Raw genomic sequence first — 70,610 nt, forward strand, 5'->3', positions numbered from 1 at the left:
GGGGGGAGAAAAAAAAGGGGGGGGGAGGGGGGGTAAAAAAAAAGGGGGGAGAAAAAAAAGGGGGGGGAGGGGGGGTAAAAAAAAGGGGGGGAGAAAAAAATGGGGGGGGGAGAAATAATAAGGGGGGGGAAAGGGGGGGGAAAACAAAAAGGGGGGAGAAAAAATGGGGGGAGAAATAAAAAGGGGGGGGGGAGAAAAAAAAAAAGGGTGAGGGGTAAAAAAAAGGGGGGAGAAAAAAATGGGGGGAGAAATAAAAGGGGGGGGGAGAAATAATAAGGGGGGGTGAAAGGGGGGGTAAAACAAAAAGGGGGAAGAAAAAATGGGGGGAGAAAAAAAAGGGGGGGGAGAAAAAAGGGTGAGGGGTAAAACAAAAATGGGGGGGGGAATAAAAGGGGGGGGGAAAAAGGGGGAGAGAAAAGAAAGGAGGGGGGGTTAGAACGGACCCCAAAATCCCCCAAAGGGACCCAAAAGGCACCCAGTGCTCCCAGTGCCCCCCCCCCCCAGTGCTCCCAGTGCCCCCCCCTTAACCCCAATAAACCCCATACCCCCCCCATAACCCCACTGCCCTCCACCCCCCCGTGCCCCCCCCGGCTCCATGCCCCCCCCCACCTTCCCCATAACCCCCCAATACCCCCCCGTAAACCCCAATACCCCCCCATAACCCCACTCCCCTCCACCCCCCCACGCCCCCCCGACCCCATATTTCCTCCCCCCCCCCATGTGCCCCCCCACCTTCCCCGTGGGCCACCCAGTGCCCCCAATACCCCCCCCAAAACCCCCATAACCCCCCATAACCCAACTCCCCTCCACCCCCCCACGCCCCCCCCATGCCCCCCCACCCCATATTCCCCCCCCATGTGCCCCCCCCACCTTCCCCATAACCCCCCATGACCCCCCAATCCCCCCCATAACCCCTAATAACCCCACATAACCCCCCAATAACCCCCATACCCCCCACCCCCCCCACCCGACCCCCCCATGCCCCCCCCCACCCCATATCCCCCCCCCATGTGCCCCCCCCCACCTTCCCCGTGCGCCACCCAGTGCCCCCAATACCCCCCCATGACCCCTAATAACCCCCCAAAACCCCAATAAACCCCCCATAACCCCACTCCCCTCCCCCCCACGCCCCCCCCCAGACCCCCCCCCTTATATTTCCCCCCCCCCATGTGCCCCCCCCACCTTCCCCATAACCCCCCATGACCCCCCAATCCCCCCCATAACCCCTAATAACCCCACATAACCCCCCAATAACCCCCATACCCTCCACCCCCCCACGCCCCCCCCGACCCCCCCATGCCCCCCCCACCCCATATCCCCCCCCCATGTGCCCCCCCCACCTTCCCCGTGGGCCACCCAGTGCCCCCATCACCCCCCAATACCCCCCCATAACCCCCCCATACCCCCATAACCCCCCCCACCACCCACCCCCCCACGCCACCCCCGACCCCCCCACGCCCCCCCCCCCTTATATTTCCCCCCCCCCCCATGTGCCCCCCCCCACCTTCCCCGTGCGCCACCCAGTGCCCCCAATACCCCCCCCATGACCCCTAATAACCCCCCAAAACCCCAATAAACCCCCCCATAACCCCACTCCCCTCCCCCCCCACGCCCCCCCCCAGACCCCCCCCTTATATTTCCCCCCCCCATGTGCCCCCCCCACCTTCCCCATAACCCCCCCATGACCCCCCAATCCCCCCCATAACCCCTAATAACCCCACATAACCCCCCAATAACCCCCATACCCCCCACCCCCCCACGCCCCCCCCGACCCCCCCATGCCCCCCCCACCCCATATCCCCCCCCCATGTGCCCCCCCCACCTTCCCCGTGCGCCACCCAGTGCCCCCAATCCCCCCCATGACCCCTAATAACCCCCCAAAACCCCAATAACCCCCCATAACCCCACTCCCCTCCCCCCCCCACGCCCTCCCCCGACCCCCCCCCTCCCTTATATTCCCCCCCCCCCCCCCCAATATGTGCCCCCCCCCCACCTTCCCCGTGGGCCACCCAGACCCCCAGCAGGGCTCCCTGCATCCCTCGCAGCATCAGCGCCGGCCCCGGCTCCACGCGCACGGCCACGAAGCGCGACTCGAAGCGCCCCGAGGCGTTGGGGGCCAGCACCACGGCGGGGGGGGCCACCCCCTCTTCTGATAGACCCTCTGGTAACGGACAGCCCCCCCCCCCCCCCCGGGGACACCCAAAATATGTCACCGTGGGGGGGTGGGAGCCCGTGGGGGGCACCCACAGCCCCATACGAGACTGCTCCAACCCATAAGCCCCCCCCCCACAAAGGGACCCCCCCATCCCATAATATTCCCCCCCCCCCATAGGACCCCCCCCACCCATAGGAACACCCCCATCCCATAATACCCCCCAAAGGAGCCCCCCAACCCATAAAACCCACCAAAGGGCCCCCCAAACCCATAATACTCCCCCCATAGGACCCCCACACCCCATAGGACCCCCCCATCCTATAATACTCCCCCCCCCATAGGACCCCCCAAACCTATAGGAACCCTCACATCCCATAATATCACCCACAGGACCCCCCCCATCCATAGGAACACACCCATCCCATAATACTCACCCCCAATAGGACCCCCCCCCAAAGAGACCCCCCCAACCCATAATACTCCCCCCCCATAGGACCCTCCCCCACCCCATAGGACCCCCCCACCCATAGGAACACCCCCATCCCATAATACCCCTCAAAGGACCCCCCCAACCCATAATACTCCCCCCATAGGATGCCCACACCCCATAAGACCTCCCCATCCCATAATACTCCCCAAAGGACCCCCCAAACCCATAATACTCCCCCCCCCATAGGACCCCCCCACCCATAGGAACACCCCCACCCCCATAATACTCCCCCCATAGGACCCCCACGCCCCATAGGACCCCCCAAACCTAAAGGACCCCCCCCATCCCATAATACCCCCCAAAGGACCCCCCCCACCCATAGGAACCCCCCCTACCCCATAATACCCCCCCCATAGGACACTCCCACCCCATAGGACCCCCCCAACCTATAGGACCCCCCCCTACCCATAAGACTCCCCCCCATAGGACCCCCCCCAACCCACAGGAACCCCCCCATCCCATAATACTCCCCCCATAGGACCCTCCTCCACCCCATAACCCACCCCATAACCCTCCCATGACCCCCCCACGCCCCTCCCTTACCGGAGCACCCATGGGTGGCCCCCACCCAGCCCAGCACCTAGCACCATAACGCCCCCATAACCCACCCCATAACCCCCCTATAACCCCATAACCCTCCCCAATGACCCCCCCATGACTCCCCCCTTACCGGAGCACCCATGGGTGGCCCCCACCCAACCCAGAAGCTGGCACCATAACCCCATAAACCACCCCATAACCCACCCCATAACCCCATAACCAACCCCATAACTCCCCCCCATAGCCCCCCAACGACCCCCCCATGGTCCCCCCAATGCCTCCCCCCTTACCGGAGCACCCTTGGGTGGCCCCCACCCAGCCCAGCACCTAGCACCATAACCCCCCCATAACCTCATAACCCACCCCATAACCCCCCAACCCACCCCATAACCCCATAACCCACCCCATAACCCCCCCACGCCCCTCCCTTACCGGAGCACCCATGGGTGGCCCCCACCCAGCCCAGCACCTAGCACCATAACCCCCCCATAACCTCATAACCCACCCCATAACCCCCCAACCCACCCCATAACCCCATAACCCACCCCATAACCCCCCCACGCCCCTCCCTTACCGGAGCACCCATGGGTGGCCCCCACCCAGCCCAGCACCTAGCACCATAACCCCCCCATAACCCCATAACCCACCCCATAACCCCCCAATCCACCCCATAACCCCATAACCCACCCCATAACCCCCCCATGACCCCCCCCTTACCGGAGCACCCTTGGGTGGCCCCCACCCAGCCCAGCAGGGCCAGCAGCTGGCACCACAACCCCCCCGTAACCCCTCCATAACCCTATTACCTACCCTATAACCCACCCCATAACCCCCCATAGCCCCCCAACGACCCCCCCATGACCCCCCCCTTACCGGAGCACCCTTGGGTGGCCCCCACCCAGCCCAGCAGGGCCAGCAGCTGGCACCACAACCCCCCCATAACACCTGTATAACCCATCCCATAACCCCATAACCCACCCCATAACCCCCTAAACCACCCCAATGACCCCCCCATGACCCTCCCACGCCCCTCCCTTACCGGAGCACCCTTGGGTGGCCCCCACCCAGCCCAGCACCTAGCACCACAACCCCCCCATAACCCCATAACCAACCCCATAACCCCTCATAACCCCTGTATAACCCACCCCATAACCCCATAACCAACCCCATAGCCCCCCAACGACCCCCCCATGACCCCCCCACACCCTTCCCTTACCGGAGCACCCTTGGGTGGCCCCCACCCAGCCCAGCAGGGCCAGCAGCTGGCACCACAACCCCCCCGTAACCCCTCCATAACCCCATTACCTACCCTATAACCCACCCCATAACCCCCCATAGCCCCCCAACGACCCCCCCATGACCTCCCCATGACCCCCCCTTACCGGAGCACCCTTGGGTGGCCCCCACCCAGCCCAGCAGGGCCAGCAGCTGGCACCCATTGCAGACGCCCAGGCTGAAGGTGTCGGGGCGCCGCCGGAACCCCTCCAGGGCCGCCCGCACCCGGGGGTCGAAGCGGGCAGAGGCCGCCCAGCCTGGGGGGGGGGGGCACAAATTTAGGGGGGGGGGGGGGGTCAGGGGTAATAGGGGAAAGCCCCAGATTTGGGTGGGAAACACAAAAATTGGGTGGGAAACCCAAAAATTGGGTGGGAACGCCCAAATTGGAGAGGAAATCCCAACATTTAGATGGGAAATCCCCAAATTGGAGGGGAAATCCCCAAATTGGAGGGGAAATCCCAAAACTTGGGTGGGAAGCCCAAAAACTTGGCTGGGATAATCCCAAAATTTAGATGGGAAATCCCAAAATTCAGATGGGAAATCCCAAAATTTGGGTGGGAAATCCCAAAACTTGGGCAGGAATGCCCCAAAATTGGATGGGAAACCCCCAAATTGGGTGGGAAACACGAAAATTGGGTGGGAACGCCCAAATCGGAGAGGAAATCCCAACATTTAGATGGGAAATAGCCAAATTGGATGGGAAGGCACCAAAACTGGGATGGGATAATCCCAAAATTGAGATGGGGAATCCCCAAATTGGAGGGGAAATCCCAAAACTTGGGTGGGAAGCCCAAAAACTTGGCTGGGATAATCCCAAAATTTAGATGGGAAATCCCAAAATTCAGATGGGAAATCCCAAAATTTGGGTGGGAAATCCCAAACATGGGTAGGAAACCCTAAAATTGTATGGGAATTGCAAAATTGGATGGGAAATCCCAAAACTTCCGTGGGAACACACCCAAATTGGACGGAAAATAATGAAAATTGGGTGGGAAACCCCAAAACGTATATGGGAAATACCCCAATTGGATGGGAACACCCCAAAATTGCACGGGAACCCCCCAAATCATGTGGGAAACCCCAAAACTTGGAGGGAACACTCCAAAACTTATAGGGGAAATGCCCAAATGGGATGGGAACACCCCAAAACTTGGATGGGAAACCCCAAAACTTTTAGGGGAAACCCCAAAATCAGATGGGAAAACCCCAAAACTGTAGGGCAAACCCCAAAATCGGGACACCCCAAACCCCCCCCCAAACCTCCCCCCCCCAAACACCCCCATATCAGGACAGGGGACCCCCCAAACACCCCCATATCGGGGGGGACACCCCATAGGGACCCCAAATTTTTTTTGGGGGGGGGGTCTCACCCTTGGCGGACCCCAAAACGTCTCCGTAGCTGAACCCCCCCACGAAGACGAGCCCCCGAAAAGCGTCCAGGGTGGCGGTGCCGGAGCACAGGTCCTGGGTGGTGACGTCCCAAACCTGGGGGGGGGGGGGGCAGAGGGGGGAGTGACGTGGGGACCCCCACCCTATAATGGGGGGGGGTCTTTTTTGGGGTGGGGGGGGGTCCCCTTACCTGGAAGCCGGCCATGACGAAGGCGGCCGCCATCTCCCGGTCCCCGTTGCTGCCCTCCTCCCGCAGCACGGCCACGCGGGGGCCCGGTAGGTCTGGGGGGGGGGGGGGGGGGGGCAAGGGGTGTCACCCCCCCCACACCCCAAAGTGGCTTTGACCCCCCCCCCTCGGGTCCCATCCCAGGGATGTCTCAGACCCCAATGTGCTCCTAATGACCCCATGTCCCTCAGAACCCCATAACCCCTCTGTAACCCCCCCAGACCCCAATAACCCCCCCCAGACCCCAATAACCCCCCCCTAACCCGAATAACCCCCCATAACCCCAATAAGCCCCCCCGAACCCAATACCCCCCCCCAGATCTCCATAACTCCCCCCGACCCCAATAACCCCCCATAACCCCAATAATCCACCCCAAAACCCCAATAACCCCCTCAACCCTAATAACCCCCCCAAACCCAAATAACCCCCCCATAACCCCAATAACCCCCCCATAACCCCAATAACTCCCCCATAACCCCCCCAAATCTCTGTAACCCCCCCAGACCCCAATAACCCCCCCTAACCCGAATAACCCTCCTGAACCCCAATAAGCCCCCCCAGACCCCAGTAACCCCCCCAGACCCCAATAACCCCCCCAAACCCAAATAACCCCCCCAGACCCCAATAACCCCCCCCCAGATCTCCATAACCCCCCCAGACCCCAATAACTCCCCCAGAACCCAATAACCACCCTCAGAACCCTAATAACCCCCCCTCAGAACCCAATAACCCCCCCGGACCCCAATAACCCCCCTATATCCCCAATAACCCCCCCATCGAACCCCAATAACTCCCCCAGAACGCAATAATCACCCCCAGACCCCAATAACCCCCCCATACCCCAATAACACCCCCCTGAACCCAATAACCTCCCCCATAACCCCAATAACCCCCCCAGATCTCCATAACCCCCCCAGAGACCCCAATAATCTCCCCCAGACCCCAATAACCCCCCCATTCCCCTATGCCTACCCCATAACCCCCATGGGCCCCCATGACCCCCCCCCAGAAGCCCCCAGACCCCCATTACCCCATATCCCCCATCCCCCTACACCCACCCCATAACCACCATGGCCCCCCCCAGACCCCCATATTCCCCCAAAACCCCCCACCCCCCACGTCCCCCATCCCCCTACACCCACCCCACGCCCCCCCAGAAGCCCCCAGCCCCCCATTTTCCCCCCCACCCCCCACGTCCCCCATCCCCCTACACCCACCCCACGCCCCCCACGCCCCCCCCCCCGACACCCCCAGCCCCCCCCCAAGACCCCCTGGGCCCCCCCCCCACCCCTCACCCAGGTGTTTCAGCAGGGGGGGCTCCTCCAGGGGGTCGAAGGGGGCGCTGAAGGTGGGCCCCCAGCGGCGCCGCAGCCCGGCCTCCTCCTGCGCCACGCAGCTACTGGTGGCCTGCTCGCGTTCCAGTCGGAAACTGGTTTCCTCCCACAGCCCCCGCAGGTCCCCCACAGGCTCGGCCACCACCTCCTCGCCCGCCACCGTCACCCGAACCTGCGGGGAGGGGGGCGCGGGGATGAGCAACGTCATGGGGGGTGTCACCAAGGTCGACGTCACGGCCAACGTCATGGTTGACATCAAGGTCAACGGCACGGTCAACATCGTGGCTGACATCGTTGTCGATGTCATGATCGACACCATGGCCAATGTCATGATCGACATCATGGCCAATGTCATGGTTGACATCATGGCCAACATCATGGCTGACATCGTGGTCAATCTCATGATCGACATCATGGCCAATGTCATGATCGACATCATGGCCAACATCATGGTTGACGTCATGGCCAACTGACATCATGGCCAACATCATGGTTGCATCATGGTTGACATCAAGGTCAACGGCACGGTCAACATCGTGGCTGACATCGTGGCTGACATCGTTGTCAATGTCATGATCGACACCATGGCCAATGTCATGATCGACATCATGGCCATCATCATGGTTGACATCATGGCCAACATCATGGTTGACATCAAGGTCAATGTCATGGTTGACATCAAGTCAACGTCATGGTCAACATCATGGCCAACATCATGGCCGACATCATTGCTGATGTCATGATCGACATCATGGCCAATGTCATGATCAAGGTCATGGCCAATGTCATGGTTGACGTCATGGCCACCTGACAACATGGCCAACATCATGGTCGACATCAAGGTCAACATCATGGCCAACATCATGGCCGACATCGTGGTCAATGTCATGGTCAATGTCATGGCCAATGTCATGATTGATGTCATGGCCAACATCATCGTTGACATCATGGCCAACATCATGGTCGACATCAAGGTCAACATCATGGTCAACATCATGGCTGACATCGTGGTCAATCTCATGATCGACATCATGGCCAATGTCATGATCGACATCATGGCCAATATCATGGTTGACGTCATGGCCAACTGACATCATGGCCAACATCATGGTTGACATCAAGGTCAACGGCATGGTCAACATCATGGCCGACATCGTGGCCGACATTGTTGTCGATGTCATGATCGACATCATGGCCAATGTCATGGTTGATGTCATGGCCAACTGACATCATGGCCAACATCATGGTTGACATTAAGGTCAACGTCATGGTCAACATCATGGTCGACATCATGGCCAATGCCAGGATCGACATCAAGGTCAATGTCATGATCGACATCATGGCCAATGTCATGGTTGACATCAAGTCAACGTCATGGTCAACATCATGGTTGTCATCATGGCCAACATCATGGTTGACATCAAGGTCAACGGCATGGTCAACATCATGGCCAACATCGTGGCCGACATCGTTGTTGATGTCATGATCGACATCATGGCCAATGTCATGGTTGACATTAAGGTCAACATCATGGCCAACATCACGGTCGACATCATGGCCAATGCCACGGCCAATGTCATTGTTGACATCATGGCCAATATCATGGTGAAAGTCATGGCCAACGTCATCGCGAACGTCATGGCCAATGTCATGACCAACATCATGGCCAATATCATGGCCAACATCATGGTTGACATCATGGCCAACATCATGGTTGACATCAAGGTCAATGTCATGGTCAACATCATGGCCGACGTCATGGCCAACGTATTGGCCAACACTGTGGTCAACATCATGGCCAACATCATGGCCAATGCCGTGGCCAACATCATGGTTGACATTATGGCCAACACCATGGCCAACATCATGGCCAACGCCACGGGCAACGCCACGAGCGCTGCCACGTGAAGGGGACAGGCGACACAGGACATGGGGCCATGCCCGTTGGCCACCTCCGGCCCCCCCAGCCCCACGGGGCCACCCCGGGCCACCTCCCGCCCCGTCCCCGCGTCCCCTCACCATGGCATCGGGCCCGTAGGGGCCGCTGTGGCCGATGGGGACGCAGCGCACGCCGGCCTCCTGGTAGCGGCGGCACACGGCCACGCTGCTGCCCACCGGCACCTCCAGCACCAGCCCCGGCTCCTCGGCGAACAGCACGGCCAGCGCTGCAGGGACAGGGGACAGGGGGACGGGGGGGGTGTGGGATATGGGGTATGGGGCATGGGGTATGGAGTTATGGGGCGTGGGGCCATGGGATGTGGGGATGTGGAGATATAGGATGTGGGGACATGGGGCGTGGGGGTATAGGATGTGGGGCATGGAGATATAGGACGTGGGGACATGGGATGTGGGGATATGGGATGTGGGGATGTTGGGATATAGGACATGGGGATGTGGGGTTATGGGATGTGGGGCGTGGAGATATGGGACACGGTGATATAGGACATGGGGGCATGGGGACATGGAGATATGGGACATGGGGACATGGAGATATGGGACATGGGGACATGGAGATATAGGATGTGGGAACATAGGATGTGGGGATGTGGGGATATAGGACACAGGGACACGGTGATATAGGACATAGGGACATGGGGACGTGGGGATATGGGACGTGGAGATATAGGACAGGGGGACATGGTGATATAGGACATGGAGATATGGGATGTGGGGATATGGGACGTGGAGACATGGGGATATGGGATGTGGGGACACGGTGATATAGGATATGGGGGCATGGGGATATGAGACATGGGGATGTGGGGATATGGGATGTGGAGATATGGGATGTGGGGACGTGGTGATATAAGACACAGGGACATGGTGATATAGGACATAGGGACATGGGATGTGGGGATATGGGACACGGGGACACGGGGATATAGGACAGGGGGACATGGAGATATGGGGACATGGGGATATAGGACACAGCGACATGGTGATATAGGGGATATAGGGACATGGGACGTGGGGATATAGGGATATGGGACTTGGGGACACCGTGATATAGGACATTGGGGCATGGGGATATGAGGTGTGGGGATGTGGGACATGGGGATATAGGACAAGGGGACATGGGATGTGGGGACGTGGGGACATGGGACGTGGGAATGTGGGGATATGGGACATGGGGATATAGGATGTAGGGACATAGGGATATAGGATGTAGGGACATGGGGATATGGGACACAGGGACATGGGGATATGGGACACAGGGACATGGGGATATGGGACACAGGGACATGGGGATATTATGGGACACAGGGACACGGTGATAAATGACATAGGGACATGGGGATATGGGATGTGGAGATATAGGACAGGGGGACATGGGATGTAGGGACATGGGGATATGGGATGTAGGGACGTGGGGATATGGGACGCGGGGACATGGGGTGGGACACAGAGCATCATGTGTGGGGTGTGGGACGGGAACATGAGACACGGGGACGTCGCGGGGACATCGTGGGGCCAGGAACCACCAGGCATGGCTTGTAGGACATGGGGACATCCCGGGGGGGTTGGGGATTTTTTTTTTTGGGGTGGGGGGACACTCACGGGCGGTGCCGGGGGGGTCGGGGGCGATGTGGAGCTGGAGGCCGCAGTTGCCGGCGAAGGCCATCTCCAGGGCGCAGCCCAGCAGCCCCCCATCGCTCACGTCGTGCCCCGCGCTCAACGCCCCTTCTGGGGGGGGGGACACACACACACACACGGGGGGGGTCAGCCCCGGACCCCCAAATCCCCATGGGACCCTCCCCCAAAAAAAAAAAAAAAAAAAAAAAATCCCCACGCGCTCCCCCTGGACCCCAAAAGGGGGTGCCCGAAACCCGGCACCCTGCCCAAATTTTCGCCCATCCGAAATAAGTGCCCCCCCCCCAAGGGTACCCCAAAATTTCTCATGGCCCCCAAAGTGAGCTGCACACCCCAAATCCCTACTGGAATCCCCCCCCCCAAGTCCCTTCATGCATCCCAAATCCCCCTCTTCCACCCCAAATTGCCCTCTCTTCTACCCCAAATTTCCTTCATTCCCCCCAGATTTCCCCCCATCCCAAATCGTCCTCTTCTGTCCCAAATCTCCTTCATCCCCCCCAAACCTCCCCCACCCACCCCAAATCCCTTCACTCCCCAAATCCCCCTCTTCTACCCCAAATTTCCTCCATCCCCCAAACTTTCCCCTTCATCTACCCCAAATCCCCCTACTTCCACCCCAAATCCCCCTACTTCCACCCCAAATCCCCCTCTTCCACCCCAAAATTCCCCTACCCACCCATCCCAAATCCCCTCCTCCACCCCAAATCCCCTCCCCACCCCAAATGTCCATCCACCCCAAACTTCCCCCACGCCCCCCAAATCCCCTTTTCCCCCCCCAAATCTCCTCCCCACCCCAAATCCCTCCATCCCCCGCAAACCTCCACCACCCCCCAAACATCCCCACGCCCCCGAAATCCCCTTTTTCCACCCCAAATCCCCTCCGCCCCCCAAATCCCGCCCCAAACTGCCCGCCGCCCCCACAAATCCCCTATAACCCCTCCCAAAAACCAGCACCCACCTTCCAGAAGCTTCTGGGTGACCCCAAAAGCGGCCACCAGGACCCCCGGGTCGTCCAGGTCGGGGCAGGCGTCCCCCAATTGCGAGAAGACCTGGGCCAGGGCGCTGCCCCCCAAACGGTGCCGCCCCGGGCTCAGCTGCACCCACAGCAGCACCCCTGGGTGCCCCCGACACCCCGTTAGGCCGGGGGGCACCCATGGGGGCTCCACGACCCCCCCCAGGCACCCTATGGGGGTTGCGGGCACCCCAATGGGGTCCCTCGGGGGGTAGAAGGCGGCCCTGGGCACCCCAAGGATCTCGTGGGGGGAGGTTTGGCCTCCTTGGGGTCACCCCAAAATCCCATAGAGGAGGTTCTGGCCTCTAAGGCCACCCCAAAGTCCCCATTAGGAGGTGGAGGAGGTCCTGGCCTCCTTAAATCACCCCAAAATCCCATAGAGGAGGTCCTGGCCTCCCCCCAAAATCCCATAGAGGAGGTTCTGGACTCCTTGAAGCCACCCAAAAACCCCATAGAGGAGATCCTGGCCTCCCTAAGGACACTCTAAAACCCCCGAGAGGACATGGAGGAGGTCCTGGCCTCCTCGAAACCACCCAAAAAACCCACACAGGAGGTCCTGGCCTCCTTGAGGCAACCTCAAAGACCCCATGGAGGAAAAGGAGGAGGTCCTGGCCTCCTTAAATCACCCCAAAATCCCATAGAGGAGGACCTGGCCTCCTTGAAGCCACCTAAAAATCCCATAGAGGAGGTCTAGGCCTCCTTGAAGTCACTCTAAAAGCCCCATAAAGGGGATGGAGGAGGTTCTGGCCTCACTGAGGTCACCCCAAAACCTCTGTGGAGGAGTTGGAGGAGGTCCTGGCCTTATTGAGGCCACCCCAAATCCTCCATGGAGGAGGTCCTGGCCTCCAAGGCCACCCCAAAGTCCCCATGGAGTAGATGGAGGAGGTCCTGGCCTCCCTGAAGTCACCCCAAAATCCCATAGAGGAGGTCCTGGCCTCCTTGAGGACACCCCAAAGCCCCCATGAAGGAGAGGCCGGCCTCCAAAGCCACCCCAATGCCCCATAAAGGGGACGGAGGAGGTCCTGGCCTCCAAGGCCACCCCAAAGTCCCCACGGAGTAGATGGAGGAGGTCCTGGCCTCCTTGAGGCCACCCCAAACCCCCTTTGGGGGGGTCCAGCCCCCCATGGGACACCCCGCGACCTCCGGGGGCACCGACCTTTGCCATCGGGACACTTGAGGTCAGGGGTGACGGTGGCGGTGATGTCGGGGCAGACGGCGTAGGCCGAGATCACCAGGGTGCCTGGTCAAGGGTCAAGAGGTCACGGGGGTCAGAGGTCAGGGAGAGGGGTCACGGGACCCACGGGGTCACAGGGTCACGGTGGCGGCACCCCGTGGATCATCACGAGGGTGGTGGCACCCATGGGTCCTGGTGCCATTGACACCCATAAATCATCCTCACGGACCCATCATGATGGTGGCACCCATAACCCATCATCATGTTGATGGCACCCATGGGTCCTAGTGCATTGACACCCATAACCCATCATCGTGAACCCATCACAGTGGTGGCACCCACGGGTCCTGGCCCCATGATGCCCCATAACCCACCATCATGGACCCATCATGGTGGTGGCACCCACAACCCACCATCATGGTGATGGCACCCATGGGTCTTGGCCCCGTGACACCCACAACCCATCACCATGGACCCATCACGATGGTGGCACCCACAACCCACCATCATGGTGATGGCACCCATGGGTCCTGGTGCCATTGACACCCAAAACCTATCACTGTGTTGATGACACCCATGGGTCCTGGTCCCATGACACCCATAAACCATCATCACGGACCCACCACAATGATGACACCCATGGGTCCTGGTGCCATGACACCCAAAACCCATCATCATGGACCCATCACGGTGGTGGCACCCATGGGTCCCTGCCCCATGACACCCATCACCCATCCCCACGAACCCATCACGATGGTGGCACCCACAACCCACCACCATATTGATGACACCCACAGGTCCCCACCCCACGCCGCCCACCACCACACCTCCACCACGGGGGTGCCCCCCACCACCCCCCACCCCTTCCGCAGCACCCCTGGGTGCCCCCCGCGCCCCCGCCCCGCGCCGGGACTCACCGGGTGCCATGACGGTGTCGGTGCCCACGCGGGCGGCCATGCTGAGCGAGTCCTTGCCCCCGTCGATGGCCACCCCCAGGCGGTGCAGGAGCTCCACCAGCCCCTCGCACGCCGCCACCAGGGCCCCCCCCTCGGCCCCCGTCTTGGCGCCCCACATCCAGTTCCCCGAGCACTTCACGTCCTGGGGACACGGGGACACGGTGGGGTTAGGAGGGGGACACACATGGGGACCGTCGCTCCCGTGGCCGTGCCGTGACCGTGTCATGATTCCTGGGGCCATGTCGTGACCAAGTCATGACCCCATGACCATGTCATGGCCATGTCATGGAGCTCTTGACCATGTCATGACCATGTCATGACCCCATGACCACGTCATGACCATTTCATGGAGCCTTTGACCATGTCGTGACCAAGTCATGATCACTTGACCACGTCATGGCCATGTCGTGGAGCTCTTGACCATATCATGACCATGTCATTGATCCCATGACCACGTCATGGCCATGTCATGGAGCTCTTGACCGTGTCATGACCATGTCATTGATCCCATGACCATGTCATGACCATGTCATGGAGCTCTTGACCAGGTCATGGCCACGTCATTGACCCTATGACCACGTCATGGCCATGTCATTGACCCTGTGACCACGTCATGGCCATGTCATTGACCCTGTGACCATGTCATGACCATGTCATGGAGCCCTTGACCACGTCATGACCAAGTCATTGACTCGATGACCACGTCATGGCCATGCCACCGCTCCCGTGACCATGCCGTGATGATGTCATTGCTCCTGTGGCCATGTCATGAACACGTCATTGATCCTTTGACCACGCCATGACCACGTCATTGCTCCCATGGCCACATCATGGCCAAGTCTTTGCTCCCTTGACCGTGCCATGACCTCGCCCTTGCTCCCGTGGCCACGTAACGACCACACCATCGCTGCCATGACCATGTCATGACCATGCCACTCCTCCCGTGACCATGCCATGATGACATCATTGCTCCTGTGGCCATGTCTTTGCTCCAATGACCATGTCATGACCACGCCCTTGCCCCCATGACTACGTCATGGCCATGTCATTGCCCCAGTGACCATCCCGTGACCCTTCCCTTGCTCCCACGACCACGCCATCACTCCAACGGCCACGCCGTGACCACGTCTCTGCTCCTGTGGCCACCTCATGACCATGCCCTTGCTCCCATGGCCACACCACGACCACGCCACGACCACAACACCTCTCCCACGACCACACCACGACCACGCCACCTCTCCCACGACCACGCCACGATCACACTGCCTCTCCCGTGGCCACATCATGACCACACCACGACCACACCATGACCACGCCACGACCACGCCACCTCTTCCGTGGCCACACCATGACCACACCATGACCACAACACTTCTTCCACGACCAAACCATCGCTCCAACAACCACACCATGACCACGCCACCTCTCCCATGACCACACCACGACCACACCACGACCACGCCACCTCTCCCACGACCACGCCACGACCACGCCGCCTCTCCCGTGGCCACCCCGTGGCCGTGCTCACCTTCAGCTCGGTGATGCGGGCGAAGACGAGGTTGGTGAGCGCCTCGGTGAGCGCCAGGCGGGCGCCGGCGGCGGGGTCCAGCAGCCCCTTGATGGGCTGCTCGCCCAGCGCCGTGGCCGCCCCCACGGTGTCAAAGTGGGACAGGGCCACCACGGCCACGTCGGCCAGCGGCGTGTGCAGGGGGCCCACGCACTGCTGCTGGGCCACCAGCCCCGTCACCGAGCGGTCCACCTGGGGACAGGGACGGGAGTCAAGAGGGGGGGATGTGGGGACAATGTGGGGACACCGTGGGGACAGGGAGGGGGCAGGGAGGGGACAGGAGTTGGGGTGCGTCATTGGGAGGGGGACACATTGGGGACATGTTGGGGACACGCTGGGGACACGCTGGGGACGTTTTGGGGACATTTTGGGGACACATTGGGGACACACTGGGGACACACTGGGGACATTTTGGGGACACGGTTGGGGACAGGGAGGGGGCAGGGGTGGGGGTGTGTGGTGGGGGACATGGAGGGGGTCACGGTGGGGATGGGGACACACTGGGGGACGTTGGTTGGGACACGTCATGGGGGGGGACACGGGGACATGGACATACCTGGGGGGACATTGGTTGGGACACATCACAAGGGACATGGAGGGGGACATGTGGGGGACAAGGAACATATTGGGGGGGCCATCAGCTGTGACATGTCAGGGGGTGACACGCATGGGGACACGTTGGGGACACACAGAGAGAAAGTTGGGGCCACATTGGGGACACTTTGGGGACACGCTAGGAACATTTTGGGGGCACACATGGGGACACATTGGGGACACACATGGGGACACGCTGGGGACACACATGGGGGCACATTGGGGACGTTTTGGGGACACTTGAGGGACATGTTGGGGACACACATGGGGACACACTGGAGACATTTTGGGGACACACATGGGGACATGCTGGGGACATTTTGGGGACACATTGGGGACATTTTGGGGACATCTTGGGGACATGCTGGGGACACCTTGGGGACAAATAAGGACACCTTGGGGACATTTTGGGGACATGCTGGGGACACATTGGGGACATTGGGGCCACCAAAGACCCTCCTGCCGGGAAGGACCTGGCTCACCACCACCAACTGGGGGGGGGGACAACACAGGGGACACGGAGGGGACCCTGGCCATGGGGGGGGGAGGTGACACGGAGGTGACACGGGGGGGGGGGGGACACGGGGGGGACACACGGGCACCTTGTTGGTGAGGTAGCGCTTGCTGGCCACCGCCGGGAGCCGCAGCACCCGCTCCAGAGCCTGGCGCACCCCCAGCCCCGGGGGGAGCTCCAGGGGGCGCAGGGTGGGGGTCGCCCGCTGCAGCACGAACTCCTGGGGGGGGGGGGGGACATAAAAAAAAGGGGGGGGGCACAGGGTCACACCCTGACACCCCCCAATGTCCCAGGGGGTCCCCGATGTCACCGCCTGGGGAGGGGTCCTTGGTTAATGGGGGGCTTCCAGCACCAAAATTAGGGGGGGGGGGCAGTTATGGGGTGTCCCTGAATATTGGGGGGGTCCTAAAAAGGAGGGGGGGGGGTCACGGGGTCACCAGGGGGTCCCCAAAGCCCCCCAGGGGGTCCCCGATGTCACCGCCTGAGGAGGGGTCGCTGGTTCTTGGGGGGCTTCCAGCAATAAAATTAGGGGGGGGGGCACTTATGGGGTGTCCCTGAATATTGGGGGGGGACCTCAATATGGATGTGTAGTGGGGGGGTCACCGTATCGAGGGTGCCCCATTTTTTTTTTGGGGGGGGGACTCCTGATGTCACCCCAAATCTGGGGGTCGCCAGCCCCAAGGGACTCGGGGGGGGGGTCCCAATGTCACCTGTGGGTGGGGGGGGTCTCCATTTTACCCCCCCCCCCCCTCACCTTTCGGGGCATCTTGCCCAGCACCCACTCCAGCTCCAGGTTGACGGGGGTGGGGAGCCCCTCGTGGGACCCCCCCTCGGGCACCGGCGCCTCCAGGTCATCGACCAGCACGATCTGGGGTGGGGGGGGGGGGGCACACAAACGGGGGGGTCAGCAGGGAGGGGGCACCCCAAAAACATCCCCCCACCCCCCAAAGAACCTTCCCAGCCCCTCGTGCCCCCCCTGAACCCCCCCATCCCCAATAATGGTCCCCAGTGTCCCCACGTCCCCCCCATTCCTCCACCCCCAACCCCCCCACGCCCCCCCCACCCCGTCAGGTCCCCTCCCCGAGCCCCCCCGTGCCCCCCCCATCCTCACTGATGCCCCCCAATCCCCCCATATCCCCCCCAACCCCCCCATTACCCCCCCATCCCTCCACCCCCAACCCCCCCACGCCCCCCCCACCCCCTCAGGTCCCCCCCCTATGACCCCCCCATGCCCCCCCCGTGCCCCCCATCCCCCCCCATCCCCAATAACACCCCCCAATCCCCCCATTACCCCCCCATCCCTCTGCCCCCAACCCCCCCCACGCCCCCCCCACCCCCTCAGGTCCCCCCCTCTGACCCCCCGATGCCCCCCCATGCCCCCCCCCCGTGCCCCCCCCATACCCCCCATCCCCACTAATGCTCCTCAATGTCCCCATATCCCCCCCAACCCCCCCATCCCTCCGCCCCCAACCCCCCCACGCCCCCCCCACCCCCTCAGGTCCCCCCCCCGTGACCCCCCCATGCCCCCCCGTGCCCCCCCATCCCTGTTGATGCTCCCCAATCCCCCCCAATCCCCCCATTACCCCCCCATCCCTCCACCCCCAACCCCCCCACGCCCCCCCCACCCCCTCAGGTCCCCCCCCGTGACCCCCCCATGCCCCCCCGTACCCCCCCCGTGCCCCCCCAACCCCCCCCCATCCCCAATAACGCCCCCCAACCCCCCCATTACCCCCCCATCCCTCCGCCCCCAACCCCCCCACGCCCCCCCCACCCCCTCAGGTCCCCCCCCTATGACCCCCCCGTGCCCCCCCAACCCCCCCCCATCCCCAATAACGCCCCCCAATCCCCCCATTTCCCCCCCATCCCTCCGCCCCCAACCCCCCCACGCCCCCCCCACCCCCTCAGGCCCCCCCCCCGTGACCCCCCCGTGACCCCCCCATGCCCCCCCCGTGCCCCCCCCCCCGTACCCTCCCGTCCCCGCTGATGCTCCCCACGACGCTGAGGGGGCAGCGCTCGCGCTGGGCCAGGCTCCGCAGCAGCTCCAGGCGGGGGGGGCGCAGCAGCAGCGCGTTGGACTCCTGGTACTCGGCCCCCCACAGCTCCAGCACGCTCAGGGTGGGGTCCCCCCGCTGTGCCCCCCCCCAAAAAAAAAGCCCTATAGCGCCCCGTGACCCCCCGGGGGGGTGGGGGGTGATGGGGGGTGATGGGGGGGGTGGGGGGGGCAGGGGAAAGGGATTGGGAGGGGCATGGGGGGGGGGGGGGTGAAGGGATTGGGGGGGGTTTTCTGGGGTTGGGGGGGGCACCTGGGGGTCTTTGTAGGATTGGGGGGGGCTCTGGGGGGGGTTTGTGGGGTTGGGGGTCCCCCTGCTGCAACCCCATGGTGGGGGGGGGCAGGGGAAAGGGATTGGGAGGGGCATGGGGGGGGGGTTGAAGGGATTGGGGGGGCTTTTTGGGGTTGGGGGGGGCACCTGGGGGTCTCTGTAGGACTGGGGGGGGCTCTGGGGGGTGGTTGTGGGGTTGGGGGTCCCCCCACTGCACCCCCAAAAATGGCCCTATAGCACCCCATGACCCCATGGGGGGGTGGGGGGGGCTCTGTAGGACTGGGGGGGGCTCTGGGGGGTGGTTGTGGGGTTGGGGGTCCTTGTGCTGTGCTGGGGGGGGCACAGGGAGGGGGGAGGAGAGGATTGGGGGGGCCCTGGTGGTCTATTTGGGGTTGGGGGGGGGCACCTGGGGGACTCGGGGGGGGATTGGGGAGGGACCTGGGGGTCTCTGGGGGGTTGGGGGGGGCACCTGGGGGACTCTATGGGATGAGCCCATGGGGGGGGGGGGGCACCCATGGGTGTCACCGGGGGGGGGGACGGGGGGGCGGTACCTGGAAGCGGCTGGCGTAGATGACGGCCCCCGCCGGCTCGCTCAGCTCCTTCAGCACGTTCCCTGGGATGGGGGGGGGACAGGGGGGTCACCGTGTCACCCCCATGTCCCCGTGTGACCCCAATGTCCCCCTCATGTCCCCGTGTGACCCCCCCATGTCACCCCCTGTGTTCTTGTGTCCCTGTGTGACCCCACGTGGCCCCCTCATGTCCCCAGGTGACCCCCCCTGTGTCCCCAGGTGACCCCACATGGCCCCCTCCTGTCCCCCGCCCCCATGTGACCCCTTGTGTCCCCCCCCATGTCCCTGTGTGACCCCACATGACCCCCTCCTGTCCCCGTGTCCCCATGTGACCCCACACATCCCCCTCCTGTCCCCATGTCCCCCTCCTGTCCCCCTCCTGTCCCCAACATGTCCCCATGTGACTCCCCACATCCCCCTAATGTCCCTGTGTGACCCCACATGTCCCCTTCCTGTCCCGTGTCCCCGTGTGACCCCCGTGTCCCCGTGTGACCCCAAATGCCCCCTCCTGTCCCCCATGACCCCGTGTGACCCCCGTGTCCCCATATGACCCCTGTGCCCCCTCCTGTCCCCATGTCCCCCTCCTGTCCCCCTCATGTCCCCGTGTCACCCCACATGTCCCCTCCTGTCCCCACGTCCCCATGTGACTCCCTGCGTCCCCGTGTGACCCCAAATGCCCCCCTCCTGTCCCCATGTCCCCAACATGTCCCCATGTGACTCCCTGCGTCTCCCTCCTGTCCCCCATGCCCCCTCCTGTCCCCCATGCCCCCGTGTGACCCCCGTGTCCCCATATGACCCCTGTGCCCCCTCCTGTCCCCCATGCCCCCGTGTGACCCCCGTGTCCCCATATGACCCCTGTGCCCCCTCCTGTCCCCCATGCCCCCGTGTGACTGCCGTGTCCCCATATGACCCCTGTGCCCCCTCCTGTCCCCATGTCCCCGTGTGACCCACATGCCCCCTCCTGTCCCCCGTGTCCCCGTGTGACCCCACATGCCCCCCTCCTGTTCCCGTGTCCCCGTGTGACCCCACATGCCCCCTCCTGTCCCCGTGTCCCTGTGTGACCCCACATGCCCCCTCCTGTCCCCCATGTCCCCGTGTGACCCCCGTGTCCCCATATGACCCCTGTGCCCCCTCCTTTCCCTGTGACCCCGTGTGCCCCCCGTGTCCCCCCCACGCCCCCCCCGTGCCCCCTTACCGTTGCCCCCTGCCCCCTGGTCGTGGATGCTGCAGATGGGGTTGTGCTCGCCGCTCTCCACGCAGCCCCGCAGCACCCGGTTCATCTTCTGCTCCATCTCGGGGTCCCCCCGCTGCACCGCCCCCAGGTCCCGCTCCTCCGCGTTGTCCCCCTGCACCTGGGGGGGGACAGGGGACACGTGGGGACACCGCAGGGACATGATGGGGATACCCCAGGGACACCCAGGGGACACTTAGGGGGCATTTGGGGACACTTGGGGACACACAGGGACACTGGGGAGGGACTTGGGGACACCTAGGGACACCCAGGGACACTTGGGGACACCTAAGGGACACCCAGGGACACCCAAGAATTCTACAGGGACACTTGGGGACACCCAGGGGACACCTGGGGACATGATGGGGACACTTGGGGACACCACAGGGTCCCCCCTGCTGCACCACCCCCAGGTCCTGCTCCTCCGCGTTGTCCCCCTGCACCTGGGGGGGGGGGGACAGGGGACACGTGGGGACACCGTGGGGACGCTTGGGGACATGATGGGGATACTACAGTGACACCCAGGGGACACTTAGGGGCACCCTATGGACATGTGGGGGCACCCAGAGACACCCTAGGGACACTTGGGGACAACCAGGGACACTGGAGAGGGACTTGGGGACACTTGGGGACACCCAGGGACACTTGGGGACACCTAAGGGACACCCAGGGACACCCAAGAATTCTACAGGGACACTTGGGGACACCCAGGGGACACCTAAGGGACACCCAGGGGACACCACGGGGTCCCCCTGCTGCACCGCCCCCAGGTCCCGCTCCTCCGCGTTGTCCCCCTGCACCTGGGGGGATGGGGGACATGTGGGGACACCGTGGGGACACTTGGGGACATGATGGGGATACCTCAGGGACACCCCAGAGGCACCTAGAGGGCATTTGGGGGCACCCAGGGACACCCTGGGGACACCTAGGGCACCCTAGGGACACTTGGGGGACACACAGGGACACTGGGGAGGGGCTTGGGGACATGTAGGGACACCCTGGGGACACCCAGAGGCACCCTGGGGACACCTAGGAGGCATTTGGGGACATCCCGTAAGCACTTGGGGACACCCAGGAACACCTTGGAGACACTTGGAGACACCCTGGGGATACTTGGGGACACTTGGGGACAACCAGGGACACCCTGGGGTCACTTGGAGACACACAGTGACACTAGGGAGGGACTTGGGGACACCTAGGGACACCCAGGAACACTATAGGGACACTTAGGGACATCCAGGAACACCCTGGGGATACTTGAGAACACTGTGGGGACACTTGGGGACACCTAAGGGACACCCTGGGGACACAAGGGGACACCCTGGGGGCACTTGGGAACACCTGGGGGCACCAAGGGGATACCTGGGGACATCCTGGGAGCACTTGGGGACACCCAGGAACACTATAGGGACACTTAGGGACACCTGGGGACATCCGGGGACACCCTTGGGACATGATGGGGACACCTGGGGACACACAGGGACACCCAGATTCACCCTGGGGACACTTGGGGACACCCAGGGACACCTGGGGACACCCAGGAACACTATAGGGACACTTAGGGACACCTGGGGCCACCACGGGGACCTTATGGGGTCCGACCCCACAGGACACCCCAGGGTTGGGGACACCCCGGGGAAGGGCCACCGAGGGGACAGGGTGGCCCCGAAGCAGGGATGAGGACACAAAGGGACCCTTGGGGACCCCTTGGGGACCCCTTGGGGATATTGGGGACCCCCTGGGGGCATTGGGGACCCCTTGGGGACATTGGGGACCCCATTGGGGACACTGGGGACACCCTGGGGACATTGGGGACCCCCTTACCTGGATGGAGGAGGCGGCGCCGCCCCCGACCCCGATGCGGTACACGGGGCCCCCCACCTTCACCACCAGCATCCCTGGGGGGGGGGGACACGGGTGAGACCCCCTCAGCCCCCCCAGGGGGGATTTGGGGGTCCTATGGGGGGCATTTGGGGTCCTGGGGGTGGGTTGGGGGGGTGGGGGGGGGATTTTGGGGTCCTACAGGGGGCCTTTGGGGTCCTGGAGGGGGATTTGGGGGGCTTGGGGGGAGATTTTGGGGTCCTGGAGGGGGATTTGGGGGTCCTATGGGGGGGCTTTGGGGTCCTGGGGGTGGGTTGGGGGCGTGGGGGGGGATTTTGGGGTCCTGGAGGGGGATTTGGGGGGCTTGGGGGGAGATTTTGGGGTCCTGGAGGGGGATTTGGGGGTGCTATGGGGGGACTTTGGGGTCCTGGGAGTGGGTTGGGGGGCTTGAGGGGGGATTTTGGGGTCCTACAGGGGGCCTTTGGGGTCCTGGAGGGGGATTTGGGGGTCCTATGGGGGGGCTTCAGGGTCCTGGGGAGGGGTTGGGGGGGGATTTAGGGTCTCATGGGGGGCATTTGGGGAGGGATTTGGGGGTCTCAAGGAGGTTTGGGGTCACATGAGGGGATTTGGGGGGGGTCTTTGGGGTCCTGGGGGTGCTTTGGGGGTCCCCTGGGGGGGGTGGGACAAGGGTGAGACCCCCTCAGCCCCCCCGGGGGAGATTTGGGGGTCCTATGGGGGGGCTTCGGGGTCCTGGGGGAGTTTGGGGGGGGAGGGTTGGGGTCTCATGGGGGGGATTTGGGGGTCCCAAGGAGGTTTGGGGTCGCATGGGGGGATTTGGAGGGGGGGTCTTTGGGGTCCTGGGGGTGGTTTTGGGGTCCCGTGGGGGGCTTTAGGGAGGGATTTGGGGGTCTCAAGGAGGTTTGGGGTCACATAGGGTGTTTTGGGGGGTCCCATGGGGGGGCTTCGGGGTCCCACTGGTGGGTTGGGGGTTGTGAGGGGGGATTTGGGCTCTCATGGGGAAGATTTGGGGGTCCTATGGGGGGGCTTTGGGGTCCCAAGGGTGGTCTGGGGGGCTTTGGGGGGCTTTGGGGGTCCCATAGAGGGCTTAGGGTGGGGATTTGGGGGACCCATGGGGGTTTGGGGTCCCATGGCGGGGATTTGGGGGCTTAGGGGGGGGACTTCAGGGTCCCAGGGGTGGTTTGGGATGTGTGGGAGGGAGATTTGGGGTCTCATGGGGGAGATTTGGGGTCCCAGGGGGGTTTGGGGTCCCAGGGGGGGTTTGGAGGTATGAGGATGGGATTTGGGGGGTCCTGGGGTGGGATTTGGGGTCCCGGGGTGGGATTTGGGGTCCCAGGGTGGGATTTTGAGAGTCGGGGGGGATTTTGGGGTTCAAAGGGGGGGATTTGGGATTTCCATAGGGGTTTGGGATCCCAGGGTAGGATTTAGGGATCCCAGGGGGGTGATATGGGGTTCCCATGGGGGTTTGGGGTCCCAGGAGGGGATTTGGGGTTTCCATATGGGTTTGGGGGTTCTGTAGGGGATTTGGGGGTTCCGGGGGGGATTTGGGGTTCCCACACAGTTTTGGGGTCCCGTGGGGGATTTGGGTTTTCCATAGGGAATTTGGGATTTCCATAGGGTTTGGGGTTCCCGGGGAGGATTCGGGGTTCCCACAGGGCTTTAGGATCCCCGGGGAAGGGTTCGGGGGTCCCGTGGGGATTTGGGGTCCCCGCGGGGGGGGTCTCTCACCGGGTTCGGGGGGCTCCTTGCGCACGTGGGCGTCCTCGATGGCCCCCAGCCCCCCGCTGAACATGATGGGCTTCACCCACTCGCGCCGCTCCCCCCCCGGCAGCACCTGCCCGAAGGAGCGGGCGAACCCTGGGGGGGGGGCACCCAGTGTCACCCGGTGTCACCCGGTGTCACCCGGTGTCACCCGGACCCCCCCCCAGCGCCCCCTGTCACCACCACGATCACCAAAGCTGGTGGTGACCCCAAATGTCCCCCCCCCCACACCCAGACATATATGTAGGGCACCCAAGGGTGCTCAAGGGACCCCAGATGTCCCCAAGGGTCCCCAATGTCACTGAGGGTCCCCAAATGTCCCCATGGGTCCCCAACCTCCCCCAAAGGTCCCCGAAGGTCCCTAAATGTCCTCAAATGTCCCCAAGGGGCCCCAAATATCCCCGTCCCCAAGGGACCCCAAATGTCCCCAAGGGTGCCCAAGGGACCTCTTAATGTCCCAAGGGGGTCCCCAAAAGTCCCAAGGGTGTCCCCAAGTGTCCCAAGGGGGTCCCCAAATGTCCTGAGGGGTCCCCAAATGTCCTGAGGGGGTCCCCAAGTGACACAATGGGGTCCCCAAATGTCCCAGCAGGGTCCCTAAGTGTCCCAAGGGGGTTCCCAAATGTCCCAAGGGGGTCCCCAATTATCCCAATGGGGTTCTCAAAAGTCCTAAGGGGTCCCCAAATGTCCCAATGGGGTCCCCAAATGTCCCAAGAGGGTCCCCAAAAGTCCTAAAGGATCCCCAGACGTCCCAAGGGGGTTCCCAAGACCATGGGGGCCTTTGGGTGCCCCTGGGGGGTCCCCAAACGTCCCGAGGGGTCCCCAAGGCCACAAAGGTCCCTGTAGACCCCCGGAGGGTCCCCGATGTCCCCAAACGTCCCCAGCCCCCCCCTCACCGGCCAGCAGGGGCTCCCCAAATTTGTTCCCGTAGTCGCTGGCGCCGTCGCTGGCCCCGATGGCCACCTCGAGGGGGCGGGCGAAGGATTTGGGGTACGGCAGCGTCCCGTCCTCCCAGGGCAGGGGGTAGTCTGGGGGGGGGTATTGGGGTCAGGGGGGGTCTTGGGGTGGTCCCCAAAAGGGGGATTTGGGGGTCCCGGGGCAGGTTTGGGGGATTTGGGGGAAGCCACGGGGGTTATGGGGTGGTTATGGGGTCCTAGGGGAGGTTTGGGGGTCCCAGGGGGCTTTGGGGGTCCCATCCTCCCAGGGCAGGGGGTAGTCTGGGGGGGGGATATTGGGGTCGGGGGGGTCTTGGGGTGGTTGGGGGGGTCTTGGGGTGGTTGGGGGGGTCTTGGGGTGTCCCCATTGGGAGGGTTTGGGGGGTCCCGGGGCAGGTTTGGGAGATTTGGGGGTCCCAGGGTGGGATTTTGGGGTCCAGGGGGGGCATTTTGGGGTCCCAGGGTGGGGATCTGGGGGTCCCAGGGTGGGGATCTGGGGGTCCCGCAGCGGGATTTTGGGTGTCCGGGGGGATCTGGGGGTCCCAGGGTAGGATTTTGGGGTCCCAGAGTGGGATTTTGGGTGTCTGGGGGGATCTGGGGGTCCCGGGGTAGGATTTTGGGGTCGCGGGGGTTTATTTTGGGGGGGGTCCCGGGGGGCTTTGGGGGTCCCGGGGTTGGATTTTGGGGTCGCGGGGGGTTATTTTGGGGGGGGTCCCGGGGGCTTTTGGGGTTCCGGGGTAGGATTTTGGGGTCCCGGAGCAGGATTTTGGGTGTCCGGGGGGATCTGGGGGTCCCGGGGTAGGATTTTGGGGTTGCGGGGGGTTATTTTGGGGGGGGTCCCAGGGGGCTTTTGGGGTTCCGGGGTAGGATTTTGAGGGTCCCGCAGCGGGATTTTGGGTGTCTGGGGGGATGTGGGGGTCCCGCAGCGGGATTTTGGGTGTGCGGGGGGATCTGGGGGTCCCGGGGTAGGATTTTGGGGTCGCGGGGGGTTATTTTGGGGGGGGTCCCAGGGGGATCTGGGGGTCCCGGGGTAGGATTTTGGGGTCGCGGGGGGTTATTTTGGGGGGGGTCCCGGGGGGCTTTGGGGTCTCACCAGGCAGCAGGAGGCTGCCGAAGCTGTACCCGGCGGTGCCGGCGATGACGTGGGCCCCGCGCCCGGTGCACTGCACGTCCCGGATGCGGCCCCCGGTGCCCGTGGTGGCCCCGCTGAACGGGGCGACGGCTAGGGGGAGGGGCCACGTCAGGCCACGCCCCCTCCCCCGGGCCACGCCCATATGGCCACACCCCAAAATAGGCTCCGCCCCCAGCCCAACACCCACCCATGGCCGTAACCCCTATGGGGAATACCAAGGACCTGGCTGGCCACGCCCCCATTCTAAGCCACACCCACAGCTTCAGACCACGCCCCCAACCTTTAGACCACGCCCCATTCGACCACACCCCAAAACAGGCCCCGCCCCTAGCCCTACACCCACCCATGGCCATAACCCCTATGGGGGCCAACCAGGACCTGGATGGCCACGCCCCCATTTCAAGCCACGCCCCCATCTTTAGACCACGCCCCCGTTTTTTAAGACCACGCCCATTCGACCACACCCAAATTAGGCCCTGCCCCCAGCCCTACACCCACCCACGCCCATAACCCCTATGGGGGCCAACCAGGACCTGGCTGGCCACACCCCCATCTGAAGCCACACCCCCCACTGTAAGACACGCCACCAACCTCTAGACCACGCCCCAAACATTTTAGACCACGCCCCGTTTGACCACACCCAGAAATAGGCCCTGCCCCCATTCCTACACCCACCCATGGCCATAACCCCTATGGGGGCCAACCAGGACCTGGATGGCCACGCCCCCATTTCAGGCCACGCCCCCATCTTTAGACCATGCACCCGTCTTTTTAAGACCACGCCCATTCGACCACACCCAAATTAGGCCCCGCCCCCAGCCCTACACCCACCCACGCCCATAACCCCTATGGGGGCCAACCAAGACCTGGTGGTCCACACCTCAAACCTAAGCCACGCCCCCAAATTTAAACCACACCCCCAAATTTAGACCACACCCCCATTCTTAAGACCACGCCCACTTGACCACACCCAAACCAGGCCCCGTCCCCATTGCTACACCCACCCACGCCCATAACCCCTATGGGGGCCAACCGAGACCTGGTGGTCCACACCCCAAACCTAAGCCACGCCCCCAAGTTTAGGCCACGCCCCCCACCCCCAGGCCACGCCCCCAAGATGGCCGACCGGTGGGGAAGTTGTGCGTCTCGGCGGTGAAGATGACGTGCCGGGTGGTCGTCCTCTTCTCGAAGGGGCTCGGCCGCGCCGGGTCCTGCGGCCACAGCGCCGTCACCGCCACGCCCCGGATGGCACTGAGGGGACACGGCTGGCTGTCACCCATGGGTGCTGGGACACCAAGACCCCCTTGGCGTGGGCACCCATGGGTGCCAGGACTCCATGACCTCAATGTCATGGTCGCCCAATAGTTGATGGGACCCCACAATGACCTTGGCATGAGCACCCATGGGTGATGGGACCCCATGACTTCCTTACCACAAGCACCCATGGGTGCTGGGACACTGCGACCCCCTTGGCGTGGGCACCCATGGGTGGTGGGAGCCCATAATCACCATGCCATGAGCACCCATGGGTGCTGGGACACCAAGACTCTTGCCATGAGCACCCATGGGTGCTGGGACCCCATGACCTCAATGTCATGGTCGCCCAATGGTTGATGGGACCCCATAACCACCTTGTCATGAGCACCCATGGGTGCTGGGACACCACAACCCCCTTGGCGTGGTCACCTATGGGTGGTGGGAGCCCATAACCACCACGCTATGAGCACCCATGGGTGATAGGACCCCACAATGACCTTGCCATGAGCACCCATGGGTGATGGGACTCCATGGCCTCAATGTCACGGTCACCAAACAGTTGATAGCACCCTACAACCACCACATAACCACCACCCATGGGTGACAGGGCCCAAGAACCACCACGCCATGGGCACCCATGGGTGACAGGACCCCATAACCACCACGTCATCCCCACCCTTGGGTGATGGGACCCCTATGACCTCCTTGCCATAAGCACCCATGGGTGATGGGACTCCGTGACCTCAATGTCACGGTCACCCAACGGTTGTTAGGACCCTACAATCACCATATAACCACCACCCATGGGTGACAGGGCCCAAGAACCACCACGCCACGAGCACCCATGGGTGATGGGACCCGACAACGACCTTGCCATGAGCACCCATGGGTGATGGGACCCCATAACCACCATGTCATCATCACCCAACAGTTGCTAGGACCCCATAACCACCATATAATCACCACCCAACAGTTGACGGGACCCCAAAACCACCCTGCCATGACCACCCATGGGTGAGGGGACCCCATGACCTCCTTGCCATGAGCACCCATGGGTGACAGGACCCCATAACCTCCTTGCCATGAGCACCCATGGGTGACAGGACCCCATAACCACCATGTTATCACCACCCATGGGTCGACAGGGCCCAAGAACCACCACGTCATGAGCACCCATGGGTGATGGGACCTGACAACAACCTTTCCATGAGCACCCATGGGTGACAGGACCCCATAACCACCACGTTATCACCACGAATGGGTGACGGGACCCTACAACCACCACACCATCCCCACCCATGGGTGACGGGACCCCAGGACCCTCACGCCATCCCCCTCCAGGGGTGAGGGGACCCTGGGACCACCCGGCGGGGGCCACCCATGGGTGCTGGGACCCCATGACCTCCTTACCATGAGCACCCATGGGTGACGGGACCCCAAAACCACCCTGCCATGAGCACCCATAGGTGATGGGACCCCAAGACCCTCACGCCATCCCCACCCAATGGTTGACGGGACCCTGAGGACCCCCCGGCGGGGGCCACCCATGGGTGCCCACCTGCTGTTGTCGCAGAACTTGATGACGTTGTTGGGGTTGCTGGAGCGCTGCGTCCCCATCAGGCTCTGCAGCAGCGACTGCGGCGCCTCGCGGCCGTCCAGCACCAGGCGCCCGCGGAAGAACCAGTGGCGGCTGTGCTCGCTGGGGACACGGGGACACGGGGACGTCCTCAGGGTGGTGGCACCCACAGGGGACATGGGGACATGGGGACATGGGGACAGGGTCACAGGAGGACAGGGGACATAGGGACATGGGGACACGGGGACATGGGGACGTCCTCAGGGTGGTGGCACCCACAGGGGACACGGGGACACGGGGACACGGGGACGTCCTCAGGGGTGGTGGCACCCACAGGGGACATGGGGTCACGTGGGGACATGGGGACACGGGGACGTCCTCAGGGTGGTGGCACCCATAAGGGACATGGGGACACGGGGACATGGGGACAGGGTCACAGGGGGACAGGGGACATAGGGACATGGGGACATGGGGACATCCTCAGGGGTGGTGGCACCCACAGGGGACATGGGGACATCTTCATGGGTGGTGGCATCCATAAGGGACACAGGGACAGGGGACACGGGGACGTCCTCAGGGTGGTGGCACCCACAGGGGACATGGGGACAGGGTCACAGGGGGACAGGGGACATAGGGACATGGGGACACAGGGACATGGGGACATCCTCAGGGGTGGTGGCACTCACAGGGGACATAGGGTCACGTGGGGACATGGGGACAAGGGACATGGGGACATCTTCATGGATGGTGGCATCCATAAGGGACAAGGGGGCATGGGGACATGGGGACGTCCTCAGGGGTGGTGGCACCCACAGGGGACATGGGGTCACGGGGACATGGGGACAGGGTCACAGGGGGACAGGGGACACAGGGACATGGGGACACGGGGACATCCTCAGGGATGGTGGCACCCACAGGGGACATGGGGTCACGTGGGGACATGGGGACAAGGGACATGAGGACATTCGCATGGGTGGTGGCATTCATGGGGGACATGGGGACACGTGGGGACATGGGGACGTCCTCAGGGGTGGTGGCACCCATAAGGGACATGGGGACAGGGGACACAGGGACACGGGGATGTCCTCAGGGGTGGTGGCACCCACAGGGGACATGGGGTCACATGGGGACATGGGGACATGGTCACAGGGGGACACGGGGACATAGGGACATGGGGACACGGGGACATCCTCATGGGTGGTGGCACCCACAGGGGACATGGGGTCACGTGGGGACATGGGGACACGGGGACGTCCTCAGCGGTGGTGGCACCCATAAGGGACATGGGGACACGGGGACATGGGGACAGGGTCACAGGGGGACAGGGGACATAGGGACATGGGGACATGGGGACATCCTCAGGGGTGGTGGCACCCACAGGGGACACGGGGACATCTTCATGGGTGGTGGCATCCATAAGGGACACAGGGACAGGGGACACGGGGACGTCCTCAGGGTGGTGGCACCCACAGGGGACATGGGGACATGGGGACATGGGGACAGGGTCACAGGAGGACAGGGGACATAGGGACACGGGGACACGGGGATGTCCTCAGGGGTGGTGGCACCCACAGGGGACATGGGGTCACATGGGGACATGGGGACATGGTCACAGGGGGACACGGGGACACGGGGACGTCCTCAGGGGTGGTGGCACCCACAGGGGACATGGGGACATCTTCATGGGTGGTGGCATCCATAAGGGACACAGGGACAGGGGACACGGGGACGTCCTCAGGGTGGTGGCACCCACAGGGGACATGGGGACAGGGTCACAGGAGGACAGGGGACATAGGGACATGGGGACACAGGGACATGGGGACATCCTCAGGGGTGGTGGCACCCACAGGGGACATGGGGTCACGTGGGGACATGGGGACAAGGGACATGAGGACATTCTCATGGGTGGTGGCATTCATGGGGGACATGGGGACACGTGGGGACATGGGGACGTCCTCAGGGGTGGTGGCACCCATAAGGGACATGGGGACAGGGGACACAGGGACACGGGGATGTCCTCAGGGGTGGTGGCACCCACAGGGGACATGGGGACACGGTCATGGGGGGACAGAGGTCATGGGGACATGGGGACATCCTCATGGGTGGTGACATCTGCAGGGGACGTGAGGTCACGTGGGGACATGGGGACAGGGTCAGGTGGGGACATGGGGGGGATATAGGGACAGGAGGGGACTTGGGGACACAGGGGGGACACGAGGGGGGACACAAGAAGGGGACATCATTGGGGACGTCAGCATGGGACAGGGAGGATATGGGGACACGGGGGGAGGAATGGGGGGGATTTAGGGGCACGGGGGGGACTTGGGGACACAGGGGGCAACTATGGGGACCTGGGGGGGGGGCTTTGGGGACATTTGGGGACACTTGGGGACATGGGGGGGACACGAGAGGGGACACAAGGAGGGGACATCATCATGGGACAGGGAGGATGTGGGGACACGGGGGGAGGAATAGGGGGGACTTAGGGACATGGGGGCGACTTGGGGACCTGGGGGGGGGGACTTGGGGACATTTGGGGACATTTGGGGACATTTGGGGACGTCACCTGTTGGACTGGGCCAGGTCGAAGCACTCGACGGTGGTGGGGTTGCGGCCGGCGGCGCGGAAGAGGCGGGTGTAGTACTGCACGTCCCAGGGGTCAAAGGCCAGCCCTGGGGGGGGGGACACGGGTGTCCCCAAATGTCCCCAAATGTCCCCAGATGGCCCCAAGTGTCCCTAAATGTCCCTATGACCCCCCCCCCCGCCACTCCCGGTGTCCCTGTGTCATGCCGGGTTCCCGGTGTCCCTGTGTCCCCTATCCGTGTCCCCGATGTCCCCAATGTCCCCATGTCCCTGTCCCTTGTCCCCATGTCCCCCCCCCCCCCCGTTTCCCTACGTCCCATGTCCCCAATCCCCTGATGTCCCCATATCCAAGGTCCCCATGTCCCCACGTCCTCCATCCTCCTGTCCCCATTCCCTGTGCCCCCCCCATGTCCCCATGGCCCCCCCCCATGTCCCCAACCCCCCCCCAAATCCCCCTCCCTTGTCCCCAAAACCCCTCCCAACCCCCCAACCCCCCCCCCCACATCCCCAAATCCCCTCCAAATCCCCCCCAACTCCCCCCCCCGTGTCCCCAACCCCCCCCAACCCCCCCCGTGTCCCCAAATCCCCCTCCCCACATCCCCAAAACCCCTCCCAACCCCCCCAAATCCCCCCCACATCACTAAATCCCCCCCCAACTCCCCCCCATATCCCCCTCCCAATCCCCCAAATCTCCCCCGTGTCCCCAAACCCCCCAAATCCCCCCCCCCGTGTCCCCAAATCCCCCCCTGTGTCCCCCTCCCAACCCCCCCAAATCTCCTCCCGTGTCCCCAAATCCCCCCCAAATCCCCCCCAACCCCCCCATGTGTGTCCCAAACTCCCCCCCCGTGTCCCCAAATCCCCCCCCGTGTCCCCAAATCCCCCCCCGTGTCCCCCTCCCAACCCCCCCAAATCTCCTCCCGTGTCCCCAAATCCCCCCCAAATCCCCCCCAACCCCCCCATGTGTGTCCCAAACTCCCCCCCCATGTCCCCAAACCCCCCCAAATCCCCCCCCCGTGTCCCCAAATCCCCCCCCAGTGTCCCCAAATCCCCCCCGTGTCCCCAAACCCCCCCAAATCCCCCCCTGTGCCCCCAAATCCCCCCCCAGTGTCCCCAACTCCCCCCCAAATCCCCCCCTGTGTGTCCCCAACTCCCCCCCCGTGTCCCCAAATCCCCCCCCAGTGTCCCCAACTCCCCCCCAAATCCCCCCCAACCCCCCCATGTGTGTCCCAAACTCCCCCCCCGTCCCCAAACCCCCCCAAATCCCCCCCCCTGTGCCCCCAAATCCCCCCCAGTGCCCCCATATCCCCCCCCCGTGTCCCTAACTCCCCCCCAAATCCCCCCCCAACCCCTCAACCCCCCCCCCAGTGTGTCCCCAACCCCCCCCAACGCCCCCCAACCCCCCCCCACGCCCCCCAAACCCCCCCAAATCCCCCCCAACCCCCCCCCCAGTGTGTCCCCAACCCCCCCCAACGCCCCCCAAACCCCCCCCCCCCAGTACCCAGCTGCCGATCGGCTTCCTCCAGGGCCCGGGCCCCCCCCCCGAGGACGTCGATGTGGGTGACGGGGGGGGGGCGCAGGGGGACGTGGAAGGAGCGCAGGGGGTGGGGGTAGCGCTGCTCCGTCAGGGGGTCCCCCAGCGCCCGCAGCAGCCGCTCCGCGGCCCCCCCCGGGGGGTCACCCTCGAACTGGGGGGGGGGGACACACAAGGGGGTGTCACCCACTGGGGGGGGCACCCGGGGGGTGGGGGAGGATGGGGGGTGTTTGGGGATGGGGGGGGTATAAAGGGGGGTGTGGGGGGGTGTGGGGGGGGGTTGGGGGGTGTGGGGGGACTTGGGGGGGGCATCCTGGGGACATGGGGGTGTCACCTGGGGGGGGGCACCCAGGGTGGGTTGGGGACACTATGGGGATATGGGGGTGTCATCCAGTGGGGGGGGCACCCGGGGGGTGGGGGAGGCTGGGGGGTGTGGGGGGGGTTGGGGGTTGTAGGGGGACTTGGGGAGGGGCAACCTGGGGACACGGGGGTGTCATTGGGGGGGGGGGACACACTTGGGGGGGTGGGACACCTGGGGGGGTTGGGGACATCCTGGGGACATGGGGGAGTCACTGGGGGGGAAACTGTTTGGGGGGGGCACCCAGGGGGTGGGGGACACTGGGGGGTGTAGGGGACTTGGGGGGCGTGGGGGGCACCCTGGGGACATGGGGGTGTCACCTGGGGGGGGGGGGGCACCCAGGGGGCGGAGACACCTGGGGGGGTTGGGGACACCCTGGGGACACGGGGGGGGCACCGAGGGGGGGGCACCCAGGGGGTGGGGGACACTATGGGGTGTAGGGGGACTTGGGGGGGGGTACACTGGGGACACATGGGGGTGTCACTGTGGGGGGGGACACCTGGGGGGGTTGGGGACACTATAGGGACATGGGGGTGTCACCAAGGGGGGGGCACCCAGGGGGTGGGGGACACTGGGGGGTATATGGGGACCAGGGGGTGTAGGGGACTGGGGGGGGGGCACCCTGGGGGGGTGGGACACACCCTGGGGACATGGGGGTGTCACCAAGGTGGGGGGGGGGCACCTGGGTGAGTGTAGGGGACTGGGGGGGTGCAGGGGGACACTTGGGGACATGGAGAGGGGACACTTGGGGTCATGGGGAGGTGACCCTGTCCCCAATGCCCCCAATGACCCCAAGGCCCCCCCATGTCCCCGTGTCCCCCCCCGTGTCCCCCCCCTGTCACCTGCAGCAGCAGGCGGCGGGACAGCTCGAGGCGCTGGACGCGGCGCAGCCCGGCCGCGTGGCACAGGGACACCGCGTTGGTGGAGGCGGCCGTCGAGAAGTTCAGCCTGGGGGGGGCACCCACAGCACCCATGGGACCCCCCGGCACCCATGGGACCCCCCTATGGGATCCCAGAACCCACAAGACCCCATAGCACCCATAGCACCCATGGGACCCTCCAGCACCCATGGGACCCCCCATAGCACCCATGGGACCCCCCAGCACCCACAGGACACCCCCAGCACCCATGGGACCCCCCAGCACCCATGGGACCCCCCAGCACCCATGGGACCCCCCGGCACCCATGGGACCCCCCCGGCACCCATAACCCCCATGACCCCTATAGGACCCCCAGGGAACCCTCCCAATGGGACCCCCATAGCACCCATGGGACCCCCCTATGGGATCCCAGAACCCACCAGACCCCCATAGCACCCATAGCACCCATGGGACCCTCCAGCACCCATGGGACCCCCCATAGCACCCATGGGACCCCCCAGCACCCACAGGACACCCCCAGCACCCATGGGACCCCCATAGCACCCATGGGACCCCCCCCAGCACCCACGGGACCCCCATAGCACCCATGAGGCCACAGCACCCCAGGGCACCCATAGCACCCATGGGACTCCACAGCACCCATGGGACACCCCCGGCACCCATAACCCCCATGACCCCTATAGGACCCCCAGGGGACCCTCCCATTGGGACCCCCGTAGCACCCATGAGGCCACAGCACCACAGGGCACCCATGGGAACCTCCCAGCACCCATGGGAGCCCAACAGCACCCATGGGACCCCCCGGCACCCACGGGACCCCCACAGCACCCATAGCTCCCAAAAACCCCATAGGACCCCCAGGGGATCCTCCTAATGGGACCCCAAAAACCGCAGGACCCCCATAGCACCCATGAGGCCACTGTACCACAGGACACCCATAGCACCCATGGGACCTCCACAGCACCCATGGGACCCCCCAGCACCCATGGGACACCCCCAGCACCCATGGGACCCCCCTATGGGATCCCAGAACCCACAAGACCCCCACAGCACCCATGAAGCCACAGCACCCATGGGAACCTCCCAGCACCCATGGGACCCCCACAGCACCCTTGGGACCTCCCCAGCATCCATGGGACCCCCACAGCACCCATGGGACTCCCCAGCACCCATGGGACCCCCCTATGGGATCCCAGAACACACAAGACCCCCATAGCACCCATGGGACCCCCCCAGCACCCACGGGACCCCCCAGCACCACGGGACCCCCACAGCACCCATAGCTCCCAAAAACCCCATAGGACCCCCAGGGGATCCTCCTAATGGGACCCCCAAAAACCGCAGGAACCCCCATAGCACCCATGAGGCCACTGTACCACAGGACACCCATAGCACCCATGGGACCTCCACAGCACCCATGGGACCCCCCAGCACCCATGGGACACCCACAGCACCCATGGGACCCCCCAGCACCCATGGGAACCTCCCAGCACCCATGGGACCCCCACAGCACCCATGGGACCCCCCTATGGGATCCCAGAACCCACAAGACCCCCATAGCACCCATGAAGCTGTAGCACCCATGGAACCTCCCAGCACCCATGGGACCCCCCAGCACCCACGGGACCCCCACGGCACCCATGGGACCCCCCTATGGAACCCCAGAACCCACAAGACCCCCACAGCACCCATGAAGCCACAGCACCCATGGGAACCTCCCAGCACCCACGGGACCCCCACAGCACCCATGGGACCCCCTGGCACCCACGGGACCCCTGGCACCCATAGCCCCCAAAAACCCCATAGGACCCCCAGGGGACCCTCCCAATGGGACCCCAAAACCCGCAGGACCCTCATAGCACCCATAAGGCAACAGCAACCCAGGGCACCCATGGGACCCTGCAGCACCCATGGGACCCCCAGGACCCCCCTAGGACCCCTCTCAGCACCCTTATGTCCCCCCAGGCCTCCCTGCCAGCACCCATGGGACCCCCAGGACACACCCAGAACCCCCCCAAGACCTCTCCCAGCACCCATAGGACCCCCCAGCACCCATGGTTCCCCCCCCAAGCACCCATAGGACCCCCAGGACCCCCCCCAGGCCCCCACCTGGGATGCCCCCCACCACCCATAGGCCCCACCTAGCACCCATGGGACCCCTAGAACCCCTCCCAGCACCCATAAGCCCACCCCCCAGGACCCCCCCCCAGCACCCATGGCCCTTCCCCAGCACCCATAGCACCCCCCCCAGCACCCATGGGACCCCCAGAACCCCCTCCAGCACCCATAGCCCCTCTCCAGGACCCCCCCCCAGCACCCATAGCCCCCCCCAGGACCCACGGGACCCTCAGAAACCCCCCCAGCACCCATAGACCCCCCCAGGACCCCCGCAGCAACCCTAGCACCCCTCCCCATCACCCACAGGACCCCCCCCCAGCACCCATAGGACCACCAGAACCCCCCCAGGACCCCCCCAGCACCCATAGGACCCCTCAGGCCCCCCCTGACACCCCTGCACAGCACCCATAGGCCCCCCCAGGACCCCCCCAACACCCCTCCCCATCACCCACAGGACCCCCCCAGCACCCATAGGACACCCCCCCAAGCACCCAGGGGCCCCCCCCCAAGCACCCATGGGCCCCCCCCCGTACCTGGGCCCGATCTCCAGCAGCAGTTGGTGGGCGCGGGGGCGCAGGGAAGCTCTGGGGGGCCACGTCCGCGCCCCCCCGAAGGAGCTCCCGAAAAGCCAGTGCAGGACCCGCGTCTCCTCGGGGCCGGGGGGGTCGGCACCTGCGGGGACCCCCCCCCAAAATTAGCCAGGACCCCCCCAGACTCCCAAAACCTACTTGAGACCCCCCCCAAATTACCCAGGACCCCCCCAAATTACCTGGGACCCCCCCCAAAATTCTTTGTGCCCCCCCCCCCAAACTCCCATAACCTACTCTGGACCCCCCAAATTACCTGGGACCCCCCCAAATTACCCAGGCCCCCCCCCCAGTTACTCAGAACCCCCCCCAAATCACCTGGGACCCCCCCCAAAATTAACCAGGGTCCCCCAAAATTCTGTGCCCCCCCAAGCACCCCAGCATCCCCAAACCTACTCGGGACCCCCCCCAAATTACCCAGCCCCCCCCAAATTCTCTGTGCCCTCCCCCCAAACTCCCAAAACCTACTTGGCCCCCCCCCAAATTACTCAAGACCCCCCAAATTACACACGACCCCCCCCAAATTACCCAGGGGTCCCCAAAAACTCTCTGTGACCCCCCCAAAGACCCCCCATAACCCCCCCCCATGTCCCTATAGCCCCCAAGACCCCAAATCCTTGTGCCCCCCCAGTACCCTGAGCCCCCCCCTCGGCCCCCTTATGTCTCTATGCCCCCCCCATACCCCCCATATCCCCCTCAAGCCCCCATACCCCCGCCCCCCCCACACCCCCGTGCCCCCCCATTTCCCCACGCCCCCCCCACACCCTGTAGCCCCCCCGTGTCCCCCCCAGTGCCCCCCCATATCCCCATGCCCCCCCATCCCCCTCCCAAAGACCTCATACCCCTGCCCCCCCCCACACCCCCGTGCCCCCCCATACCCCCACACCCCCCCAACACCCCGTGGCCCCCCCCGTGCCCCCCCCAGTGCCCCCCATATCCCCCCCAAAGCCCCCATACCCCTGCCCCCCCCACACCCCCATGCCCCCCAATACCCCCCAAATCCCCCATACCCCCGCCCCCCCCTCCACCCCCATGACCCCCCCATGCCCCCCCCACCCCGTAGCCCCCCCCGTGCCCCCCCCAGTGCCCCCCATATCCCCATGCCCCCCCATATCCCCCCACACCCCCCCCCAAAGCCCCCATACCCCTGCCCCCCTCCACCCCCATGACCCCCCCATGCCCCCCCCCACCCCGTAGCCCCCCCGTGCCCCCCCCAGTGCCCCCCATATCCCCATGCCCCCCCATATCCCCCCACACCCCCCCCAAAGCCCCCATACCCCTGCCCCCCTCCACCCCCATGACCCCCCCATGCCCCCCCCCACACCGTAGCCCCCCCGTGCCCCCCCCAGTGCCCCCCATATCCCCCCAAAGCCCCCATACCCCCGCCCCCCCTCCACCCCCATGACCCCCCCATACCCCCGTGCCCCCCCCATACCCCCACACCCCCCCCCCACCCCCTGCCCCCCCCCCCGTGCCCCCCCCGTGCCCCCCCCGTACCGTCCCCACTCCACGTTGTAGCACAGCTCCGTGGTCACCGCCGTCACCCCCGGCTCCACCGCCCGGGCCGCCCGCAGGGGGGAGCGCGGCCCCCCCCCCAAAACGGGGGGCTGGGTTTCGGCTTCTTGCCCCCCCCCCCCTTCGCCATCCTTCGGGACCCCCCCCGGCCCCACCGCCGTCGTCTCGGGGGGGCCCGGCCGCACGTAGAAGTGGAGCACCTGCATGTCTAAGGGGGGGGGGGGGGGCACAGGATTATGGGGGGGGTCCCTAAAATTTTGGGACCCCCCCCCCCCCCACTTCCCCAGAGCTCAAAGGTTCCCCCCCCCAGGGGTCCCCCAAAACCCCTGGGGACACTAATCCCCCCCTCATAGCCCCCCCAGGGCCTCCCCAAACCCCAAGACCCCCCCAGGAACTCAAACCCCAAGGCCCCCCCCCCCAAGGGCCCCCCAGGACCCCGACCCCCCACCCCAGCGACCCCCCCAGGACACCCCAGGGACCCTCAACACCCCCAAAACCCCCTGGACCCCCCCAGGGACCCCCAGCACCATCAGGACCCCCCCCCAGGGCCCTCCAAACCCCAAGGACCCCCCCAGAGACCCCCCTCAGGACCCCAACCCCCCCCCAAAAAAACCCTAAGGACCCCCCTAGAAACCCTCAATTCCCCCCCCCAGCGACCACCTGTCCCCCCCCAGAGACCCCCCCCAGGGTCTCCAAAACCTCAAGGACCCCCCCCCCAGTATCTCCCCCAGGACCCCAACCCCCCCCAAAACCCCAAGAAACCCCCAGAGACCCCCCCAGGACCCCAAACCCCAAGAACACCCCCAGGACCCCCCCCCAAAGAACCCCCCAGAGCCCCCCCAAAGACCCCAAAACGCCAAGAACTCTCCCAAGACCCCCCCAGGGACACCCCCCGGAAACCCCCAACCCCCCAAAACCCCAAGGACGCCCCCCCCAGGAACTCCCCCATGACCCCCCCCCCCCAAGACCCCAAAACCCCAAGAATCCCCAGGCACCCCCCCAGGACCCCGAAACCCCAAGAACCCCCCCCAGGACCTCCCAAGGGCCCCAAAACCTCAAGGACCCCCCCAGGGTCCCACCCCAGGGACCCCCAACCCCCCCAAAACCTCAAGGACCCCCCCGCAGGGACCCCCAACCCCCCAAAAAACTCAAGGACCCCCCCCAAGGACCCCCAACCCCCCCAAAACCTCAAGGACCCCCCCCAGGGACCCCCAACCCCCCCAAAACCCCAAGGACCCCCCCGCAGGGACCCCCAACCCCCCAAAAAACCCCAAGGACCCCCCCGCAGGGACCCCCAACCCCCCCAAAACCCCAAGGACCCCCCCGCAGGGACCCCCAACCCCCCCAAAACCCCAAGGACCCCCCCCGCAGGGACCCCCAACCCCCCCCAAAAACCCCAAGGACCCCCCCCAGGGACCCCCAACCCCCCAAAAACCCCAAGGACCCCCCCGCAGGGACCCCCAACCCCCCCAAAACCCCAAGGACCCCCCCCAAGGGACCCCCAACCCCCCAAAAACCTCAAGGACCCCCCCAGTAACCCTCCCAGTGACCCCCCTGCCCCCCCGAGATCCCCCAGCGACCCCCAGGCCCCCCCCAGAGACCCCCCCCCCTTAGGGACCCCCCCCAGGGGACCCCAAAACTCCCCCAACCCCCCCCCCCCCGCCCCCCTCCATCACTACCACGTGTTTCTAACGGGGTTCCCCCCGTTACGTCACGCCACCCAAGGGGGGGTCCCCACGTGCACCCCCCAACCCTCTTACGTCACGGGGGGGACCCCAATGACGTCACGCGCGCGCCCCCCCCCCCCCCCCCCCCTTACCGCGCGCCGCCGCCGCCTCTGCCCCCGCCGCCGACGCGGACCCCGGGACCAGAGGGGAGGGGGCGGGGCTACAAGGGGGAGGGGGCGGGGTCAGAGAAAGCCACGCCCCCCTCCGGCTCGGAACGCGGGAACGTGGCCACGCCCACTATGGGTAGTAATGGGGGGGGGAGGGCAAAGGGGGAGGTGAATGGGGGGGCAGCGGGGGGGGAAGGGGGAGGGGAAAGGGGGGGGTCAATGAGGGGGGGAGGGGGGGTCAATGGGGGGGGTCCAGAAGAAGGGGGGGTCAATGGGGGGGGGTTAATGGGGGGGCAAAAGGGGGGGGTCCCAAAGGGGGGGGTAATAAGGGGGGGTCCCAAAGGGGGGGGGGGGGTCCAATGGGGGGGGTCAATGGGGGGGGGTCTCAAAGGGGGGGGTATTAAGGGGGGGTCCCAAAGGGGGGGGATCAATGAGGGGGGTCTCAAAGGGGGGGGGGCCCAAAGGGGGGGGTAAAAAGGGGGGGGGTCCTAAAGGGGGGAGTAATAAGGGGGGGGTCCCGAAGGGGGGGGTAAAAAGGGGGGGGGTCCCAAAGGGGGGAGTCAATGGGGGGGTCCCAAAGGGGGGGGTCCAATGGGGGGGTCAATGGGGGGGTCCCAAAGGGGGGGGGTAAAAAGGGGGGGTCCCAAAGGGGGAGGTCAATGGGGGTGTCCAGAAGGGGGGGGGATCAATGGGGGGGTCCAATGGCAGGAAAAAAGGGGGGGGTCAATGAGGGGGGCAAAAGGGGGGGGTCCCAAAGGGGGGGGTCAATGGGGGGGAGGACAATGGGGGGGGGTCCAGAAGGGGGGGAAGTCCAAGGGGGGGCAAGGGGGGGGGTCCAAGAGAGGTCCCAAGGGGGGGGGCGGGAAGTGGGGATCTAAGGGGGGGTCCCAAGGGGGGCGGTCAATAGGGGGGGCTTCAAGGGGGGGTCAATGGGGGGGGGGCCCAAAGGGGGATCAATAGGAGGGAGGTCAACGGGGGGGCAAAAGGGGGGGGGCAAAAGGGGGGGGCAAAAAGGGGGGGGTCCCAAAGGGGGGGGTAAATGGGGGGGGCTTTAAAGGGGGGGTCAAGGGGGGGGTCAATGGAGGGATCCCAAGGGGGGGGGCCCAATGGGGGGGGGTCCCAAAGGGGGGGGTCCCAAGGGGGGATCCAAAAGGGGGGGGCCCAAAGGGGGGGGTCACCAAGGGGGGGGTTCAAAGGGGGGTGTCCCGAGGGGGGGGGAGGGGCAGGGTGCCCCCCCTATTTTTTTTGGGGGGGGGGCGGGTTACCCAGAAGCCTTTGCGGCGCCACCTCCCCCCCACACACCCCCCCAAGGCCAGGGGGCGGGGGAGGGGGCGGGGAAGGTCACTCGTGACGTCAGCGGTGACGTCAGGGTCAGCGCGGCGCCCCGTGGCCTTGGGGCGGGCGGCGGCCCCTGCCCCCGCCGGACCCCTGGAGGCCACGCCCACAGGGGCGGGATTATGCAAATCATCCATCTATAACACAGGGCAGGGGGCGTGGCTTCCCCCCGTAGGACACGCCCCCGTCGCTGTCCGCGCTGCGCATGCGCACTCCTGCCCACCGCCTTTCCAGGTGTATCCACCCCGCGCGCTGCGCATGCGCAGTGAGGCAGCGGCCCGGCCGCCATTACGCGGCCTCCGTGGGCCCGATCCTGTGGGCCCCGCGACCCCAAATTGTGGTGGCCATAAGCACCCGTGTCCCCAAATCCTGGTGGCCCTAAATACCCATGTCCCCAGATCCTGTTGGTCTTAAAAATCTGTGTCCCAAATCTCTGGTGGCCCTAAGCACCTGTGTCCCAAATCCCTAATAGCCTGGAGGCTTTAAGTACCCGTGTCCCCAAATCCTGGTGGCCCTGGTGGCCGCACGTCCCTGTGTCCCCAAATTTCTGTGGCCTCAGGTCCCCGTGTCCCAAATCCCTGGTGGCCCTGGTGGCCCTAAGTACCTGTGTCCCCAAATCCTGGTGGCCCTAATTCCCTGTGTCCCCAAACCCTGGTGACCCCCAGGTCCCCATGTCCCCATACCCCGGTGCCCCTAAATACCCGTGTCCCCAAATCTCTGGTGGTCCCAGGTCCCCATGTCCCCAAATTTCTGTGGCCTCAGGTCCCTGTGTCCTAAATCTCTGGTGGCCCTAAGCACCTATGTCCCCAAGTTGCTGGTGGCTCCGTGTCCTCAAATCCTGGTGGCCCTAAGCACTGTGTCCCCAAATCCTGGTGGCCCTGGTGGCTCTAAGTACCCATGTCCCCAAATCCTTGGTGTCTCCATGTCCCCAAGTTCTTCGTGTCCCCAAATCCCTAGTGGCCCTAAAGACCTGTGTCCCAAATCCCCAATGGTCCCAGGTTACCTGTGTCCCCAAATCCTGGTGACCCCCAGGCTCCTGTGTCCCCATTCACTGGTGGCCCTAAATACCCATGTCACCAAATCCTGGTGGCCCCCCATGTCCCCGTGTCCCAAATCCCTGGTAGCCAGCCCCATAGTGACCCTCTCCCCACCACATTTGTCACCCCAAATAAACGCACACAACCCTACAGGCTGCATGTCCCAATGTCCCCAAATCCCTGGTGGCCCCATAGCCACACTCCTAGGCACCCCAGTGTCCCCAAAGCCACCGTGTCCCTTGTCCCCACGTCCCATCCCAAAGCACGCAGGGGTTGAGCAGGAGCCACCTTTATTCCATGGGGCAGGGGACAACGGAGACAGGGACAATGGGGACAATGGGGACAATGGGGACAATGGGGACAAAGGGCAGGGGAAACCTTGGAAGGGGCTGGATGGGGACAAGAGGACACGGGGAGGAGGGGACAAAATTGGGGGTGGTGGGGACAGGAAGAGGAGGGGACAGGGACAATGGGGATGGACCGGGAATGGGGGGACACCTGGGGACGTGGGGGGACTTGGGGACATTTTGGGGTGTTGGGGGTACCTGGGGACACCAGAGGACACCAGGGGATGTTGAGGGGCACTTGGGTCAAGGTATGGGTATGGCAGGGGCAGCGCGGCGTTGGGGACATTGGGGACACCGGGGGATTTGGGGACTTGGGAGACTCCTAGGGGTCTTGGGGACACCAGGGGACGCCAGGGGACATTGGGGACGTCCCTCAGATGGCGATGCTGTTCTCGATGGCGGCGGGGTCGAGGTATGGGTATGGCAGGGGCAGCGCGGCGTTGCGGCGCTGGATGTGCCGGGAGATGCGGGCCAGGCGGCGCTGGAAGGCGCCCAGCAGGCGCCGCGGGGCCTCCTCCGTGAAGTGCTCCTCGGGGTACGAGCCCAGCGGGCGCTGTGGCACCAGCACCCATGGGTGGGGGGTACGGGGTTGAGGTGGGAGGGGTCCCAGGGGGAACGGGGAGGGGTCCCTTGGGGAATGGGGGAGGTGTTGGGGAAGGGAGAGGTCGCTCGGGGTCTCTTTGGGGTATGGGGGTCCCTTGGGAATGTGGGGGTCCCTTAGAAACATGGGGGTCCCTTGGGGGAGGTTGGGGTCCCAGGGGTCTCTTGGGGTCCCTTGGAGATGGGGACATCCCTTGGGGTCCCTTGGGGGATGGGGAGGTCCCTTGGGGTAACTTGGGGCCATGGGGGTCCTTTGGGGTCCCTCGGGGATGTAGGGTTCCCTTGGGGTCCTTTAGGAACATGGGGGTCCCTTTGGGGTCCCCTGGGGAGTGGGGAGGTCCCTTGGGGTCCCTTGGGGATGTGAGGGTCCCTTGGGGAAGGTTGGGACCCTTGGGGACATTGGGGACCCTCGGGAACATTTGTGGACCCTTGGGGACATTTGGGGACCCTTGGGGGATGTTGGGGACTCTTGGGAGAGGTTGGGGACCCTTGGGGACATTTGGGGACCCTTGGGGGATGTTGGGGACCCTTGGGGGATGTTGGGGAATCTTGGGCGAGGTTGGGGACCCTTGGGGACATTTGGGGACCCTTGGGGACAGTTGGGGACCCCTGGGGACGCGGGGGGGCTCCCACCCCAGCTCACCCGCTCGCCGGCCTCGTAGCTGACGACGCTGAGCAGGGCGAGGAGGGCGCCGGTGGCCGCGGGGCACGGGAGGGTGGCCAAGAAGCTCTCGGCGGTGGCCTCGGCCTTGGTCCGTGGTGGGGGGCACCGCATGGTCCCCGGGGCGTTGGGCATCCAGGAGTAGAAGTCGTACTGGGGGGCGGGGGCAACCACGGGTCCCTCCGGGGCCACCTGGGGCCTCGTCACGTCCCGTGGCCACCAAATGGTCCCCCAGGGCCACCCGGGGCCTTGTCCCGTGCCGTGGCCACCACAGGGTCCCCTCCAGGCCACCGGGGTCTCTGTCTTCTTCTCTGGGTCCCATTAGCCCTGTGGCCACCCCAGGGCCACCAACTGGTCCCCCAGGGCCACCTGGGTCCTCATCCTGTCCCGAGGCCACCAAATGGTCCCCCCAGGGCCACCTGGGGCCTTGTCCTGTCCCATGGCCACCAAATTGACCCCCAGGGCCACCTGGGACCTTGTCCTGTCCCATGGCCACCAAATTGACCCCCAGGGCCACCTGGGGCCTTGTCCTGTCCCATGGCCACCAAATTGACCCCCAGGGCCACCTGGGGCCTTGTCCTGTCCCATGGCCACCAAATTGACCCCCAGGGCCACCTGGGGCCTTGTCCTGTGCTGTGGCCACCACAGGGTCCCCCAGGGCCACCTGAGTCCCTGACCTCTTCTATGGACCCTGTGAGTCCCGTGGCCACCAAATGGTCCCTCAGGGCCACCTGGGGCCTCATCCTGTCCCGTGGCCACCACAGGGTCCCCAAGGGCCACCTGAGTCCCTGACCTCTTCTATGGACCCCATGAGCCCCATGGCCACCAAATGGTTCCCCAGGGCCACCTCAATCCCTCTCCTCTTCTATGGGCCCCATGGCTACCCAATGGCTACCAAATGATCCTCCAGGGCCACCTGGCTCTTTGTCCTGCCCCACGGCCACTCAGCTCTCTGCCATGCCCCCCAGTGCCCCCCATGGCCACCAAGCTTTCTCCACGGCCAGCCCTGAGCCCTGTGACCACGTGTCCCCACCCTGTCCCCTGGTGTCCCCCACGCCCCCAGGTGACCCCACCACGTCCCCTGGTGTCCCCCACGCCCCCCGGGTGTCCCCGCCGCGTCCCCCCGGTGCTACCTGCCCGCTGTTGACGGCGGCGTGCTGCGCGGAGCAGCGGAAGATGATCATGGTGACGAACTTCACCAGCTCGGGGCGGCTGCAGAGCTTGGCCGGGAAGCCTGGGGGTGACACCCCGGGTGACGTCATCGGTGACGTCATCACCCCGGGTGGCTCGCGTCCTCCCACCGCCCCCCATAGACGTGGCCGTGATGGGGGCACCTTGGCCGTGACCCCATCTTCATGGCCACTGTTGTCACCATCGCTGCGATGTGACCGTGGCTGTAGTGTCACCGTGGCCATCGCCATCGTTGTCACCGTGGCCGTGACCATGGCAAGGATTGTCACCATCAATGAGCCATCATGATAGGACCACGATGATGGCCGTGACAGTCACCCAGACTGTCACCATGACGGGATCGTGACCGTGCTGGCCTTGACGTGACCATGACCATGGCCATGGCCATCACCGTGACCGTCACCGTGATGTGATCATGACCACGGCCATGGCTGTGGCCTTCATCATGACCAGGATCATGGCCATGAGCATCACCAGGATGCCACCGTGACAGTGACCGTGGCCACGTCATCATGACCATGACCATGACCATTGCCATGACCATCGCCATGACCATCGCCATCACCACGACCATCTCCATGACCATCACCATGACCATGACCATGACCATCGCCATGACCGTGGCCATCACCATCTCCATGACCATTGCCATGACCATGACCATGACCATTGCCATCACCATGACCATCGTCATCACCACAACCATCTCCATGACCATCACCATGACCATGACCATCCCCATGACCATCCCCATGGCCATCGCCATCTCCATGATCATCTCCATGACCATGACCATCTCCATGACCATGACCATCTCCATGACCATGACCATGACCATCTTCATGACCATCACCATGACCATGGCCATCTCCATGACCATGACCATCATCATGACCGTGGCCATCACCATCTCCATGACCATGACCATCCCCATGACCATCACCACGACCCCGACCGTCACCAGCCTCGTACCCGATTTCTCGTTGCCCAGCACAGCGTAGGTGAAGATCTCGCCCACCCAATCCTGGAGCTCGGGGTCCTCGACCACGTCACTGTCCTCGTGGTAGTAGAGACCCACGATGCCCTCCACGAAGCTTCAGGACACACAGGGACACCGGTGGGACACGGGGACGGGGCCATACCTGCCATCCCGGCGTCCCCACCCCATAACCCCATCCCCAGTGTCCCCATCCCAATGTCCACATCCCCAAACCACCATCCTGATGTCCCCATCCCCATGTCCCCATCTCAAATGTCCCCATCACCACGTCCCCATCCCCATGTCCCCATCCCCATGTCCCCATCCCCACATCCCCATCCCCAATGTCCCCATCCTGTGACCCCATCCCCAATGTCCCCATCCCCACATTCCCATCCCCGTGTCCCTATCCCCATGTCCCCAACTCCAATGTCCCCATCCCTGATGTCCCCATCCCCAGTGTCCCCATCCCCAATGTCCCCATCACCACGTCCCCACCCCCATGTCCCCATCCCATGATCCCATCCCAATATCCCCATCCCCAATGTCCCCATCCCCAATGTCCCCCTCCTTATGTCCCCATCCCATGACCCCATGCCCATCCCAATGTCCCCCTCCCTATGTCCCCATCCCCACGCCCCCCCCCCCCCGCGTCACCCCCTTGCCCCCCACCTCTCGATAGCCCCCCAGATCTCCAGGGCATCGTCCCGGTAGTGGTAGTTGGGGACGTCGGCGACGCCGCGCCGCGCGATGTCATCGGGGACGCACAGCTCCGCGTAGCTCAGCGCCGCCGTGGCGCGGGCCACCAGCTCCAGCGCCCCCTCCCTCCCGATGGCCGCGGCCTGGGGGGGACGTCACCCGTCACCTCCCGGTGTCCCCGTGTCCCCACGACCCCCCCCCTTGACCCCGCGCTGACCTGGTCGATGATGCCCCCCGGGTTGAGGAGTTTGTCCCTGGCCATGATGTTGATGTGGAAGGTGTAGCGGCCGTGGGGCAGCAGGAGCTGGGGGTAGGGGACAGGGGGACATGGGGTATGGGATATGGGGACAGGGGGACGTGGGGATATGGGATATGGGACATGGGGTATGGGATATGGGGACAGGGGGACGTGGGGTATGGGATATGGGACGTGGGGACATGGGGATATGGGGATGAGGACATGGGGACATGAGGACATAGGACATCAGAGGTGGGACATGGAATATGGGGACATGGGGACGTGGGGGTATGGGATATGGGGATGGGGACATGGGGACATGAGGACATGGGACATCAGAGGTGGGACATGGGACATGGAATATGGGGACGTGGGGACATGGGGGCATCAGAGGTGGGACATGGGGACATCAGAGGTGGAATGTGGGGATATGGGGACATGGGGTATGGGATATGGGGACATGGGGACGTCAGAGGTGGGACATGGGACGTGGGGACGTGGGGACGTGGGGACGTGGGGATATGGGATATGGGGATGGGGACATGGGGACATGAGGACATGGGACATCAGAGGTGGGACATGGGACATGGAATATGGGGACGTGGGGACATGGGGACATCATAGGTGGGACATGGGGACACGGGGGATATGGGGACATGGGGACATCAGAGGTGGAATGTGGGGATATGGGGACATGGGGTATGGAATATGGGGACATGGGGACGTCAGCGGTGGGACATGGGACACGGAATATGGGGACTTTGGGACGTGGGGATATGGGGATGGGGACATCAGAGGTGGGACGTGGGGATGTGAGGATATGGGATATGGGACGTGGGGACTTGGGGACACGAGGACATGGGGATGTGGGGACATGGGGACATGGGACATCAGAGGTGGGACATGGGACATGGAATATGGGGACGTGGGGACGTGGGGAATGGGGATATGGGGACATGGAGACATCAGGGGTGGAATATGGGGACATGGGGACATGGAACATGGGGATATGGGGACACGGGGACATCAGAGGTAGGGCACAGGACATGGGGACATAGGGACATGGGGACATTGATTGTGGGGATATGGGGACATGGGGACATCAGACATGGGATATTTCTGGGTTCAGCTTTTTGGGTTCAGCTTTTTGGGTGCGGGTTTTTGGGTGCAGATTTTTGGGTGCAGGTTTTTGGGTTCAGTTTTCTTGAGTGCAGGTTTTTAGGTTCAGGTTTTAGGGTACAGGTTTGGGATTCAGGTGTTTGGGTGCGGGTTTATGGGTGCAGGTTTTTAGGTTCAGGTTTTTGGTTCAGATTTTTGTGTGTGGGTTTTTGGGTGCGTGTTTTTGGGTACAGGTTTTTAGGTTCAGGTTTTTGGGTTCAGCTTTTTGGGTGCGGGTTTTTGGGTTCAAGTTTAGGGTACAGGTTTGGGATACAGGATTTTGGGTGCAGCTTTTTGGGTGCAGGTTTTTTGGTACAGGTTTTTGGGTTTAGGTTTTTGGGTTTAGGTTTTTGGGTTTAGGTTTTTGGGTGTGGTTCTTGGGTGCAGGTTTTTGGGTGCAGGTTCTTGGGTGCGGGTTTTTGGGTGCGGGTTTTTGGGTTCAGGTTTTTAGGTTCAGCTTTTTGGGTTCAGCTTTTTGGGTGCAGGTTTTTGGGTTCAGCTTTTTGGGTTCAGCTTTTTGGGTGCGGGTTTCTGGGTGCAGGTTTTAGGTTCAGCTTTTTGGGTGCGGGTTTTCAGGCTCAGGTTTCGGGGCGCACGTTTTGGGGTGCAGGTTTCGGGGCACAGGTTTCGGGGTGCGGGTTTTCAGGCTCAGGTTTTGGGGTGCGGGTTTTGGGGTGCGGGTTTTCAGGCTCAGGTTTCGGGGCGCACGTTTCGGGGTGCGGGTTTCGGGGTGCAGGTTTCAGGCTCAGGTTTCGGGGTGCAGGTTTCGGGGTGCAGGTTTTGGGGTGCAGGTTTCAGGCTCAGGTTTCGGGGTGCAGGTTTCGGGGTGCGGGTTTTCAGGCTCAGGTTTTGGGGTGCAGGTTTTGGGGTGCAGGTTTCAGGCTCAGGTTTCGGGGTTCAGCTTTTTAGGTGCGGGTTTTCAGGCTCAGGTTTCGGGGCACAGGTTTCGGGGTGCGGGTTTTCAGGCTCAGGTTTTGGGGTGCAGGTTTTGGGGTGCAGGTTTCAGGCTCAGGTTTCGGGGCGCACGTTTTGGGGTGCGGGTTTTGGGGTGCAGGTTTCAGGCTCAGGTTTCGGGGCGCACGTTTCGGGGTGCAGGTTGTTGGGTGCGGGTTTTTGGGTGCGGGTTTTTGGGTTCAGGTTTTTAGGTTCAGCTTTTTGGGTTCAGCTTTTTGGGTTCAGCTTTTTGGGTGCGGGTTTCTGGGTGCAGGTTTTAGGTTCAGCTTTTTGGGTGCGGGTTTTTGGGTTCAGCTTTTTGGGTGCGGGTTTTCAGGCTCAGGTTTCGGAGTGCGGGTTTTGGGGTGCAGGTTTTTAGGTTCAGCTTTTTGGGTGCAGCTTTTTGTGTGCGGGTTTTTGGCTTCAGCTTTTTGGGTGCGAGTTTTTGGGTGCGGGTTTTCAGGCTCAGGTTTTGGGGTGCAGGTTTTGGGGTGCAGGTTTTGGGGTGCAGCTTTTTGCGTGTGGCTTTCAGGCTCAGGTTTCGGGGTGCAGGTTTTGGGGTGCAGGTTTCGTGGTGCGGGTTTTCAGGCTCAGGTTTTGGGGTGCGGGTTTTGGGGTGCGGGTTTTCAGGCTCAGGTTTCGGGGCGCACGTTTCGGGGCGCACGTTTCGGGGTGCGGGTTTTGGGGTGCAGGTTTCAGGCTCAGGTTTCGGGGTGCAGGTTTCGGGGTGCAGGTTGTTGGGTGCGGGTTTTTGGGTGCGGGTTTTTGGGTTCAGGTTTTTAGGTTCAGCTTTTTGGGTTCAGCTTTTTGGGTTCAGCTTTTTGGGTGCGGGTTTCTGGGTGCAGGTTTTTGGGTGCGGGTTTTTGGGTTCAGCTTTTTGGGTGCGGGTTTTCAGGCTCAGGTTTCGGGGAGCACGTTTTGGAGTGCAGGTTTCAGGCTCAGGTTTCGGGGTGCAGGTTTTGGGGTGCAGGTTTCAGGCTCAGGTTTCGGGGTGCAGGTTTCGGGGTGAGGGTTTTCAGGCTCAGGTTTTGGGGTGCAGGTTTTGGGGTGCAGGTTTCAGGCTCAGGTTTCGGGGTTCAGCTTTTTGGGTGCGGGTTTTCAGGCTCAGGTTTCGGGGCACAGGTTTCGTGGTGCGGGTTTTCAGGCTCAGGTTTTGGGGTGCGGGTTTTGGGGTGCGGGTTTTCAGGCTCAGGTTTCGGGGCGCACGTTTCGGGGCGCACGTTTCGGGGTGCGGGTTTTGGGGTGCAGGTTTCAGGCTCAGGTTTCGGGGTGCAGGTTTCGGGGTGCAGGTTGTTGGGTGCGGGTTTTTGGGTGCGGGTTTTTGGGTTCAGGTTTTTAGGTTCAGCTTTTTGGGTTCAGCTTTTTGGGTTCAGCTTTTTGGGTGCGGGTTTCTGGGTGCAGGTTTTTGGGTGCGGGTTTTTGGGTTCAGCTTTTTGGGTGCGGGTTTTCAGGCTCAGGTTTCGGGGAGCACGTTTTGGAGTGCAGGTTTCAGGCTCAGGTTTCGGGGTGCAGGTTTTGGGGTGCAGGTTTCAGGCTCAGGTTTCGGGGTGCAGGTTTCGGGGTGAGGGTTTTCAGGCTCAGGTTTTGGGGTGCAGGTTTTGGGGTGCAGGTTTCAGGCTCAGGTTTCGGGGTTCAGCTTTTTGGGTGCGGGTTTTCAGGCTCAGGTTTCGGGGCACAGGTTTCGTGGTGCGGGTTTTCAGGCTCAGGTTTTGGGGTGCGGGTTTTGGGGTGCGGGTTTTCAGGCTCAGGTTTCGGGGCGCACGTTTCGGGGCGCACGTTTCGGGGTGCGGGTTTTGGGGTGCAGGTTTCAGGCTCAGGTTTCGGGGTGCAGGTTTCGGGGTGCAGGTTGTTGGGTGCGGGTTTTTGGGTGCGGGTTTTTGGGTTCAGGTTTTTAGGTTCAGCTTTTTGGGTTCAGCTTTTTGGGTTCAGCTTTTTGGGTGCGGGTTTCTGGGTGCAGGTTTTTGGGTGCGGGTTTTTGGGTTCAGCTTTTTGGGTGCGGGTTTTCAGGCTCAGGTTTCGGGGAGCACGTTTTGGAGTGCAGGTTTCAGGCTCAGGTTTCGGGGTGCAGGTTTTGGGGTGCAGGTTTCAGGCTCAGGTTTCGGGGTGCAGGTTTCGGGGTGAGGGTTTTCAGGCTCAGGTTTTGGGGTGCAGGTTTTGGGGTGCAGGTTTCAGGCTCAGGTTTCGGGGTTCAGCTTTTTGGGTGCGGGTTTTCAGGCTCAGGTTTCGGGGCACAGGTTTCGGGGTGCGGGTTTTCAGGCTCAGGTTTTGGGGTGCGGGTTTTGGGGTGCAGGTTTCAGGCTCAGGTTTCGGGGCGCGGGTTTTGGGGTTCAGGTTTTTAGGTTCAGCTTTTTGGGTTCAGCTTTTTGGGTGCGGGTTTCAGGCTCAGGTTTCGGGGCGCACGTTTCGGGGCGCACGTTTCGGGGCGCGGGTTTCGGGGCCCACCTTGTAGAGGGGGTGGCAGGCGGGCAGGCGCAGGGTGGCGATGGCGAAGACCTCGGCCAGGAAGTGGGTGAGCAGCAGGTGAGCCACCACCTCGTGCAGCTGCACGTGGGCGCTGCGCACCCACAGCTTGGCCAGCTCCCAGCACCACGGCGCGTCCCCCGCCACGAACACCGGCACCTCCGGGCCGGGCTGCTGAGACAGCTGGGGGGGGGGGACACGGGGGGGGGTGGGTGTTGGTGGGGGGGGTAATGGGGTGGGGGTAATGGGGTGGGGTGTTGGGGGGGGGCATGGAGATATGGGATACGGGGACGTGGGGGTATTGGGGTGGGGGTAGTGGGGTGGGGGGGTGTTGGGGGGGGTATTGGGGTGGGGGTGTTGGGGTGGGGGGGTATTGGGGTGGGGGGGTATTGGGGGGGGTGTTGGGGGGGGGCATTGGGGGGGGTGTTGGGGTGGGGGTGTTGGGGTGGAGGGGTATTGGGGTGGGGGGTGTGGGGATGTGGGGGTATTGGGGTGGGGGTATTGGGGGGGGGTGTTGGGGTGGGGGGGTATTGGGGGGGGGTGTTGGGGTGGGGGGGTATTGGGGGGGTGTTGGGGTGGGGGTATTGGGGTGGGGGTATTGGGGTGGGGGGGTATTGGGGGGGGGTTGGGGTGGGGGTATTGGGGTGGGGGGGTATTGGGGTGGGGGGGTATTGGGGGGGGTGTTGGGGTGGGGGTATTGGGGGGGGTATTGGGGGGGTGTTGGGGTGGGGGGGTATTGGGGGGGGTGTTGGGGTGGGGGGGTATTGGGGGGGTGTTGGGGTGGGGGTATTGGGGTGGGGGTATTGGGGTTGGGGGGTGTTGGGGTGGGGGGGTATTGGGGGGGTGTTGGGGTGGGGGTATTGGGGTGGCGGTATTGGGGTGGGGGGCATGGGGACGTGGAGATATGGGACGTGGGGATGTGGGGACATGGGGGTGGGGGGCGTGGGGACGTGGGGATATCGGGGTGGGGGCACGGGGATATGGGATGCGGGGGCATGGAGATATGGGACAGGGGACATGGGGATATGGGGACATGGAGACATGGAGATAGGGGACGTGGGGACATGGAGATATGGGACAGGGGGATGTAGGGTGTGGGGAATTGGGGACAATGGGGACATGGGACAGGGGGAATAGGACGTGGGGACACGGGACAGGGGAATATGGGGACATGGGGTCACCATGGGGTCACCATGGGGTCACCATGGGGTCACCATGGGGCCATGGGGCAGGGCAATATGGGGACATGGGAAATGGGGACATGGGATATGGGGACATGGGGACACGGGGACACGGGGTCAGGGGGGGACATCGCCCCCCCCCCCCGGGGGGTCCTACCTGGATGGCGAGGGGCAGCAGCGTCCCCTCGGGGCTCAGCCAGAGCAGGCAGAGGGGGGCGGCGGTGAATTGGGGCTCCCCCCCGATGCGCCCCGTGGGCAGCCCCTCCAGCAGCGCGTAGTCGGCCACGAACACGCGCCCCCCCTGCACGGACACCGTCGGACCCCCGCCCGGGACCCCCACCCAGGACCCCCCCCCCCCTCGGGACCCCCACCCCAGGACCTCACTGCTTGGTTTCTCCCCCCCCCCCCCCCAGGGATTGGGACCCCAACCCTTGGGAATCCCGGTTTCTGGGACCCCCAATTCCTGGGACCCCAAAATCTTGGGACCCCCAATTCCTGAGACCCGGTGACCCCAACACCTGGGACCCCAAAATATCTGGGAGCCCAAACCCTGGGACCCCAATCCCCGGGACCCCAAACCCTGGGACCCCAATTCCTGAGACCCCAATCTCTGCCCCCCCCCCCCAATTCCTGGGACCCCCCAATGCCTGGGACCACCCGAACCCCAGTGCCTGGGACCCCAGTTCCTAAGACCCCCAATTCCTGGGACCCCCAAACCTTGGGAACCCCAAATCCTGAGACCCCCCAATTCCTGGGACCCCCAACCCAAAGGAATCCCAATCCCAAGAACTCCAAGCCCTAGGACCCCAATCCCTGAGCCCCCCCAATTCCTGGGACCCCCAATCCCTGCCCCCTTCCTCCCCCCCCCCCAGTTCCTGGGACCCCAACTCCTGGGACCCCCAACCCAAAGAAACCCCAATCCCTGCCCCCCCAGTCCCTGTCCCCCCAACCCCTGCCCCCTTAATCCCTAGGACCCCAACCCTTGTGCCCCCCAAATCTTCCCCCCCCAACCCCTTCCCCCCTCCCCGACCCCCCAAAACGCCCCCCCCCCCCAAAACGCGCCCCCACCTCCATCTCGCGCTGCAGGCAGGTGTCGGGGCCCAGGCTGGGGGCCACCATGGGGGGGGTGACGGCGAAGTTGGGGGGCAGGCGGGGGCAGCGGCGCAGCAGGACGGGGTTCACCCCGCTCAGGTACTGCGCCCCGAAAAACGCGTCGTCCCGCCAGTGCCGCACCACGTACTCTGCGGGACCCCAAAACCTCACACGGGGACCCCAAAACCTCGATAAGAGGGGACCCCAAAACCCCACGGGGAAAACCCCAAAACCCCAATAAGAGGGGACCCCAAAGCCTCACAGCGGGGACCCCAAAACCCCACGGGGGGACCCCAAAAATCCCTGATAATAGGGGATCCCCAAACCCTCCATAATAGGGGATCCCCAAACCACACAGCGGGGACCCCAAAAGCCCACAGTGGGAGACCCCAAAACCTTTCATAATAGGGGATCCCCAAAACCCCACGGGGGGGAAGACTCTAAAACCCCTGATAATAGGGGACCCCAAAACCACACAGCAGGGGACCCCAAAACCTTTTATAATAGGGGACCCCAAAACCTCACAGAGGGACCCCAAAACCTGGATATGGGGGACCCTAAAAGCCCTGATAATAGGGGACCCCAAAACTACACAGCAGGAACCCAAAAACCTTTCATAATAGGGGACCCCAAAACCTCACAATGGGGACCCCAAAACCCCACGGGGAGACCCCAAAAGTCCCTGGTAATAGGGGACCCCAAAACCACACAGCAGGGGACCCCAAAACCCCTGATAAGAGAGGATCCCAAAACCCCGATAAGAGGGGACCCCAAAACCTCACAGCGGGGACCCCAAAACCCCACGGGGGGGACCCCAAAAGCCTTGATAATAGGGGACCCCAAAACCACACAGCAGGGACCCCAGAACTCCTGATAAGAGGGGACCCCAAAACCCCACGGGGGGGACCCCAAAAGCCTTGATAATAGGGGACTCCAAAACCACACAGCAGGGACCCCAGAACTCCTGATAAGAGGGGACCCCAAAACCCCACGGGGGGGACCCTAAAACACCTGATAAGAGAGGACCCCAAAACCTCACAGTGGGGACCCCAAAACCTGGATATGAGGGCCCCAAAACCCTTGACACTGGGACAACCCCAAAAGCCCTGATAATAGGGGATCCCAAAACCCCACAGCAGGAGCCCCCAAAACCTGGACATGGGGGATCCTAAAAACCCTGATAATAGGGGATTCCAAAACCTCACAGTGCAGACCCCAAAACCCGCGGGGGGACCCCAAAACCCCTCATAACAGGGGACCCCAAAACCCCACAGCAGGGGACCCCAAAATCCCTGACACCAAGGGAACCCCAAAACCTGGACCCTGGGGGACCCCAAAACCTATAACACCGGGGGGACCTCAATTCTCTGCCAGTGGGGGACCCCAAAACCCCTCAATGGGGGGTCCCAAAACCCCAGACATTTGGGGTCCCCCAAAACCTCGACACCGGGATCGACCCCAAACCCCAAATCCCAAACACCGGGGGACCCCAAAAACCGGCCATGCCCCCCCCACCCCCGCCGGGGTGGGGTTATCAGGGGGTTTGAGGTGCTATGGGGTTTTGGGGTACTATGGGGTTTTTGGGGTGCTATGTTTTTTGGGGGGGTATTATGGTTTTTTTGGGGTGCTATGGATTTCTTGGGGGTAATACGGGTTTTTTGGGGTGCTATGGGGTTTTGGGGTGCTATGGGGTTTTTGGGGTGCTACGGGTTTTTGGGGTGCTATGGGTTTTTTGGGGGTACTATGGGGTTTTTGGGGTGCTATGGGGTTTTGGGGGGTACTATGTTTTTTTTGGGATGCTACGGGGTTTTTGGGGTGCTATGGGGTTTTTGGGGTGCGGGGGGGGCACTCACCGCCGGCGGGGGTCCCCGGGCACCCCAAAGTCTCGTGGAGCTCATCGAAGCTGCGCCAGGAGCCCCCCCCGTGAAGACCCCGCAGCCGCACCCGGACCTGGCTGGGGATGGGGGATATGGGGTCATGGGGTCGTGGGGTTATGGGGTCGTGGGGTTATGGGGTTATATGGGGACATGGGGACAGGGGGATATGGGGTTGTGGGATTATGGGGTTATGGGGTCACGGGGTTATGGGGTCGTGGGGTTATGAAGATATATGGGGATAGGGGAATATGGGGTTATGGGGTCATTGGGTTATGGGGTTGTGGGGTTATGGGGTCGTGGGGTTGGGGGGTCATGGGGATATGGGGTTCATAGGGTTGGGGGGACAGGGGGATGGGGTGATATGGGGTTATAGGGTCATGGGGTTATGGGGTCGTGGGGTTATGGGGTTGTGGGGGTGTGGGGTTATGGAGATATATGGGGATACGGGGATATGGGGACAGGGGGATATGGGGTCGTGGGGTTATGGGGTCATGGGGATATGGGGACAGGGGGATGGGGGGTTATGGGGTGCGGGGTTGTGGGGTTATGGGGTTATATGGGGACATGGGGATGGGGGATATGGGGTTATAGGTTATGGGGTCATGGCATTATGGGATCATGGGGTTATGGGGTCGAGGGGTTGTGGAGATATACGGGGAGATGGGGACAGGGGGAGATGGGGTTATGGGGTGCGGGGTTGTGGGGTTGTGGGGTCATGGGGTCATGGGGTTATGGTGATATATGGGGTTATGGGGACATGGGGCCATTTGGGGCCATTAGGGGGCCCTCATTTGGGGCCCTTTTGGGCCCTTTTGGGCCCTTTGGGACCCTTTGGGACCCTTTGGGGCCTTTTGGGGCCTTTTGGGGCCTTTTGGGACCCTTTGGGGCCTTTTGGGGCCATTTAGGGCCATTTGGGGCCATTTGGAGCCTTATGGGGCCTTTTGGGACCCTTTGGGGCCTTTTGGGGCCCTTCATTTGGAACCTTTTGGGGCCATTTGGGGCCCCTCATTTTGGGCCCTTTGTGACCTTTTGGGGCCCTTTGGGCCCTTTTGGGCCCTTTGGGACCCTTTGGGGCCTTTTGGGGCCATTTTGGGGCCTTTTGGGGCCATTTAGGGCCATTTGGGGCCTTATGGGGCCTTTTGGGACCCTTTGGGGCCTTTTGGGGCCATTTGGGGCCCCTCATTTTGGGTCCTTTGTGACCTTTTGGGGCCCTTTGGGCCCTTTTGGGCCCTTTGGGACCCTTTGGGGCCTTTTGGGGCCATTTTGGGGCTTTTTGGGGCCACTCACGCGGCGGCGATGCGTGCGGCCACGGTGGCTTGGTGTCCCAGGGGGAAGGCCAGGCTGGGGGACAGCGGGGGGGGCCCGGGGGGGCCGGGGGGGGGCCCCGGGCACAGGAGGGGGGGCAGCGCCCGCAGGCGCCACGGCCACCCCGGGGCGAAGGGCTCCCACCTGGGGGGACCAGTAAGACCAGTAAGAACCAGTAACGCCTTCCCGGTGCCCCCAGTAACGCCCCCAAGTGGCCTCCCAGTGCCCCCCAGTTCTCCCAGTCACACCCCAGTTCTCCCAGTAACACCCCAGTGCCTCCCAGTGGCATCAGGATCCACCTTAGTGTCCTCCCAGTGCCTCCCAGTAGGACCAGTAAGACCAGTAACCCCCTCCCAGTGCCCCCAGTAACACCCCCCAGTGCTCCCCAGTTCTCCCAGTGCTCCCCCAGTTCTCCCAGGGCCTCCCAGTGGCATCAAAATCCACCTTAGTGTCCTCCCAGTGCCTCCTACTGCTTCCCAGTAAGACCAGTAACCCCCTCCCAGTGCCCCCAGTAACGCCCCCCTAGTGTCACCCTGGTTCTCCCAGTGTCATCACAGGTCTCCCAGTAACACCCCTGTGTGTCCCAGTAACAACCCAGTGCCCCCAATTGTGTCAGAAACCACCTCAGTGTCCTCCCAGTGCCTCCCAGTAAGACCAGTAACCCCCTTGGAACACTCTCAGTGCCCCCAGTAACACCCCCCAGTGCCCCCCAGTTCTCCCAGTGCACCCCAGTTCTCCCAGTGCCTCCCAGTGGCATCAGAATCCACCTTAGTCCTTTCAGTGCCTCCCAGTAAGACCAGTAACCCCCTCCCAGTGCCCCCAGTAATGCCCCCCCAGTGCCCCCCAGTTCTCCCACTAACACCCCAGTGCCTCCCTGTGGCACCAGAAACCACCTTAGTGTCCTCCCAGTACCTCCCAGTGCTCCCCAGTGTCTCCTAGTAAGACCAGTAACACCCTCCCAGTGCCCCCAGTTCTCCCAGTGCCCCCCAGTTCTCCCACTAACACCCCAGTGCCTCCCAGTGCCACCAGTAACCCCCTCTGTGCCCTCCCAGTGCCTCCCCAATTCTTCCATTGACACACCAGTGCCTCCCATTCCCTTCTCATTCCTTCCCAGTCCCTCCCAGTCCCTCCCAATCCTTTCCCAGTCCCTCCCAGTCCACTCCTAGTCCCTCCTAATCCCCTCCTATCCCCTCCCAGTCCCCTCCCAGTCCCACCCAGTCCTCTCCCAGTCCCCTCCTAATCCCCTCCTAGTCCTCTCCCAGCCCCTCCCAGTCCCTTCCAGTGCTCCCAGTCCCCTCCCAGTTCTTCACAGTCCCTCCCAGTCCCTCCCAATCTTTTCCCAGTCCCTCCCAATCCTTTCCCAGTCCCTCCCAGTCCACTCCTAGTCCCTCCCAATCCCCTCCCATCCCCTCCCAATCCCCTCCCAGCCCCTCCCAGTCCCTCCCAGTGCTCCCAGTCCCTTACTGGAAGGCCTCCCTGCGCTCCCGCAGCTCCTCCAGGCGGTGCCGCAGCAGCCGCGGCTCCGAGGCGTCCTCCCGGGGCGTGCGGGCTGGGGACAGGGGGGGGACATTGGGGACATGGGGGGGACAGGGGGACATTGGGGACAGGGGGACATGGGGGAGACATGGGGGGGACAGGGGGTACAGGGGGACATTGGGGGGACATGGGGACATTGGGGGACATCGGGGGGACAGGGACAATCCCCACGGTGTCCCCATGTCCCCATGGTGTTTCCGTGTCCCCAAGGTGTCCCCAGAGTGTTCCCACGCCCCCCCCATGTCCCCAAGGTGTCCCCACGCCCCCCTCATGTCCCCAACGTGTCCCCATGCCCCCCCCGTCACCCCCATGTCCCCCCGTGTCCCCCACCGCCATATTGTCCCCATGTCCCCCCAGTGTCCCCATATCCCCAAGGTGTCCCCAAGGTGTCCCCAAAGTGCACCCCTTCACCCCCACGCACCACCCATGTCCCCAAGGTGTCCCCTTGCCCCCCCCATCCCCTCCATGTCCCCATGGTTTCCCCGTGTCCCCCATCCCCATATTGTCCCCATGTCCCCCCAGTGTCCCCATGTCCCCAAGGTGTCCCCACCCCCCCCCATGTCCCCATGTCCCCAAAGTGTCCCCAAGGTGTTCCCATGCCCCCCCCATCACCCCCATGTCCCCATGGTGTCCCCGTGTCCCGCACCCCCATACTGTCCCCATGTCCCCAAGGTGTCCCCATGCCCCCCCGTCACCCCCATGTCCCCCCATGACCCCATCCCCATATTGTCCCCATGTCCCCCCCATGTCCCCAACGTGTCCCCACGCCCCCCCCATGTCCCCAACGTGTCCCCACGCCCCCCCCATGTCCCCAAGGTGTCCCCATGTCCCTCATGCCCATATTGTCCCCATGTCCCCCCAGTGTCCCCACGCCCCCCCCATGTCCCCATGTCCCCAAGGTGTCCCCATGCCCCCACGTCACCCCCATGTCCCCCCATGACCCCATCCCCATATTGTCCCCACGCCCCCCCCATGTCCCCAAAGTGTCCCCACGCCCCCCCCCATGTCCCCACGCCCCCCCCCCCCCATACCAGTGCCCTCTCTCAGCTCCAGGCAGCCGCTCTCCAGCCAGCGGTAACAGGGGAAGGTGACCTCGGGGAGGGGGGCGTCCCCACGGGGGGGGTCCTCACCGGGGGAGGGGGTCCCGGGGGGGTCCCCGGGGGGGGAGGTGACGGTGACGTGGGCGCAGAACCAGCGGTCGGGGAGCAGGGCCCCCCCCAGGGGCTCCTTGTGCAGCCTCAGCAGCAGCAGCGGCCCCAGGGGGGGGCCCGGGGGCACCTCGGCCACCACCGTCTGGGGGGGGGGGGGGGTCGGGGGGGGGCGTCACCCCCTGCTCCCAGTGCTCCCAGTTCAGCCCAGTGCACCCCAGTCCCCCCCCAACCCCTTTCAGCCCCTCTCAGTGCCACTCCCAGTGCTCCCAGTTCAGCCCAGTGCCCCCCAGTCCCCCCCCCAACCCCTTTCAGCCCCTCTCAGCACCCCCTCCCAGTGCTCCCAGTTCAGCCCAGTGCACCCCAGTCCCCCCCCAACCCCTTTCATCCCCTCTCAGCACCCCCTCCCAGTGCTCCCAGTTCAGCCCAGTTCGGCCCAGTGACCCCCAGTGTCCCCCTCTGCCCCTTTCAGCCCCCCTCAGTGCCACCCCCAGTGCTCCCAGTCCCTCCCAGTGCCCCCCAGTCTCTCCCAGTCCCTCCCAGTAGCCCCTCAGTCTCTCCCAGTAGCCCCCCAGCCCCCTCCCCAGTGCTCCCGGTCCCTCCCAGTGCCCCCCAGTCTCTCCCAGTCCCTTCCAGTAGCCCCCCAGTCCTCCCCCAGCCCCCTACCCATTGCTCCCAGTGCCTCCCAGTGCTCCCCAGTGTCCCTCCCAGTGCCCCCCAGTCTCTCCCAGTCCCTCCCAGTAGCCCCCCAGCCCCCTCCCCAGTGCTCCCAGTCCCTCCCAGTACCCCCTCAGCCCCCTCCCCAGTGCTCCCAGTCCCTCCCAGTAGCCCTCCAGCCTCCTCCCCAGTGCTCCCAGTCCCTCCCAGTGCCCCCCAGTCCCTCCCAGTAGCCCCCCAGTCCCTCCCAGTGCCCCCCAGTCCCTCCCAGTAGCCCCCCAGTCTCTCCCAGTCCTTCCCAGTAGCCCCCCAGCCCCCTCCCCAGTGCTCCCAGTGCCTCCCAGTGCCCCCCAGTCCCTCCCAGTCCCCCCCCAGTGCACTCACGGAGCCGGGCTGCAGGCAGTGGCGGGGCCAGGCGAGGTGGCAGGGGGGGCTCTGGCCCCGTGCCCCCACCAGGGTGACGGTGACGGGCGCCAGCGTCCCCGCGCCCCACTCCGTCCCCGTTGTCACCCGCAGCCGGTAGCGGGGGGGGCCCGGGGGGGGCTCGGGGGTCTCTAAAGGGGTCTTGGGGGGGGTCTCGGGGGGGGTCTCGGGGGTCTTCGAGGGGACATCGGGGGTCTTCAGGGATTCCAGTGTCGCTGGGGGGCTGGGGGGGTCTTGGGGTCCTTGGGGACACCGGGGTCCTGGGAGGTCCTGAGGGTCTTTGGGGTCCTGGGGTCTTTGGGGTCTTGGGGTCCTTGGGGTCCTTAGGGACACCGGGGTCCCACTGGGTTCTTGGGGTCCTGGGGTCCTGGGGGTCTTTGGGGTCCTTGGGGACACTGGGGTCCCACTGGGTCCTTGGGGTCCTGGGGGTCTTGGGGTCACTGGGGTCCTGCTGGGTTCTTGGGGTCCTGGGGGTCTTGGGGTTCGTGGGGTCTTGAGGGTCCTCGGGGTCTTGGGGTCCTTGGGGTCACTGCAGTACCGCTGGGTCCTTGGGGTCTGGGGGTCCTGGGGTCCTGGGGTCCTTGGGGTCCTTGGGATCTGGGGGTCCTGTGGGTCTTGGGGTCACTGGGGTCCTGCTGGGTTCTTGGGGTCCTGGGGTCCTTGGGGTCACTGGAGGTCTTTGGGGTCCTGCTGGGTCCTTGGGAACAGCAGGGACTGGGGGTCTTGGGGGTCCTGGGGGACACCGGGGTCCCACTGGGTCTTTGGGGTCCTGGGGGTCTTGGGGTCCCTGGGGACAGCGGGGTCCCTCGACGCTCCCGGTCCTCCTCCGCTTCCCTGTGCCTCTCCCCCAGTTCCCAGCCTTGTCCCAGTCTCTCCCAGTCCCTCCCAGTCCCTCCCAGTGCCCCCCGCACCGACCGGTCCGAGCGGTCCCTGGCCCCCCATCCTGGCCACCACCCACCCACAGACCCCAGTCCCACCCAGTTTCTCCCAGTTCCTCCCAGTGCCACCTAATTCCTCCCAGTGCTGCCTAGTTCCACAGACCCCAGTCCCTCCCAGTAAGACCAGTTCCAGCCCTGATTTTATCAATGGCCTCTCACCCAGTTCCACCCCAGTTAAACCCCAGTCCCACCAGTAAGCCTCGGGCCCGCTCCCACCCCTCTTACACCACTGGGCCCAGTAAGACCAGTTCCAAACCAGTTCTAGCCCAGTTTGGGCCACCAGGACCGAGCCCAATCCCAGTCACGCCCCAGTTCCAACCCCAGTTCCTACCACTGGGCTGGGCCCATGTCCCAGTTTGACCCAGTTTGACCCAGTAAGACCGGGACCCAGCCCAGTTACCCCCTGTTACGCCATTGCACCAGTATGACCAGTTCCAGATGAGCCATCTAGGTTCTTCCTGGTCCATACTGGTGTGCACTGGTCCATACTGGTGCACACTGGACCATTTAGGTTCTTACTGGGCCATACTGTTTTGTGCTGGTTCATACTGGTGTGTGCTGGTCCGTTTAGGTTCTTACTGGTCCATACTGGCGTGTGATCACCTCAGTTCTTACTGGTCTATACTGTTTTGTGCTGGTTCATACTGGTGTGTGATGGTCTGTTTAGGTTCTTACTGGTCCATACTGGTGTGTGATCACCTCAGTTCTTACTGATCCATACAGTTTTGTGCTGGTTCATACTGGTGTGTGATGGTCTGTCTAGGTTCTTACTGGTCCAGACTGGTGCGCACTGGCCCATTACACCTGTCACAATTCCCACACACGCGTGTCCATCCCCACACGCATGTTCCCACCCCCTTACACGCGTGTTCCCACCCCCTTACACGCGTGTTCCCACCCCCTTACACGCGTGTTCCCACCCCCTTACACGCGTGTTCCCACCCCCTTACACGCGTGTTCCCACCCCCTTACACGCGTGTTCCCACCCCCTTACACGCGTGTTCCCACCCCCTTACACGCGTGTTCCCACCCCCTTACACGCGTGTTCCCACCCCCTTACACGCGTGTTCCCATCCCCACACGCGTGTTCCCATCCCCACACGCGTGTTCCCATCCCCTTACACACACACCCATGTCCATTCCCACATATTTTTAATCCCTGCACACGCGTGTGCCCGTCCCATGTCATGCTCCCCACACACGTGTCCAACCCCACACACGTGTCCCCATCCCTTTACATGTCACGGTCCCCACACACGTGTGTCCAACCCCACATGCGTGTGCCCACCCCCTACACATGTTCCCATCCCCCCCACGTGTCCCCATCCCCTTACATGACCCTTGCACACACGTGTAAATCCCCACACGCGTGTTCAAACCCCTGGCACACGTGCCCAGCTCCTTTATTGGCCACCCGGGTGCCACCGGGGTTGGGGACACTGGGGGACATTGTGGAGGGGGCATCTGGGGGTGTTGGGGACAGGGGGACAGGTAGGGTCATGGGGGGGCACCTGGGGAGTGTTGGGGTCACCTGGGGACTCTTGGGGATGTTGGGGACACCTGGGGACGTTGAGGGACACCAGGGGGAGATGGGGATGCCCGGGGATTTGGGGACACTTGGGGACATGGGAGACACCAGGGGACTTTGGAGACACCTGGGGTTGGAGACACCTGGGGATTAGGGAACGCCTGGGGAGTTGGGGTCTCTTGGGGACACCTGGGGACACCAGGGGACATTGGGGACACCCAGGGACACCCGGTGCCGTCCCTCAGATGGCGATGCTGTTCTCGATGGTGGCGGGGTCGAGGTATGGGTATGGCAGGGGCAGCGTGGCGTTGGGGACATTGGGGACACCAGGGGACTCTGGGGACACCCGGTGACATTGGGGACAGCTGGGGACACCCGGTGACATCCCTCAGATGGCGATGCTGTTCTCGATGGCGGCGGGGTCGAGGTATGGGTGTGGCAGGGGCAGCGCGGCGTTGGGGATATTGGGGACACCGGGGGATTTGGGGACTTGGGAGACTCCTGGGGGTCTTGGGGACACCAGGGGACAATCAGGGGACATTGGGGACGTCCCTCAGATGGCGATGCTGTTCTCGATGGCGGCGGGGTCGAGGTATGGGTATGGCAGGGGCAGCGCGGCGTTGGGGACATTGGGGACACCGGGGGATTTGGGGACTTGGGAGACTCCTAGGGGTCTTGGGGACACCAGGGGACAATCAGGGGACATTGGGGACTTTGGGGACATGCAGAGACGTTTGGGAAATGTGGGGTTGGAGACAGCTGGGGATTTGGGAACGCCTGGGGATTTGGGGACACCAAGGGATGGGGAGACGGGTGAGGGTCTTGGGGACAACCAGGGGGTCTTGGGGACACCAGGGGGTCTTGGGGACACCAGGGGACATTGGGGACATTGGGGACGTCCCTCAGATGGCGATGCTGTTCTCGATGGCGGCGGGGTCGAGGTATGGGTATGGCAGGGGCAGCGCGGCGTTGGGGACATTGGGGACACCGGGGGATTTGGGGACTCCTGAGGGTCTTGGGGACACCAGGGGACACCAGGGGGTCTTGGGGACACCCGGTGGCATTGGGGACGTCCCTCAGATGGCGATGCTGTTCTCGATGGCGGCGGGGTCGAGGTATGGGTATGGCAGGGGCAGCGTGGCGTTGGAGACATTGGGGACACCAAGGGATGGGGAGACTGGTGAGGGTCTTGGGGACAACCAGGGGGTCTTGGGGACACCCGGGGACACCAGGGGACATTGGGGACATTGGGGACGTCCCTCAGATGGCGATGCTGTTCTCGATGGCGGCGGGGTCGAGGTATGGGTATGGCAGGGGCAGCGCGGCGTTGCGGCGCTGGATGTGCCGGGAGATGCGGGCCAGGCGGCGCTGGAAGGCGCCCAGCAGGCGCCGCGGGGCCTCCTCCGTGAAGTGCTCCTCGGGGTACGAGCCCAGCGGGCGCTGCGGCACCCATGGGTGGGGGGTCAGGGCCATGGGGGGCCCTTGGGGGAGGTTGGGGCCCAGGGGTCACTTGGGGCCAGGGGGGTCCCTGGAGGATGCGGGGATCCCTCGGGGTGAGGTTGGGGTCCCAGGGGTCCCTTGGGGATGCGGGGGTCCCAGGGGTCCCTTGGGGTCTCCTGGGGCCAGGGGGGGTCCCTTGGGTGAGGTTGGGGCCCAGAGGTCCCTTGGGAACATGGGGATCCCTTGGGGGATGTTGGGGGTCCCAAGGGTCCCTTGGGGATGTGGGGGTCCCTTGGGAGTCCCCTGGAGGATAGGGGGTCCCAGGGGGGTCCCTTGGGAACATGGGGGTCCCTGGGAGTCCCTTGGGAGATTGTGAGGTCCGGGGGGGTCCCTGTGGATCCCGGGGGGTCCCAGGAGGTCTGTGGGGGTCCCAGGGGGCTCACCATGTCGAGGGGCTCGTTGCGCAGCACCCAAAGGACCCCCAGGGTGATGCAGGTGGTGTTGACGGCGGGCAGGGCACCCAGGAAGTCGGCCTCGCTCAGCGGCGCCTTGCTCCGGGGGGGGGGCTTCCGCATGGCCGCCGGCAGGTTGGGCATGAAGGCGCCCAGCTCGAACTGCGCCGGCACGGGCACCCATGGGACACCGGCACCCATGGGTCCCGCGCACCCAGGGGACCCCCAGCACCCATGGGACCTGTGGCGCTCACAGCTCCCGTAGCACCCATGGGACTCCCAGCACCCATTGGACTCCCAGCACCCATGGGACCCCCAGCACCCATGGGACCCGTGGTGCCTGTTGGGCTCCCAGCACCCATGGGACCCACAGCACTTATAGCAAGCGTAGCACCCATGGGGCCCATGAGATCCCCAGCACCCATGGGACCCACAGTGCCCATGGGACACACGAAGCCCATTTGGCTCCCAGCACCCTTGGGTCCCACGGCGCTCACAGCACCCATAGCACCCACAGGACCCCCAGCACCCATGGGACCCCCCCCAGCACCCATGGGACCCGCAGCACCCACAGCACCCGTGGTACCTGCAGCCGCTGCAGCACCCGCAGCACCTCAGGGCACCCGCAGCACCCACGGCACCCGCGGTCCCTGCAGCATCCGTGGGGCTCAGAGCACCCGCAGCACCCATTGCGCCCCCCCCCGGCACCCCACAGCACCCATTGCGCCCCCCCAGCACCCCATAGCACCCCCCCTGGCACCCCACAGTGCCCCATAGTGCCCCCAACACACCCCATAGTGCCCCATAGCAGCCCCCAACACCCCACAGCACCCCCAGCACACCCCATAGCACCCCCCAACATGCCCCATTACACCCCATAGCGTCCCCCCAGCACCCCTTCCCATACCCCATAGTGCCCCCCCACCCCATAGTGCCCCATAGCACCCCTCCAACACCCCAAAGCACCCCATAGCAGCCCCCCAACACCCCATAGCACCCCCAACACACCCCACAGCGCCCCACAGCAGCCCCCCAACACCCCATAGCGCCCCACAGCAGCCCCCCGCCACCCCATAGCACTCCCCCAACACCCCATAGCACCCTCAACACATCCCACAGCGCCCCACAGCTGCCCCCTGACACCCCATAGCGCCCTCCCAACACCCCATAGCACCCCGTATCCCCCCCCCAACACCCCACAGCAGCCCCCCCGGCCCCATAGCCCCCCCATCGCCCCCCCGTAGCCCCCCACCTGGCCGCTGTTGGTGGCGGCGTGGTACGCGGAGCAGGTGAAGATGATCATGGTGACGAAGGTGACGAGCTCCCGCAGGGTGCGCAGCGACGAGGGCACGCCTTGGGGGGGGGGTCGGGGGGCAAAAGGGGGGGGGTCGAGGCTTGCACGAGGGCTCCCCGGGGCCCTTGCACACGCGTGTGAGACACGAGGGGCCCTACCGGAGCGGCGGCGGCCGAGGAAAGCTTTGTGGAAGATTTCGGCCACCCAGGCCTGAAGCTCGGGGTCGTCGCGCACGGCCGCGTCGCACGGGTAGTAGAGGTGCACCATGCCGGCCACGAAGCTGGGGGGGGGCACGGGGGGGTGTGCACGAGGGGGCACGAGGGTAAGTGAGAGGGCACGAGGAGGCACGAGGATGAGCAAGGATAAATTAGGGGGCACAGGGGGGTGCGCAAGGAGGGACAAGGATGAATTAGGGGGCACGAGGATGAACAAGGGGGCACAAAAGGGCACGTGGGGGATGCACGAGGGGGCACGAGGACAAATGAGGGGGCACAAGGAGGCACAAGGACAAATTACAGGGCACGAGGATGAATGAGGATGCACGAAAGGGCACGAGGGTGATGCACAAAGGGACATGAGGATAAATGAGGGGGCACGAAGGGGCACGAAAGTGCACGAGGGGGACACATGAGGGGGCACGAGGACAAACGTGCATAAAAGGACACAAGAGAGATGCATGAGGGGGATGCACAAGGGGGCACGAGGATAAATGAGAGGGCACGAGGAGGCACAAGGACAAATTAGGGGGCACGAGGATGAACAAAGGGGCACAAAAGGGCACGTGGGGGATGCACGAGGACAAATTAGGGGACACGAGAATGAATGAGGATGCACAAAAGGGCTCGAGGGTGATGCACAAGGAGGCACAAGGACAAACGAGGATCACAAAAGGGCACAAGGGTGATGCACAAGGGGGCATGAGGACATGGGAGGACGCATGGGGACACACCAGGACACAGGAGAAAGACACGAGGACGCACGGGGAGGACACAAGGGGACACAAGGATGCACGAGGATGACACGAGGACGACATGAGGGGACACAAGGATGCACAAGTATGACACAAAGAGGCACGGGGAGGCAAAAGGACGACACGAGGAGACACAAGGAGACACGAGGAGGCACGGGGAGGACACGAGGCGACACAAGGATGACACGAGGATGACACGAGGGGACAAAAAGAGGCATGAGGACAACACGGGGGGACACAAGGAGGCATGAGGACGACACGAGGGGACACGGGGGGTTACGGGGAGGTGGCCCCCACCTGCGGATGGTGGCCCAGAGGCGCCGGGCGTCCTGCCCATAGTGGTAGTTGCGGGTGCGGGTGACGCCGCGGCGCCGGAGGTCGCGGGGCAGCACCAGGTCCCCGTAGCGCAGCCGCCGCAGCCCCCGCGCCACCACCCGCAGCAGCCCCCGGCGCCCCAGGGCGATGGCCTGGGGGGGTTAATAAGGGGGGAGTCAGCAGAAGCCCCCCGGCTGCCCCCTTCAGTCACCCCAATTCGGCCCCAAATTGCCCCAATATGGCCCCAAATTGCCCCAATATGACCCCAAATTGCCCCAATATGACCCCAATTCAGACACAGATGACCCCAGAATGGCCCCAAGTTGCCCCAAATCAGCCCCAAATCACCCCAATTCAGCCCCAAATCATGCCAAATTGCCCCAACGTGGCTCCAAATTGCCCCAGTCACCCCAATGCAACCCCCAATCACCCCCAGTTGCCCCGATTTAGCACCAAGTTGCCCCGATTCAGACCCAAATCCACTCAGTTCAGCCCCAAGTTGCCCCAGTCCAGCTCCAAATCACCCCAAATTGCCCAGCTTAGCCCCAATTCATCCCCAAATTGCCCCAATACAGCCCCAAATCACCTCAACGCATCCCTAAATACCCTGAATTGCCTCAAATTGCCCCAACACCACCCTATTTTGCAATGCAGCCCCAAAGCCCTAAATTGCCCTGATTCATCCCCCAACACAGCCCCAGATACACCCAATCCACACCCAAATAGCCCCAAATCTCCTCAAAATCCCCCCAAGCCACCTTAATTTACCCTCCAATACCCCCAAATTGCCCAACTCACCCCCAAAAGCCCCAAATCACCCCCCCAGACCCCTCCTCACCCCCCTAAACCTTCCCAAGACCCCCCCCACTCCCCCCCAGGCACCCCTCAGACCCTCCCCTCTCCCCCTTGGGGACCCCCCAGACCCACCCAAGGGTGCTCCCCCACCCATGGGACCCCCCCCCGGACCCACCCGGTCGAAGACCCCGCCGGGGTTGAGCAGGAAGCGCCGCGCCAGCACCGCGATGTGCACCGTGTACCGCGTGTGGGGCAGCAGCAGCTGGGGGGGGGACAAGGGGGGGCAGCCTCGTGCCAGGTGGCTGGGACCCCCCCTAAAAATGCCCTCTTCCCCCCCCCGCCCAGTACCTGGGAGCCCCTCCCAAGAAATGGGGCCCCCAACATGGTCCTGTCTCCCACCCCAAATACTTGGTATCTGGGACTCCCCCAGACACCTGGGACCCCCCCCCCCCAATTCCTCCATGTCCCCCCATGGGACAGATGCCCCCCACGTTCCCTGTGTGTGTCCCCATAGTCCCCATGTCCCCCCATCCCCCCAAAGTCCCCCCCTTACCCCAAAGTCCTCCCCATGTCCCCGATGCCCCCATTCCCCCCCCATTCCCCTAATTCCCTCCCCAATTTCCCTGATACCGCCCACACCCCCCATCCACCCATTTCCCCAATACCCCCCACGCCCCCCCATTTCCTGATTTTTCCCCCATGTCCTCAATGCCCCCCATTCCCCTAATTCCCCCCCAATTTCCCTGAAGCCCCCCACGCCCCCCAGGTCCCCCCACGGCCCCCCCCACCTTATGCAGGGGGTGGCGGGGCGCCAGCTGCCGCCGGGTGGCCAGGGCGAAGACCTCCCCCAGGAGGTGGGCGCGGAGGAGGTGGGAGACGGCCTCGTGGACGTGGAACTCGGCGCTGCGCACCCACGCCTTGGCCAGCGCCCACAGCCAGGGGGGGTCCCCCGGCAGGAACACGGGGCCCGGCTCCTGCGTTAGCTGGGGGGGAGTGTGTGTGGGGGGCAGGGCCCTTAATTCACGCGCCTCGAGGTGGGGGGGGGCCCAGCACCCCCAAAAAAAAAGCCACGCCGCTAGGGGGGCGGCTACACCCCACGCCGGGGGGGGGGCAGGGCGCTTAATTCACGCGCCTCGAGGTGGGGGGGGCGCCCACCACCCCAAAAAAAAAAAAAGCCA

General features: G+C 64.1%; 3 protein-coding genes and 1 long non-coding RNA gene across 6 annotated transcripts in view; all 4 read right to left on the reverse strand.

The window, feature by feature from the left end:
* Positions 1 to 1,993: 1,993 nt before the first annotated feature.
* Positions 1,994 to 38,661, reverse strand: PFAS (phosphoribosylformylglycinamidine synthase; the record flags this gene model as incomplete). The annotated part of the gene is made up of 27 exons (XM_084540153.1): positions 1,994 to 2,161; positions 4,568 to 4,717; positions 5,831 to 5,945; positions 6,040 to 6,131; positions 7,372 to 7,582; positions 9,430 to 9,575; positions 10,969 to 11,094; positions 11,960 to 12,115; positions 13,170 to 13,253; positions 14,105 to 14,285; positions 15,672 to 15,902; positions 16,907 to 17,038; positions 17,573 to 17,686; positions 18,786 to 18,947; positions 19,691 to 19,752; positions 20,904 to 21,060; positions 22,764 to 22,837; positions 24,507 to 24,635; positions 25,433 to 25,564; positions 26,565 to 26,693; positions 27,730 to 27,854; positions 29,419 to 29,559; positions 32,003 to 32,108; positions 33,518 to 33,704; positions 34,751 to 34,856; positions 37,441 to 37,579; positions 38,640 to 38,661. Coding segments are annotated over 27 exons (3,577 nt in total), but the record flags the coding sequence as incomplete, so codon positions are not given.
* Positions 38,662 to 39,205: 544 nt separating this feature from the next.
* On the reverse strand, positions 39,206 to 42,234 carry LOC311428960. Its single transcript, XR_014687968.1, has 3 exons — positions 42,109 to 42,234; positions 40,829 to 40,896; positions 39,206 to 39,217 (listed from the first exon to the last, which is right to left on the reverse strand). It is a non-coding gene; the product is annotated as an uncharacterized lncRNA (long non-coding RNA).
* A 1,587-nt stretch (positions 42,235 to 43,821) lies between these two features.
* Positions 43,822 to 63,125, reverse strand: LOC311428953 (polyunsaturated fatty acid lipoxygenase ALOX15B-like; the record flags this gene model as incomplete). The annotated part of the gene is made up of 15 exons (XM_084540156.1): positions 43,822 to 44,115; positions 44,806 to 44,976; positions 45,957 to 46,057; positions 46,987 to 47,108; positions 47,666 to 47,835; positions 47,910 to 47,996; positions 52,464 to 52,664; positions 53,820 to 53,963; positions 54,731 to 54,903; positions 56,608 to 56,708; positions 57,919 to 57,972; positions 59,401 to 59,485; positions 60,504 to 60,765; positions 61,662 to 61,874; positions 63,108 to 63,125. 15 exons carry the CDS (start codon positions 63,123 to 63,125, stop codon positions 43,936 to 43,938), a joined length of 2,082 nt encoding a protein of 693 aa, XP_084396282.1. The 3' UTR covers positions 43,822 to 43,935.
* Positions 63,126 to 64,549: 1,424 nt separating this feature from the next.
* Positions 64,550 to 70,610, reverse strand: part of LOC311428952 (polyunsaturated fatty acid lipoxygenase ALOX15B-like) — a gene marked incomplete at its 5' end in the record, with an annotated part of 12,981 nt that continues 6,920 nt past the window's right edge. The window contains 8 exons of one of the 3 annotated variants that reach the window (XR_014687965.1): positions 64,550 to 64,832; positions 65,019 to 65,606; positions 66,050 to 66,220; positions 67,311 to 67,411; positions 67,511 to 67,632; positions 68,620 to 68,789; positions 69,608 to 69,694; positions 70,221 to 70,415. Coding sequence is in view for 2 of the 3 variants with exons in the window: in XM_084540154.1 (XP_084396280.1) it covers positions 65,427 to 65,606; positions 66,050 to 66,220; positions 67,311 to 67,411; positions 67,511 to 67,632; positions 68,620 to 68,789; positions 69,608 to 69,694; positions 70,221 to 70,415 (1,026 nt within the window). Of the gene's footprint in view, positions 64,833 to 64,859; positions 65,607 to 66,049; positions 66,221 to 66,644; positions 66,709 to 67,310; positions 67,412 to 67,510; positions 67,633 to 68,619; positions 68,790 to 69,607; positions 69,695 to 70,220; positions 70,416 to 70,610 lie in introns of those variants that run through there. The other 2 variants (XM_084540154.1, XM_084540155.1) reach the window with 2 other exon arrangements.

The sequence above is a fragment of the Aythya ferina genome, assembly GCF_964211825.1.
Source record: "Aythya ferina genome assembly, contig: HAP1_SCAFFOLD_207, whole genome shotgun sequence".
NCBI lineage: Eukaryota > Metazoa > Chordata > Aves > Anseriformes > Anatidae > Aythya > Aythya ferina.